Source organism: Dama dama, chromosome 31, assembly GCF_033118175.1.
Source record: "Dama dama isolate Ldn47 chromosome 31, ASM3311817v1, whole genome shotgun sequence".
Lineage (NCBI taxonomy): Eukaryota > Metazoa > Chordata > Mammalia > Artiodactyla > Cervidae > Dama > Dama dama.
Genome location: NC_083711.1, coordinates 14685714 through 14757802, shown reverse-complemented (window position 1 = coordinate 14757802; position 72089 = coordinate 14685714). Strand labels below are relative to the sequence as shown.

The following is a 72089-nucleotide window of genomic DNA, read 5'->3' as shown; positions in this document are numbered from 1 at the left end:
GACATGAATCACACAGTATTTCTCTGATATTAAAATTTTACAACATCCATTAGGGAAATATGACCTGTTCTCTACCTAAGAATGCGCTATTCTTAATTTATAGAGGAAATTTCACATACGAAACTTTCACCTCCTGATTCACACTGCTCAACTTGTAAGTGGTATTTTAGTTAATAATGTTGGTTATGAGTCATCTATATCAAAGAGCTATTAGTTATAAGGCATTTTATACATTACTATTTCATGTAAAATGTAGAGGTGGAGTTAGAAAGCATTCAATGAGTGTGCCTCTCCTCTTTTAAGTATATAATTGTGAGTCACTCATCAGTGAAACTAAGTCTGTGACACATCTTTAATGATATACCTTTATAACAACGCAGAATGGAAACTTTGAGAAAGTAATATTTTCAATGAAGTCAATTCTTTAGGATTCATTTTGACTTCAATACTTATCTTTTATAGTCAGTCTAATTTTCAAAGGATAATTTAAATGCTCTACACACATACACATTGATATCTAAATGTGGGTCAATTTTAAAAATCATAATATTCATTTAAATTAAAAAAATGCACTTGGGTCTGAGGCTCTTAAACCTTCAACACCAAATTGTTTCTAAACATATATGAGATGATATCTCTCTCTATATCTATGTACATATATGTATATATAAATATATTTAAGGTAAAAATAACTTGCTTTCTTGAAAGAATATATTCTAGAACTATGCATCTTAATATCAAAACATAAAATATCATAGTTTTATGATATAGATTATTACAAAGAATAATTGTATTTTCCACTCTTTACTAGATTTGCAATTCCACTTTTATTATGTTTTCTATTAGTTGGCTTCTCATGAAAAGTGTTTTAGTAGACATGAATTCATGACATTCTCTGTTGGCTTGGTGATAAAAAACCCACCTGCCTATGCAGAAGATGTGGGTTCAATCCCTGGGTCAGGAGTTCCCCTGGAGAGAAAACAGGAATCCACTCCAGTATTCTTGCTTGGAAAATCCCATGGACAGAGGAGCCTGCTAGGTTATAGTCCATGCAGTCACAAAAGAGCCAGACCCAACTTAAGAATTCAACAAGAACAAGCCACATTTTCTTCAAACCACTTAGAATCCATTTTCCATTCAGGTAGTAACACTTGGATCTACTTCTTAGAGCTTGTGTTTGGGTAGAGCTGATTTCTACCCAGGTTCTGAAGAAAGTTAATTATTAAATCCTAACAGAGGATTGCATCACCCTTTCCTAAACTAGGAACTTCTCTGTAGCTTAGACAGTAAAGAATCTGCCTGTGATGCAGGAGACTTGGGTTCAATCTCTGGATCAGGAAGATCCTTTGGAGAAGGGAATGGCAATCCACTCCAGTATTCTTACCTGGAGAATCCCATGGTCAGAGGAGCCTGGGGGCTACATTCTGTGGGTTCGCAAAGAGTCAGACATTGACTGAGTGACTAACACTATGACTATGACTACCTAAGTTTTATTTTCTTGGGCTCCAAAATCACTGCAGATGGTGATTGCAGTCATGAAATTAAAAGATGCTTACTTCTTGGAAGGAAAGTTATGACCAACCTAGACAGCATATTAAAAAGCAGAGACATTACTTTGCCAACAAAGGTCTACCTAGTCAAGGCTATGGTTTTTCCAGTGGTCATGTATGGATGCGAGAGTTGGACTATAAAGAAAGCTGAGCACTGAAGAATCGATACTTTTGAACTGTGGTGTCGGAGAAGACTCTTGAGAGTCCCTTGGACTGCAAGGAGATCCAAACAGTCCATCCTAAGGAGATTAGTCCTGAGTGTTCATTGGAAGGACTGAGGCTGAAGCTGAAACTCCAGTACTTTGGCCACCTGATATGAAGAGCTGACTCATTTGAAAAGACCCTGATGCTGGGAAAGATTGAAGGTGGGAAGAGAAGGGGAAGACAGAGGATGAGATGGTTGGATGGCATCACCGACTCAATGGACATGGGTTTGGGTAGACTCCAGGAGTTGGTGATGGACAGGGAGGCCTGGTGTGCTTCAGTCAATGAGAGCATGAAGAATCGGACACGACTGAGTGACTGAACTGAACTGAACCTAAGCTAAGCAGATCAGAACCAACGAGAGAGGATCTTGAAAATACCAAGCACAGCTATACAGTGAAACCTACACTTATGGTAGTTATCTTCAAGTGAACATTTCCATTAAGCTAAATTTTACTTTTATTGTTAACATTGCCTTCTTTATTTTTGTGAATTGATTATTTCAGCTAATCTCAATTGAGATATCCATGTATTTATTTTTAACAAGATATCTTGATTTCTTGAGCTTCATATTCATAGATGGAAGAGGTTTCAGCTTGAATAACTTTTCTGACTTTTGTCCATAATTGTCATTCACTTCTCTCCATGGCAAAAAAATGACTTAACTGAAGGGTAAGCTTGGGGGAAGAAATTGAGCATACCTCTACCAACACCTTTCCTTCTCTTTTTGTAACTATGTGACACAAATTTGTTTTTGTTCTTTGTCTTGTATTAATGTTAGCGAGGAAAGCTCTATATCTGTGATATAAACCCATAATTGCCTTAGTTTTGCTTGTGATTGCAGTGGATACTGTGTAATATAGTGGAGATTTTAAACATTTGGTCAGGTTTTTAAATCATATCTTCAGTTCAGCTTCTTTCATAATAAACTTTTGTTTCAAGCTACATCATCTTATAGCTATCAATTTATGGACCCTGATTTGGAAAGGAGAAGAAAAAGATGGTATTAACTTATCCCCATTGAATACTGCACAATTATGACCACTCAAAGTACTTAATATCTTATAGATCAAATGTGTTCCATTGTAGTGTGTGCATAATGTACCCCCCTCCACTGTGTAATCTTTTCCTCCCAAATAAGAAGGATTCTGCTTTATAGGTTTTTGATAATTTTTACCACCATGATGAATTCTTTTAATATCCCTATAACACTGGTTTAGACACCTCACCTGCTTGCAGGCACAGTACTATACTTGAGAATTTGTCCTATAACATTTTCATTTACTCTTTACTTGTCTATGTCTACTACCACTGCTGAAGTTTTTTCTTGGTACCAAGTTTCTTACTGAATATTGTGATGTTAAGCAATAATATAAATAATATAAATTACCAACAAACAATGATATAAATAGACATAGAACAATTGCATTAAATATGCATTAAAAAGTGATTGGAAAATTGATAAATTCGAATATGTTTGTAGTTTATAAAGTACTTTTCCAAATATTATCATTTTGCATCTTTTTAACAGTTCAAAGAGTTGAATGTGTTACATTCCCTTTTAAACATAAGGTTATCACATATGTCTAATTTTTAAAAATATAATACCAGATATATTAACAATGCATACTGTAAATATGTTTCAATTAGCTTTTGGTGTATGGAAAAATACTCTTAAAGTCAGTGGTAAAACAAAAAAAAAGTTTGTTCTGATGATTTTGTAAGTACGCAATTAGGGTAAGGCTTAGCTGGGCCATCTCATATTTGTTTCACGTGGCGTCATCTGGGATCACTCATGCATCTGTGGTCAGGGAGCAGGCTGGTTGGGGGCTGGTTAGTCCAGGATGGCCTCACTTACATGTCTGGAAGTTGGCTCACGCTACCAACAAGGCCACTCCAGTTTTCTTTCAAGGCCAACTTGGACTGATGACTGGTTTCTAACAGTGTGACAATGCTAATTGCAAGGTTTCTTAAAGCTTGTCATTGAAACCCTACAACATCACTTCTACAATATACTATTAGCCTATCCCTTCTCCAGCAGATCTTCCTGACCCCAGAATTGAACCAGGGTCTCCTGAATTGCAGGCAGATTTTTTACCAACTGAGCTATCAGGGAAGCCCCATTAGTCAAAAGTCTGACTAAATTCAAGAAAGTGAAGAATCAGACCCTATCATTTTCTGAGAGGAACAGCAAAGTCATATTGTAAAAGGGTGTGCATACAGAGATTTAAAAACCTGTGGCTACTTTTTCATCTATTATAACACTTATTTAAGGCTGAAAGGATAAGAGAGGCTAATATTTATTAAGTGGTTACTATATTTCAGGTATTTTATATGTCTTCATTTATTAATCATAATATAAACTCTATTGAGAAGGAGTATACCTATTTTATGGTTAAGAATATTGAAAATCCCAAAAGTTAATTAACATGTGCTATTGGCAATAGCTAATAACTGATAGAACCAACTTTCAAAAACAAATCTGCATGATTTCAGAGACTTATGTCATGCCATAGAAAAGAAAGTATAAGTAAAATTAATAAGCAATTCATTAGAGCTAGAATGTTGAAATGAAAATAGTGTACTTAGAAAAATATCTTCACTGACTATTAAGTAACAAATCACTACAAAACTTAATGCTTAAAAGGGAGGGTATATATGTATACCTATGGCTGATACATGTTGAGGTTTGACAGAGAACAGCAAAATTCTGTAAAGCAACAATCCTTCAGTAAAAAATTAATTAAAAAAAACTGTTTAGCTCATAAAATTGTGTATCTGCAATTTTGACTGGACTTGGCTATGAAGTTCCTCTGCTGTTCTTAGCTGGGCTCATTCATATCTCTAGATAGATGACATTATTTGCTAGATAGCTTTGCCTGTCTTGACTGGCTAGCTGTTGGTTGGGGTCTGAAAAATGATAGATGAAGTTTATTAATGAAGATTGATATAGCAGAGGAAGAAACTACTTCGGGATACTGACATCAAAACACCTAGCAGAATCACCTAGCAAACCCTGCCAAAACAATAGAATGTTCAAAATATCATTCAGTTTATTTTCTTTGATAAGATATGAAAAAGGAGATACCAACTAAAATAAATGCTGAGTTTACTATCAGAACTAGAAAGAATTAGAAAGACAAATTGGCCTGAAAGCAAAATTTCTTCTTATCCCTAGTCTCAAAAAATAGATAAAACTCTTAGAATGAGATTTGGAGCCATCAATTATTCAAATATGACTCTGAAACTGTTTTTAAGACCTTGTACTTATGGCAGCCATGAAATTAAAAGATGCTTACTCCTTGGAAGGAAAGTTATGACCAACCTAGACAGCATATTAAAAAGCAGAGACATTACTTTGCCAACAAAGGTCTGTCTAGTCAAGGGTATGGTTTTTCCAGTGGTCACGTATAGATGTGAGAGTTGGACTGTGAAGAAAGCTGAGTGCTGAAGAATTGATGCTTTTGAACTGTGGTGTTAGAGAAGACTCTTGAGAGTCCCTTGGACTGCAAGGAGATCCAACCATTCCATCCTATAGGAGATCAGTCCTGGGTGTTCATTGGAAGGACTGATGTTGAAGCTGGAACTCCAATACTTTGGCCACCTGATGGGAAGAGCTGACTCATTTGAAAACACCCTGATGCTGGGAAAGATTGAGGGCAGGAGGAGAAGGGGACAACAGAGGATGAGATGGCTTGATGGCATCACCGACTCAATGGACATGGGTTTGGGTGGACTCTGGGAGTTGATGATGGACAGGGGGGCCTGGCGTGCTATGGTTCATGGGGTCACAAAGAGTCGGACACAACTGAACGACTGAACTGAATTGAACTGATTCATAATAGCACCCAAAAATAACACATATTTAAGAATAAATTTGACCAAGGAGGTGAAAAATCTGTACACTGAAAACAAGATTTGGTGAAAGAAATTGAGGAAAATACAAACAATGGGAAATGTTCATGAATAAGAAGAATTAACTGTATTAAAATGCCCATACTCCCCAAAGATATCTATAGATTTAATGCAATCCTTATAAAAACTCCAGTAGTATTTTTTTGTATAAACAGAGAAAAACAACTCTGCAATTTGTATGGAGTCAAAAAAGACCCTGAACAGCCAAGGCCATACTGAGAAAGAAGTATGAAACTGAAGGCAGGACATTTCCTGATTGAACAATCAGCATGATAACTGGTATAAAAAAGACACTTTGGCCAATGGAGCAGAACTGAAAAGCCACAGCAAACTCTATCCTGACAAGGGAGCCAGGAATACTTGGTGGAGAAAGGATAGTCTCTTTATTTAAAAGTTCTGGGGAAACTGGATAGACACATGAAGAAAAATAAAATTGTACTCATGTCATACGCCAGTCTCAGAAATTAGCTAAAATGGATTAAAGACTTAAATGTAAGAACTCAAACCTCAAACCTACTAAGAACTCAAATCATAAACCTCCTCCCTTATCTAAAAGAAAAGATAATTAAAAAAGATACATGTACCCCAAGTTCATCACAGCACTAATTACAATAACCAGGACATGACAGCAACCTTAAGCTCCATAAACAGAGGAACAGGTAAAGAAGATGTGGTGAGATATATATATATATATATATATATATATATATATATATATATATATATATATATATATATATGAATATCACTCAGCCATTAAAAGGAACAAAGTTGTGCCATTTGCAGAGGCATTGATGGACCTAGAGACTGTCATACATAATGAAGTCATAAAAAGAAAAATACCATATATTAAGGCATATATGTAGAATAAAAAAAATGATATAAATGATCTTTTCTTGCAAAGGAGAGATAGAGACACAGACGTAGAGAACAAACATATAGACCTATGGATACCAACAGAAATGGGATGAATTTGGAGATTGATTGACATATATGTGTGTGTGTGTGTGTGTGTATATATATATATGCTGTGCTTAGTCATAGTCACATGAACTGATGCCTGCCAGACTCCTCTATCCATAGGGATTCTCCAGGCAAGAATACTGGAGCGGGTTGCCATGCTTTCCTTCAGGGAATATTCCCAACCCAGGAATTGAACAGGAGTCTCCTGCGTTTCAAGAAGATTCTTTAACAGCTTAGCTTCCAGGGAATTACGCACACACACACCCACACACACAACTATGTATAAAATAGATAGCTAATGAGAACCTACTGTATAGCAGAGGGAACTTCATATTGTGCAGCGTGGAGATGTAGACAGGAAGGAAAGCCAAAGGAAAGCCAAAAATATGAGGGTACATATTTATATACATGGCTGATTTACTTTGCTGCACAGCAGAAACTGATATAGCACTATAAAGCAACTATAATGTAAATAAAACACATGAGGGGAAAAGTTTTATGTCACAGATCTTGGCAATGTTTTATTGCATATTGTACTAAAATACAATAAAAGTAAAAATCAGCAGGACTACATCAAGCTAAAGAGCTTCACACAGCAAAAGAAATAATCAAACAAATAAGACGACTATCTAAGGGCTGGGAGTCATATACTTTAAAAGGGGTTCACATTCAAAATATATAGACTCATAAAACTGAAGAGCAAAAAAATCAATCAAAATATGAAAAAAAAGAAATGAATAAATGTTATCCCAAATGGCCAACAGGTACATGAAATGATGCTCAACATTGTTTGCTAATCATTAGGATAATGCTAATCAAACACAATGAGATAAGACATTATGCTTGATAGAATAACTATCATCATAAAAACAAGTGATTAATTTTGGTGACGATATGAAAGAAATGGAATAATTTTTAACTCTTTGTTGGTGAATTTAATTCAGATGACCATTACAGCTACTACTGTGGGCAAGAATTCCTTAGTAAAAATGGAGTGACTCTCATAGTCAACAAGAGAGCCCAAAATGTGATAGGCAGGAGTAATCTCAAAAATGACAGAAAGATCTCTGTTCATTTCCAAGGAAAACCATTCAATATCAGAGTAATCCAAATCTATGCCTCAATTCTGAAGAAGCTGAGCTTGAACAGTTCTATGAAGACCTATAAGACCTTCTAGAACTAACACCGAGAAAAGATGTCCTTTTCATCATAGGGGACTGGAATGCAAAAGCAGGAAGTCAAGAGATACCTGGAGTAGCAGGCAAGTTTGGCCTTGAAATACAAAATGAAGCAGGGCAAAGGCTAACAGAGTTTTGCCAAGAGAACACACTGATCATAGCAAACACCCTCTTCCAACAACACAAGAGAAGACTCTACACATTGACCTCACCAGATGGTCAAAACTGAAATCAGATTAATTATATTCTTTGCAGTCAAAGATGGAGAAGCTCTATACAGTCAGCAAAAACAAGACTGGGAGCTGACTGTGGCTCAGATCATGAGCTCCTCACTGCCAAATTCAGAATTAAATTGAAGAAAGTGGGGAAAACCACTAGACCATTCAGGTATGACCTAAATCAAATCCCTTACAATTATACAGTGGAAGTTACAAATAGATTCAAAGGATTAGATCTGATAGACAGAGTGCCTGAAGAACTATAGATGAGGTTTGTAACACTGTACAGGAGGCAGTGATCAAAATCATCCCCAAGAAGAAGAAAGGCAAAGTGGCTGTCTGAGGAGGTCTTACAAAAAGCTGAGAAAAGAAGAAAAGCTAAATGCAAAGGAGAAAAGGAAAGATATATCCATCTGAATGCAGATTTCCAATGAATGGCTAGGAGAGGTAAGAAAGCCTTCCTCAGTGATCAATGCAAAGAAATAAAGGGAAAAATAGAGTAGTAAAGACTAGAGAGCTCCTTAAGAAAATTATAAATACCAAGCAAATATTTCATGCAAAGATGGGCACAATAAAGGACAGAAACTGTATGGCCCTAACAGATGCAGAAGATGTTAGAAGAGGTGGAAAGAATACACAGAAGAACTATACAAAAGAGATCTTAATGATGCAAATAACCACAATGGTGTGATCACTCACCTACAGCCAGATATCCTGGAATGTGAAGTCGTGTGCCTTAGGAAGCATCTCTCTGAACAAAGCTAGTGGAGGTGATGGAATTCTAGCTGAGCTATTTCAAATCCTAAAAGATAAAGTTTAGGCACTACACTCAGTTCAGTTCAGTTCAGTTGCTCAGTCGTGTCTGACTCCTTGCGACCCCATGAACCGCAGCATGGCAGGCCTCCCTGTCCACCACCAACTCCCAGAGTCCACCAAAATCGATATCCATTGAGTTGGTGATGCCATCCAACTATCTCATCCTCTGTTGTCCCCTTCTCTTCCTGCCCTCAATCTTTCCCAGCATCAGGGTCTTTTCCAATGAGTCAGCTCTTCCCATCAGGTGGCCAAAGTATTGGAGTTTCAGCTTCAACGTCAGTCCTTCCAATGAACATCCAGGACTGATCTCTTTAGGATGGACTTGTTGGATCTCCTTGCAGTCCAAGGGACTCTCAAGAGTCTTCTCCAACACCACAGTTCAAAAGCATCAGTTCTTCTGTGCTCAGCTTTCTTTATAGTCCAACTCTCACATCCATACATGACCACTGGAAAAACCATGGCCTTGACCAGACAGACCTTTGTTGGCAAATGTCTCTGCTTTTTAATATGTTGTCTAGGTTGGTCATAACTTTTCTTCCAAAGAGTAAGCGTCTTTTCATTTCATGGTTGCAGTCACCATCTGCAGTGATTTTGGAGCCCCAAAAAATAATGTCTGACACTGTTTCGACTGTTTCCCCATCTATTTGCCATGAAGTGATGGGAGTGGATGCCATGATCTTAATTTTCTGCATGTTGAGCTTTAAGCCAACTTTTTCACTCTCCTCTTTCACTTTCATCAAGAGGCTCTTTACTTCTTCACTTTCTGCCATAAGGGTGGTGTCATCTGCATATCTGAGGTTATTGATATTTCACCCAGCAATCTTGATTTCAGCGTATGCTTCCTCCAGCCCAGCGTTTCTCACTGCACTCAATATGCCAATAAATTTGGAAAACTCAGTAGTGGCAACAGGACTGGGGAAGGTCAGTTTTCATCCCAATCCCAAAGAAAGGCAATGCCAAAGAATGTTCAAACTACCACACAATTGCACTCATCTCACAGGCTAGCAAAGTGATGCTCAAAATTCTCCACACCAGGCTTCAACAGTAGAACTTCAACCGAGAACTCCTAGATGTTCAGGCTGGATTTAGAAAAGGAAGAGGAAGCAGAGATCAAATTGCCAACATCCATTGGATCATCAAAAAGGCAAGAGAGTTCCAGAAAAACATCCGCATCTTCTTCATTGACTACGCTAAAGCCATTGACTGTGTAGATCACAAGGTCTGAATGATTCATTTTTCAATGTACTAATAGGAGCACGGAGGCACTAGGTATTGATTTTGGACCATTATTCCCTGCAGACCTGTACTGATTCTCTGGATCTGGTGGTAATCTCAGACACTAGCAATGATGGAAATGGGCCACCATTTTCTCTTATTGTATTCTTGATGCTCTTAGCCAAATAGCCACTATCATCTGAGTTAAAGCTCTTTTTCTGTTTGCCATTTCCACTGGACATCAGGCCATTCTAGATATATTTGGATACAATAGTATCTAGTATCTGTCAAATTACAAGATGAGCAGGGAATATTTAGCATTAGTGAACTGGGCTTCTCAGTATCAGAGTTGAGGCCATGGCCATGGCAGTTAAATAACATGGCAGGGATTAGTTCTGTCCAGTGGCAGAGGCAGACAGAAAATTTTGTGTCTTTCTGAAAGAAGAGGTGATCCAGAAGAAAGGTGAAACTCTAGTTATGATGGCAAAGTTGATCCCCCAAATCAGAGGGAAATACAACAGTGATGGGTGTATCTTTTGCTAAGGCTGCTGCCATTAAAGCTAAGAGAGTCCCTTCAATGGGAATATTTCAAGTAGTGGGTTGGATTTAAATCCGTCTATTGGGTTTAATACCTGAGTCAAGAAGATCCCCTGGAAAAGGAAATGGCCACCCTCTCCAGTATTCTTGCCTGGGAAATCCCATGGACAGAGGAACCTGGCAGGCTACAATCCATGGGGTTGTGATAGAGCCAGACATGACTAAGCCACTAAATAACAATAATTAAAATGAGAATTAAACCTTTAGGATACACTGATCCTTAACACATTTTCAAGAAGTTAGGAAGAGACTAACAAAGTGTAATCCCAATACTAAAAAGTAATATTCCCAATTCACAAGAACATGGCTTCAACTGCTGTCTGAAATTTGGTCATGATAACTGAATGCTGCTCATCCTTTAATTACATCCTCCATGTCATACCAAAAAATTCTCAAATATCACAACCTCTTTAAGAAATAATGTTTTTTACATATTAGAACTATGTGTGTAGCTTTAAAAATGATAGTTTTGCATATATCTATTTTTAGAAATTCTGAAATTATCCTAAAGGATAATCTGAAACCATCAAAAGAATTAGGATGAAGAAGTGAAATGAAAGAATTAATTTTAGGTAAGATAATCTTCATTTCTCAGTGTGGCTAAAAATTAGTTACAAGAAATAAAAGATAAATATTTCTTGATATGTATGTGTTTAAAATTAAACACTAGGAAGCAATCAAAAGGGAAGGCAATTCATGATAAAATCATCAAATTACCAGAAAGATTGACTTTTAAACTTTAAATCATTTATGACAGCATATTATCAAACTTTATTTTTACTAAGATCAAGATATGCTTAGTATGTTTTCCTTTGATCTTTGATGAAACAGAAAGGTAATTCTTAAATAGTTTTCACATATAATTTAAAATATTTTTTCCTGTTTTGTTGCATATATACAGTTTTGCATTCAAATTTACTGTAGTGAGATATATAAACAGGAAGATAAGTGATTCAAAAGAAATCACATACAAAATATGCTATATTGAAACTTCTAGGAGTTAATTCAGTTTGAAGTTGGCTGTAGAACTTTGTGGTTTTGTTCCTACTCAGTAAATATGCCCAGTGCTTACATAATACCAAGCAAAATAAAATATTCCCTGGAAATTTTCTAGAGGGATTGAAAATTTAGCTTAAATCCTTCAGTCCAAATGGGAAAAAAAAATTTTCATTGAAAAAATGTGTATGCATAAAATATAAGCAAGAACACAAAATTTCCATGCAATAGTAGCTTTCTTTTGGATTTAAGTATCTTTATACAAATGAAAACTACCTAAAGAACAAACTTTTCTCTTCATATCCAGAATGATGCTTGATTATCTGTCAAATTTGTAATTCACAAAAATATATATGTTGCCTTTTAAACCATAATCATAATGGATTATATCAAGAATGTCATCAATTTTCCCCTTCATGTTTACTTTTATTTTCCTTTGGAAACCACCTTAGAATCATAGATCTTTGGAATTTTTAGAGGTCTAACGTGTCTTCAGTGTTCGGTAATTTTCAAAAACAAAAATACCAGACATGAAGAAATATTCACTGACGAATGGTAGATTCCTGAATATGCAATGGTCCACAAAACGTGGAAAGTCTGCCACATCCTGTCAGAGCTAGGGCCATGTGAAGAATCACTGAAATGAGGTTGAAAACCTTCCAAGACACTCGAGCATGTAACTCTTGAAATTTGAGCTAAGTCCTAGGAGTTTCTGGACTTTTTGATCCCCACCATGCTGAAGCAACACTTACTGCTTAGCGATGAAATCCACATTAATTTTCAATAACTGAAGCACATGGTGACAATAAAAAAAATTCAGAAGAGTGTTTAGTAAGAACTTCTTTCTTCAAAAAGACATTTTCCATTTTCATAATTTCAAAAGGGCACTTAGTGAAAAGTTCCCCTCCTAGTCCACTCCAATTCCCTTCTTTAATGGCAATGTTTCCAACTTCTTGTGTACTCTTGCAGGATATATCCATGGATATACAAGTAAATTTAAATATATACTTAATTTCTCCAGTTTTTTTTTTGTTTTGTTTTGTTTCAGAAAATTGTAGTATATATATGTTTTTCAGTACTTTGGTTTTTGTTATTGTTATTGTTGTTTCAGTTTTCTACTCAATATATCTTGGATATATGCTTCCACTTTAAAACACAAGTTATTTTGTTATTTTTTAAACTGATGAATAAGTAGTACTTAATTTTGTTTAAAAAATCATATTTAATTATTTAAATACGTGTCATATTTATTTAGTCAGATGAATTCCATGTGTGAAATTCATTAATCTAAACAGTCTCTTTTGATAAATACTTACTATTTAAATCTTTGCTATGCTGAAAAGCAAAGTAAAGCAAAAACCCTATGAAGAATAAGCATTTATTGCACATGCATGCATGTATTTGTAAGGTAGTCAGTCAGTCAGCTCAGTCGCTCAGTCGTGTCCGACTCTTTGCGACCCCATGAACCTCAGCATGCCCGGCCTCCCTGTCTATCACCAACTCCCGGAGTTTACCCAAACTCATGTCCATCGAGTTGGTGATACCATCCAACCATCTCGTTTTCTGTCATCCCCTTCTCCTCCTGCCCTCAATCTTTCCCAGCATCAGGGTCTTTTCAAATGAGTCAACTCTTCTCATCAAGTGGCCAAAATATTGGAGTTTCAGCTTCAACATCAGTCCTTCCAATGAACTAATAAGTCTTAAAAAGCAGCATTGGTTTTTCACTGGTCATGTTCATCTTCACTTGCAGTAGCTATAACCAAATTGCTCTCCACATAGGTTTTTACCAAATATTACTAATGTAATCCAATTATATAAATTCCTGTTTCTCAGTCTCTCAGCACCTGACTGTGTTATCAATCTTTTTGTTTTTTAACCTCAGCCAAGCCATAAAACAGAAAACCAGTAGTATTCATTGTCTTTTCCTCTGGGTTAATCAGTGAGGTTGATGTTAAAGCTATGTAAAGTGACTTGGCACCTGAGGTGTCTTAATGAAGATCAAAATAAATAAATAAATAAAAGAACAAAAGAAGGGAAAATGGAAAGAAGGAAGAGAGGGAGGGATGGGAAGAGGGAGGGAGGAAGAAAGAAAGGGATGGAAAAGAGAGACGAGAGGAGAGGAGAGGATAGGTGATGAGAAAAAACAAGGAAAGAAAAGGAAATGAAAGAAAAAATGGAGAAAGAAAGTAGAGAGTGATGGAGGAAGAAGGAAAGAAACTGGAAGAAGGGAGGGAGGGAGAAAAGCTATGTAATAGGTTATATTACAGGGGGAATGAATGAAAAAGCAAGGTTTAACTGGAGTTATAAATACAGAGTGCAAGAGGCAGTGTGTGCTTAGCTGATTGGTGCCAGACAGCAGAGTTAAAATTGAAGGCATTACATCATCTAGAAATTTTTTTTCTGACTCTTTGTGACCCCATGGACTGTAGCCCACTAGACTCCCTCTGTTCATGGCGATTCTCCAGGCAAGAATACTGGAGGGGCTTGCCATGCCCTTCTCCAGGAGATCTTCCCAACCCAGGGAACCAGCCTCTCCTGTCTCCTGCATTGGTAGGCGGGTTCTTTACCACTAGCACCACCTGGGAAGACCTAAGACAAAATGACAGGTAGCAAAAAGGGGCCAGAGGAATGTGTTATAGGCTTAGTTGCAATCTTTGTACCTTAAGGTGATGTGTGTCGTAAGGGCTGAAAAAACAAACACCAGGTAAAAGAACTTGATAACTGTACACAGGAGAGTGATGGCTCTGAGATTTTTCTTTCTTTCCTTTCCTTGACTTTGCTGGTTCTTTCATTATAGCACACTGGCTTTCTCTAGTTACCCTGAGCAGGCTTCTCCTGTTGCGGGACATGGGCTCGAGACCATGTAGGTCCAGTAGTTGCAGCGCATGGGCTTAGTAGCCCTGTGGCAGGTGGGATCTTGATTCCCCAACCAGGGATCAAACTTGCATCCCCTGCATTGGAAGGTAGATTCTTAACCACTGGACTACCAGGGAAAGCCTGACTTCTAGATTTTTAGTCACATCATTTTAACTCTCTTAGAAAACAATGTTTATTTTTATGGAAAGCACAGGTAACATGTGATATAATTGGCCAAAGGTTGTTTTTCCTCCTCTGTCAATATAACTGGCAGAAGAAACTCTTATACCTAACAGTTTATCTAAAATATTAAACACACTCAGCCAGAGGACAGAGTGGGTATATAGAGGATAAATTCAGGGAAGCACTTAGGGATCTTTAATCCCCCTTCTCCCCGATTATCTCCATCAGTAGCTTCCTCCCATAGCTACCCACACTAAATCTATATCCTAGGTGAACCTGTGACATCACTGCACACACATGGCTTCAAGATACCTGCTCAACCCTACCTGTAACCAAATACTGACCCTGAGTCTATGACAAATGGAAATTCTAGAGACCCTGATGCCGGGAAAGATTGAGGGCAGGAGAAGATGGGGGTGACAAAAGATGAGATGGTTGGATGGCAAAATCAACTCAATGGACATGAGTTTGAGCAAACTCCAGGTGATGACGGAGGACAGAGGAGTCTGGTGTGCTGCAGTCCATGGGATCACAAAGAGTCAGATGTGACTGAGCGACTGCACAACAAATGAGACATCATTGACCTGATTTTCTTAATAGATAAGTTTTGCTTCATCTTATCTAACTTTTGTTTATTCATACAATTTATCTGTAAGGTCCATGAGAATAATTTATACCTAAAGGGTGTTTTCTTCCTTTTTTGTCCATTGAACTTCTCTCAGTACCTAAAGTAGTGCTGAGCACATCAAAGATACACATTACATCTAAATGCTTCAGCATTTAAATAGCTATTAAGTGGATCTCTATATGTTGGATGTCTAATTGTACCATAGGGAGTAGGATTCTGCTGATAACTGAACAACTCCATCTCTCTTTGGAAAAGAATGTTTGTTCTATTTCTCTAATGCCATTGCAGCAGCCAAATAATCCCACTGGACAATCTATAGTCTTCTGACACTGAGAGAACTGTCTTTCTAGTATAATTTTATGTTTTGTTTGTTTTTGTTCTATTGTGCGTTTTTGTGGGTTTTTTTTTTTTTTTTTTTTGCAATGCAACTTTTCAATACTGTGTCCTTATTTTCATGTGCTGAATGTTAGCAATCCAGTGGTTTGAGTCAATTTAAAAGCATTTAATTTTGTTTTTCTCTCGTAGATTTTGAGCCCACCCAAGTGCACTGCAATCCATCAAGTCAGGAAACCCTGTATTTTATGCGCCAGAGTTTTTGGAATTGATTTAGCTGCACCTGAATCCAAATTGATGATTCTTCAGACTCCCAGGATTAACTGTTTAAGACTATAACACATTAAACTCTTAGGTATAAAGATTCACAGCCTATTCACTGGCCTGGCTCTAATTTTAACTTGGAGTTAGTACTGTTTCTTTTGGGATTAATGAAAAAGCAAAAATATTTGTCAGAAAACTGCCAAGAGTGCTAAATTTAATTTCACAACTTCTGCTGCAGAAAAGTTAATTTTCCCAGACTTTGTGAACCCTAAATTTTCACCCATGGAACGTTAGGAACAACATTTCCTACAGTTATCTTTCTTGCTTCCCTTCTCTTGGCAAGATTTACCTTGTTATGAATTTCTTCAACGTGGACAAAAAGGTTAAAGCAATAAGAACCTGTGGTCATTGACCTTCCTCAGAGCCTGGTTTCTGAAAGCACTGATGTTGATGTGGCAGCTTAACTCTCTAGGGCTTACAGGAAAACTCCACTCTATTCCGGAAGCTGCTATGAGCCAGCGGCTGTGAACTTGTGGCCCAACCACAGGGAATCAGGAACTTCTGAGTTACAGCCCAGACTCAACTGAACCTCACTGACTGACCTCAGGCAAGTTACTTAACATTTGCCTGTCCCTCATTTTCCAGCTGTAAAATGGGAAAAAATATTTCCTCATTCAAGTTAAGCAGTAAGTTGATCCTGCTATCCTTTGGGTTAGTATTCATATATGTTTGTTTCTTTGTTTTTTTTTTTTTTAATAACAACTTTAAGAGCATAATGGGATTGATATTTTATTTTCTAAAGGTTGCCACATAAAAAGTGAAATAATTGGAGATGAACTAAATTAAGTCAGGTATATAGAAATTCACATGAATAATATTTTTTGAGCTGTGCTATAAACACTCATTGAATTAGGTACCTCCCTGTTAATGATAATGTGACTTCAATGAAGACAGGATGTGGGGAGCTATTTTATTACCTTTACTATAACACCATAATCTAGAAAAGTGCTTACTATATAAGACATGCTCAATTAAATAGTTGCTGGATAAATGAATGAACAAATGGCTAGGTGAAAATTAAAAAATGCTCCAAGAATATTGTAGACAAGAATATTATAAATTAGAGTTCTTAATTTTCCTATATAAGAAATATTTTAAAATAAGCAGAATTATAACTACATCAGAACATAAAAATAATGTAGAAATTGAATTTATGAATTTGTGATACTTTAGAATTTTTTATGCACTCTTTTGCTGTTGTTCAGTCACTAAGTTGTGTCTGGCTCTTTATGACCCCATGAACTGCAGCACATAAGGCTTCCCTGTCTTTCACTATCTCCCAGAGTTTGCTCAACTCATGTCCTTTGAGTTGGTGATGCTATTCAACCATCTCGTCCTCTGTAAAGAATCCACCTGTAAGGCAGAAGACCCTGGTTCCATCCCTGGGTTAGGACGATTCCCTGGAGAAGGGATGGTTACCCACCCCAGTATTCTTGCCTGGAGAATTACATGGACAGAGAAGCTTGGTGGGCTTCAGTACATGGGATCACAAAGAGTCAGGGTCAACTGAGCAACTAACACATTCATTCTTTGCGTGCTAAATCACTCCAGTCACGTCCAACTCTTTGCAACCCTACAAACTGTAGCCCTTCAGGCTCTCTCTGTCCATGGGATTCTCCAGGCAAGAACACTGGAGTGGGTTGCCATTTCCTTCTCCAGGGGATATTCCTGACCCAGGGATTGAACCTGCATCTCTTATGTCTCCTGCATTGGCAGGTAGGTTCTTTACCTCTAGTGCCACCTCATTCACTCTTTGCCTATATACAATTCAAAACTATCTTGTAATAATCTAAGTAGTCTGCCAAATTTGTTACAGTTTTCCTGCTTCTGTACATTTTCATATCCTAACTACTCACGAAGCATTTATTAATACTGTTTTTCATGACAGGTATTGATTCAGAGACATCACAAGAGCAGAAAAGTTATGTGACAAAGTGTGAAATGAAGTTACTATTTAATTATAATAAGTATTTTTGGAATGTAAAAAGGATGGGAAATTTTGTATAAAGGAAAGTTGCAAAATTAGGCATTAACAAAATATCAAAGTATTTTTCTAAAATTACTTTATTGCTGACAATACCCATTTTTATTTATAAAATTTGCCCTAACATTTTAAAATAATTTAGCATTTACCCAGTTAACTCCAGAATTTTCACTTTTTAGTCAATTTCTGTTGTATCATAAAGTTGTTTTAAAAAGTGAATAAAATCATTAAGTGGGTCTTAAATTAGATACTGACTAAATAAGGGGGAACAGGAGAGTTATTCATGCATTTTATATATACAAACAGCTAAATGCAGGTTTTTAGCTTTTATTTTATAATAATCTTTGATGACAGAGCTTCCCTGGTGGCTCTGTGATAAAGAATCTGCCTGATAATGCAGGAGATGAAGGTTTGATCCCCGAGTTGAAAAGATCTCCTGAAGGAGGAAATGGAAACCCATTCCAGTATTCTTGCCTGGGAAATCACATGAACAGAGGAGCTTTTTGGGCTACAGTCCATGGGGTTGAAAAAGAGTCAGACATGACTTACAGACTAAACAACAACAACAATCTTTGATGGCATTAAAGGAAAAACCAACACATCATAATAGAGTTTAGAGTAAAATAGGAAGAAGAGAATTGCTTAGCCTTTTGCTTATGAAAAAAAAAAATTGCTTGTCAGCTAAGTACTTATTGTTTTCTTGTGGGAATTTAAGAACTGCATTGGTAATGACTCATATATTGAAAAAAAATCAAACCAGCTGAGGTGGGGCTTTTGGTTACATGAACTTGCCATAATTCCTCTTAATGAGAACAGAAGAAATACTCTCTTTGATGTAAATATGTTTTAAAGACATACTAGGGGTAATTGCTGCTGACATTTTGCCCTGAATATAAATGACTTACAAAACATACTCAGATTTTATTAAACTTCTTTTCTTTTCTGTGCTCTTTAACATTCTTCTGTTCACAGTGGTAGAAAACCTCTCATCAGTGCTAGTAGTTTTAGTATCCCTCATCTCCAACTAATCTTTTTAATAATAACCAAAGGTCATTTAGAAACAGTGAATTCTCATGAAACAGGAGGGAAGGAGGCAGGGCACAACATTTGAAAGGATGGCATAGGCCCAGAACACAATGTAAACTGATTAGAACCAAATAGGTCCACAGGCAGACAAATGGACTTCTACTAAGCCTTGAACCTCAGTATATGCTCATTGTAACACATCAACAAGTTAAATGACACACCCAGAGGCAACATGACAGTTCCAAGGCTGGTCATCAAAGACCAGAAAGTGTGCACTGGTCCAATTCCTGAAAATCTCTGCCCCCTTCCCCAGAATAATTGGAATAATCCTCCCACTCGTTGGCCTATGAAATTAGCCAGCCCATAAAAACTAACCACACCACAGTTTGAGGCCACTCTTGCACTCTCAGATAGCCCACATTTCATCTGTGAAGTGTTTTCTCTCTAGATAAATTCACTTCTTACCTATCACTTCGTCTCTCACTGAATTCTTTCTGCAATAAGACATCAAGAATCTGAGCTTCATTAAGTGCTGAAACCATGTATATGATCTCAGTTGGAAGACCATGGGCTCAAGTTCCAATTAGGGTTTTATAGGTTCATGTCTTGGCATGTGGATTAAGTCCAAATCTGAGGTGTACGGTTTCACTTACATGAGTTTTCTCTTGCTGCTGTAACAAATCATCTCAAACCTAGAACTTCAAACAATACCCATCTGTGATCTCACGGTTCTGAGGGTCAGAAGGCTAAGTGGGCTCACTGGATCATACACTCTGAATTCACAAGGCCAAAATCAAGGTGTTGGTAAGCAAGGGTTATCATCTGAAAACTCTGAAGGAGAATCCGTGGTCAAATTCATCTCAGTTGCAAGCAGAATGTAGTTCTTTGTGCCTGCAGGAGGAAGGTCCCAGTGTCCTTCCTGGCTATCATATGGGTCCCGCTTTTAGCCTCTAGATGTTTCTCTCTCATCTTTGTATGGATGGCGACTTTTCAGAATCAATGACAGGATAACACATTCTTTTCACACTTTGCACCTGTCTGCCTTCTTTATATCTCTCTACAGCAAGAAAAAGTTTCTTATTTTTTTTTTTTTTTTTTTTTGAGATCTTATACTGAACCCACCTGAATCAGTCAGTTCAGTCACTCAGTCATATCCAACTCATTGCGACCCCATGGACTGCAGCACACCAGGCCTCCCTGTCCCTCACCAGCTGCTGGAGCTTGCTCACATTCATGTCCATCGAGTCAATGAAGCCATCCAATCATCTCATCCTCTGTCCTCCCCTTCTCCTCCTGCCTTCAATCTTTCCCAGCATCAGGGTCTTTTCAAACGAGTCAGTTCTTTGCCATCAGGTGGCCAAAGTATTGGAGTTTCAGCTTCAGCATCAGCCATTCCAATGAATATTCAGTACTGATTTCCTTTAGTCAGGACTGGTTGGATCTTCTTGTAGTCCAAGGGACTCTCAAGAGTCTTCTCCAACACCAAAGTTCAAAAGCATCAATTCTTCGGTGCTCAGCTTTCTTTATAGTCCAACTGTCACATCTGTACATGACTTCTGGAAAAACCATTGCTTTGACTAGATGGACCTTTGTTGGTAAAGTAATGTCTCTGCTTTTTAATATGCTGTCTAGGTTGGTCACAGCTTTTCTTCCAAGGAGCAAGCATCTTTTAATTTCATGGCTGCAATCACCATCTGTGGTGATTTTGGAGCTCCCCAAAATAAACTCTCTCACTGTTTCCATTGTTTCCCCATTTATTGCCATGGTGATGGGATCGGATGCCATGATCTTTGTATTCTGAATGCTGAGTTTTAAGCCAACTTTTTCACTCTCCCCTTTCAATTTCATCAAGAGGTTCTTTAGTTCCTCTTCACTTTCTCCTGTAAGGATGGTGTTATCTGTGTATCTAAGGTTATTGATATTTCTCCCAGAAATCTTGATTCCAGCTTGTGCTTCATCCAGCCTGGCATTTCACATGATGTACTCTGCATATAAGTTAAATAAGCAAGGTGACAATATACAGCCTCGATGTACTCCTTTCCTGATTTGGAACCAGTCTATTGCTTCTGGCTGTTCTAACTGTTGCTTCCTGACCTGCATACAGGTTTCTAACTGTTGCTTCCTGACCTGCATACAGATTTCTCAGGAGGCAGGTCAGGTGGCCTGGTATTCCCATCTCTTGAAGAATTTTCCACAGTTTGTTGTGATTCACAGTCAAAGGTTTTGGCATAATAAATAAAGCAAAAGTAGATATTTTTCTGGAACTCTTTTGCTTTGTTGATGATCCAGTGGATGTTGGCAATTTGCTCTCTGCTTCCTCTGCCTTTTCTAAATCCAGCTTGAACATCTGAAAGTTCACAGTTCACGTACTGTTGAAGCCTGGCTTGAAGAATTTGAAGCATTACTTTGCTAGCGTGTGAGATGAGTGCAGTTGTGTGGTAGTTTGAACATTCTTTGGCTTTGCCTTTGTTTGGGATTGGAATGAAAACTGACTTTCCCAGTCCTGTGACCACTATTGAGTTTTCCAGATTTGCTGATATATTGAGTGCAGCACTTTCACAGCACCATCTTTTAGGATTTGAAATAACTCAGGTGGAATTCCATTGCCTCCATTACCCCATTACCCACTTGAATAATCCAGGATAATCTCATCTATTAATACAAGTCATGATCTCAATTCTATCTTCAGATTGTGTATGTGTTTGTGTCATTTAATATAACCTAGCCAACTGTTGAGAGACTGGAAAGCTTTAGAAAGCCATCCTACCCATCACATTCCTGAATTTACTAATTGGTAGGAATCTTAGAATAACAGCAACACCAACAACAACAAAAAAAAAAACATCATAACTTAGAGAAAACATATGTGAAATATTTATTAAAAAATCATGGGATACAAAAGACATTTTAGAAATAAGAAATGTTGGGGCTAATACTTTATTTTGGGATATTTGACTTGGTTTGTGAGGACGGAGACTCTAAGTGAGGAATAAAGAAAGATGTAGGCCATACAAGTAATCTTAATAGAATAAAAAAAAAAAAATTAAGGGCAGACCTCAAAGGAGTTATGAAAAATGAAGCATGAGATTCTGGAACCTTCACAACAAGGAACTAGAAGCAATGAAGTGTCTGACTGGAGAAGATTCCATAGTGACTTGAATTAGTTATTTCCAATCATTTATTAGAAACTAAGCATATTAATGCCCCCTCGAGGATCACAGCCTTGTCATGGTGAAGAGACTTGTGTAACAAGGAAGCTATGAGCCACACCAGGCAGGGCCACCCAAGGTGCATGGGATGTAGTGAAGAGTTCTGACAAAGCAGTTCTGACTGGAGGAAGGAATGGCAAATTTCCCCAGTGTTCTTGCCATGAGAACCCCATGAACAACATGAACAGGCAGAAAGCTATGACACCAGAAGCTGAGCGCCCCCAGGTTGGAAGGTGTCCAGTGTGCTATTGGGAGAGAGTAGAGGGCAATTACTAATAGCTTCAGAAAGAATGAAATGACTATTGAAAACCCCAAATGATGATGCTGTTAAAGTGCTGCACTCAATACATCAGCAAATTTGGAAAATTTGGCAGTGGCCAAAGGACTGGAGAAGGTCAGTTTTCATTTCAACCCTAAAGAATTATTGAACCACCATACAATTGCTCTCATTTCACATGCTAGCCAAGCTATGCTCAAATTCCTTCAAGCTAAGCTTCAGTAGTATGTGAACCAAAAACTTTCAGATGTACAAGCTGGGTTTTGAAGAGACAGAAGAACCATAGATCAAATTGCCAACATTCACTGGATCATGAAGAAAGCCAGGGAGTTCCAGAAAAATGTCTACATATGCCTCATTGATGATATGAAAGCCTTTGATTGTGTGGATCACAACAAACTGGAAATATGTAAAGAGATGGAAATACCAGAACACCTTACCTGTCTCCTGAGAAACCTGTATGTAGGTTCAGTTCAGTTCAGTTCAGTCGCTCAGTCATGTCCAACTCTTTGTGACCCCATTGACTGCAGCACACCAGGCTTCCCTGTCCATCACCAACTCCCAGAGCTTGCTCACACTCATGCCCATCAAGTCAGTGATTCCATCCAACCATCTCATCCTCTGTCATCCTCTTCTCCTCCCACTTTCAATCTTTCCCAGCATTAGGATTTTTTTCAATTAGTCAGTTCTTCATATCAGGTGGCCAAAGAGTTGGAGCTTCAGCTTTATCAACAGTCCTTCCAATGACTATTAAGGACTGATTTCCTTTAGATTGACTGGTTGGATCTCCTTGTAGTCCAAGTTAAGAAGCAACAGTTAGAACTGGACATGAACAACTAACTGGTTCAAAATTGGGAACGGAGTATGTCAAGGCTGTATATTGTTTATCTAACTTATATGCAGAGTACATCGTGTGAAATGCCAGGCTGGATGAATCACAAGCTGGATTAAAATTGCCAAGAGATATATCAACAACCTCAGATATGCAAGTGATGCCACTCTAAAATAGAAAGTGAAGAAGAATGAAAGAGCTTCTTGATGAAGGTGAAAGAGGAGAGTGAAAAAAACTGGCTTAATAACTCAACATTAAAAAAACTAAGATCATGGTATCCGGTTTCATTACTTCCTTTCAAATAGATGGGGGGAAAATGGAAACAGTGACAGATTTTATTTTCTTGGGCTCTAAAATCACTGCGGACAGTGCCTGCAGCCATGAAATTAAAGGAGGCTTGTTCCTTGGAAGAAAAGAAAAGGGAAAGTGAAATTCACACAACAACTCTTTGTGATTCCATGGATTGTAGCCTGCCCAGCTCCTCTGTCCATGGAAATCTCCAGGCAAGAAGACTAGAGTGGGTTGCCATTTCCTTCTCCAGGGTATCTTCCTAACCCAGGGATCAAACCCGGGTCTCCTACATTGCAGGCAGATTCTTTACCAACCAAGCTGCTTGGGAAGCCCATGACGAACACAGACAGCATATTAAAAAACAGAGATATCATTTTGTCAAAAGGGTCCATATAGTCAAAGCTATGGTTTTTCCAGTGGCTATGTGCAGATGTGAGAGTTGGACAATAAAGAAGGCTGAGTGCTGAAGCATTGATGTTTTGAACTATGGCACTGGAGAAGATGCTTGAGATTCCCTTTGACTGCAAAGAGATAAAACCAGTCAACCCTAAAGGAAATCAATACCGACTATTCATTGGAAGGACTGATGCTGAGGTTGAAGCTCCAATAATTTGGCCACCTGATGTGAAAAAGAACTGACTCCTCGGAAAAGATCCTGATGCTGGGAAAAACTGAAGGCAAGAGGAGAAGGGGATGACAGAGGATGAGATGGTTGGGTACCATCACTGACTCAGAGGACATGAATTTGAGCAAACTCTGGGAAATAGTGAAGAACAGGGGAGCCTGTCGTGCTGCACTTCATGGGGTTGCAAAGATTTGGGCATGACTTAGTGACAACAACAACAAAGTATAATAATACTAGAAATTCACATTGGTATATTGCTCTACGATTTTAAAAGTACCTTCCGTCACCAAATTATTATATGGTACAGCTCATAAATCTATGGCTGATTCATATCAATGTATGACAAAACCCACTGAAATGTTGTGAAGTAATTAGCCTCCAACTAATAAAAAAATAAATAAATAAAATTTAAAAAAAAGAAAACTTCTATGCTTGTGTTTAACTGAAACATGAACATGAAATACATACCTGCAGACACTTTCAAATTTCTGAGAAGTTTACAAGCATTTATTTTATCAGTTGAATAATACCCCCTTCAATAAATACATCAAAGTACTTCAAGTTTTAAAAAATTGCATAATTAACCAATAAAGAAATGTGAAGCAGTTTGTATGATCTTGGGTAAGACTTTTCCCATGTGTTTCAATGTTCAGTCAGTGCTTTTTGGAGATTTTAAATTCTGTAAGCATCTTTGTTGAACTGACTCATTTAGAAAGACCCTGATGCTGGGAATGATTGAAGGTGGGAGGAGAAGGGGATGACAGAAGTTGAGATGGTTGGATGGCATCACTGACTCAATGGACATGAGTTTGAGTAAACTCCAGGAGTTGGTGGTGGACAGGGAGGCCTGGCATACTGCAGTCCATGGGATCACAAAGAGTCGGACACCACTGGTGACTGAACTGAACTGAAGCATGTTTGTAGGTGAACCTTACATGGACAGTCATTAAAACACTTCTGTGTTCACACCTTATTCAGAGATGTTTTTCTTTCAGGTTACACTTCTAATCTTGTACTGTTACGATACTTTCCTGGTTTTCCACCTTGATTTGTCCTTCTTGGGTGCTAAAAAATAATTAATTAACAGGGTTAAGATCATTCAGCTCCCCTGAGTGTACTCACCCCTAAACAAACTGAAAATATTAAGCGTCATATCCTATAATGTAGAGGTTTAGACCCACGACTTGATCTCATTCACTTTTCCAAGTTGTACATATTCAGTTGAGTTCATCCTGATATAATCAGATTTAAGAAAAAAAAAAAATCATCTTTGAGTGAAAGATACCTGAAAATTAGAAGCAATAAGATGTTCCTTGAACCAAAACTCGGACCAGCCCATACCATAGTTTAGGTTCATCCAGTGGACTCTAATCCTCCTTTACCAAATGTTCTGTTTTCTTTCTATTTTGCTTCCCTCTTTCATGCCCTTTAACCCAGCTCATTAGCTTTGATCTTGGACACAGTTTGCTTTTGTTGCTATTACTGATTGTGGTAATTGGTTGGTTGATTTTTAAGTGCATCATGTTGATATATGGCAGAAACCAACATAATATTGTAAAGAATTATCCTTCAATTAAAAGTCAACAAATTTATTTAAAAAGAGAAATAAGCTAAAAAAATAAGTGCACCGTGGTGAGAAACCTGTAGCGCTCCCAGCTTTTCACGACTGTTTTGAAAGAACACTTTCACTTTTCTCCCTGTTACTCTCTCCCATCTTTCTGCTTTCTAAATAAATCAAGCTTAGTCGAACTCAAAGACCTTGTTTTCTTCTTCCTGAAATATGTGGTCCCTAATAATCACATGACTACTTTGCTGTCCTCTGAGTCTGTTTAGCTGCCACCTCCGAAGAGTTCCACTCATATAGTGTCACTTCACTCCGGTTTAGACCTAGTCACTTGTCTCATTCATTTTTTTGTTTCCTATTTATTATTTATCTCCTCCTATAGTGATACTAATGAATGGATAGATAAATAGGTGGAAATATATAAGTGCAGCCTTCCATTTCTGAACATTTTTCAAAGCAAGATGATACGGCTGACCTATAATTTCATATTTCTACGTATTTCTGGCTCATTTGTAAGGATATGATGTAAACAATACCCCAAGACAGAAATGCCTCTGGGCCCTTCCAAAGCCAGTTGCTGTTTTCCACCCACTGAATTCTTCAGTTACCCTGTAGGATCCATATCGAGATCCATTCTCCCATGCACTGCCCTTATTTTTAATGTGTTTGTGACTTATTTTTCACCCACTGCCTTCTCATCAACAGCTCACATTGTAAAGAAGCCCAGTTCTCTATGTTGATGTAACACGAGTCGGTTGCCAGAGTGCTAAGCTTTTTCTAGTGTTTCACTATCATATGTGTTTTCTTTATTCATGTAAATTATTCACTATATAGACTGTCGTGTTTTCCAAGGAATATTCCACTGTGGCTACATTTCAGAGCAAAGTTGTTGTAAGAGCAATTTCTGAGAAGAAGATTCATTTTTCATCTTCTTCTTCTTTTTTTTTTTTTTAACTTCGCACAAGCATCCATCTGAAAACAGTTACAGAAGCCCTGGGAACAAACTGGCTGACACTTTTGCGTTGCTCATCACCTCAGTGAAGCTCCAGCAGACGGCCACCCTGTAAGTCACAGACTGAGTTTTCCGTGGTCACTGACACAGCCTCATCTTTTTGGAGTCTTCAGTTGTTTTTAAGGTTTCTGCATACTTTTTTGATTGACATTTAGGAAATGAACTTGTCTTTAAAGCTCTTCTCTTATTTAGCAGATACATGATATGTCCTTAGGAAGTTAGAGATTCCTTCTGAGTTTTTAACTAAGAGATCCAGTATATTTAGAACCCTGGAATCCATTTCCAAAGACTCAGATAGGAGAGGGGAAGGGTGTAACCACTGGCTACAAACTAGTTCCTTTTAGGGTGTGTGAGATAGTGTGGGAAACTTGACTTTCTGTTTCAGAGTTTAAAATAATTTTCTGAGGAAAAACATCTTTGCCAAATCCTCTGAATTATCCAGGGAGTTTTTCTTTCTAAGTGATTATTCTATGAAGGTAAGGGAGTGGTTCAGCCAAATCTACACTTTCTCATTTGGATAAACTTTGATGGCCTCTACTGAAGAGTTTGAGTTTCCAACTTTTTGGATTCTCTATCCAGCTGTTGCATAATGGAAATTTACTTTTAGAATATATTCAGAGAATATAAGTCCTTCCAAGTGCTTCTATAACAAGTGTCTCTATAAAACTGAATAGCAATTGTAGCCTTGAAAAATATTAGAAATGCATATCTTTGGTATGTTGCAATTATAGAGGAAAGATCAACATTACTTCTTAATTGTAGCTATTTTCTAAAATGAATTTGAGTTTCAAATGTGTTTGCTTAAGGGTGTAATGGAGCTAACCTGCTTCCTTTTGTGGTAAAAAAATACTTGAAGAGTGTCTGTGTGTGGGTTTTTTTTTTTTTTTTTTTTCTTTTCAAAGGAAGTACATTCTAACTATTGCTTAATATCTGGCAGTCATTGAAGCAAAAGAAAAAAAAAACATTTAATATTCTTTGCATCATTTTCCATCCAAATAATAATATCAAAATACCCAGACACTGGTTATGAAAATATAGAAATTGTGGCAAGAGCCAGTTAGTTCCCAGAAAGTCTTACACTTTCATAAATTTTTCCACAATAATCAGGCATTGGAAAATCTTCTAATACACACATAAGTCATAGTAAGGCTAACAGGTCAAATGAACCTAAACTCTCTTCCTATTTCCAACAAAGTATAAAACAGCATTTCCAGAACAAGAACAATACAAAAGCAACCAAAATCAATGTACAGTCAATAAATACACAGTCACTGTGAAACAAGGATGCTATCACATTTATATTTACCTCAAGGAATTGTTGCGCATCCCAAATATTTCAGCATCCAATGTATCTCTGGCCTGAGGTAGGATGCAGGAGGGGAAAATCAGACTGTTTTCCAATTTTTTTCAAAGGGCTTTCTACTTGCTTCCAGATCTGATCTATCATTTCTACAGGGTCATGTCTTAGAGATGGACACCTGTTGGCAACATGTTTCCTTCTGACTCTGTGCTGTGGAGATGAATAGGAAAAGGAAAATTTTAGGATTGAGAAGCTGATCTGTTTCAAAAGTTTTCTTCCCTAGAGTAACTTTGTAAAACTAAATAGTACGTATCCTCTCCTGCAAATATGTTATATTTGTATTAATGAAAGTGAAAAGTTGCAGTCCCTCAGTCCTGGGGATATTCCAGGGTTGGGAAGATCCCCTGGAGAAGGAAATGGCGACCCACTTCAGTATGCTTGCCTGGAGAATCCCATGGACAGGGGAGCCTGGTGGGCTATATTCCATGGGGTCATAAAGAGTTGGACATGACTGAAGCTACTTACGACACACAGCATACTGATTAGGAAAGTGAAATACAGAAAAGATAAACACATTGCCCACAACCACGTGCTTTAGAGGAGAATTCCAAAGCTCAATTGGTAAAGAATCCTCATGCAATGCAGGAGACCCCGGTTCGATTTCAGTATTCTGGCCTGGAGAATTCCATGGACTGTATAGTGACTTCCCTGTGGCTCAGACAGTAAAGCCTCTGCCTACAATGTGGGAGACCCGGGTTTGATCCCTTGGTCAGAAAGATCTCCTGGAGAAGGAAATGGCAACCCACTCCAGTATTCTTGCCTGGAAAATCCCATGGATGGAGAACCTGGTAGGCTACAGTCCACAGGGTCGCAGAGTCGGACACGACTGAACGACTTCACTTTTCTTTATGTGGCTTATAAGTGATGGGTCCAGGATATGAAACTTTCAGACTCTTCAAACTTGGCCACTACATAATACATGCCAGAAAAACTTCTGCAAGATATTTCTATGATGCAGTTACCTGTGGTTAGTATTCACTAGATATTTGATAAATGAATAAAAATGTAGTAGAATATACAAAATGTATTTTTATCATAAGTAAATTACTGGCAAGTAGAAGAATAAGCTACAATTTATTGGCTATTATTTATAACTTACTTTATATCATAAAATACTATAACTAGGCAGAAAAAGATCCTCAAGAGTGTTCTAAGATTATCCATATTTGATATGGATAATATCAAATAATTATTTGAGAGTAAATAAAATTACTGTTGGAACAAGGGTGACTCGGAGTGTTTATGTGCTTAAATGGCTTTTTGATTTTCAAACGTTAAGGTTTTGAATTTTGGTCCCATCATTTGCTTTGTTTACACTTCCTTTTATTGTTGTGTTTACCGTTTCAACCTCATGTTTTACAGGGACCTTCTGTTACCACCCACCCAACACGTGTGTACGTGCTCAGTCACTCCATCACGCCCTACTCTTTGCAACCCCATTGACTGTAGCCGGCCAGGTCCATCTGTCCACGGGATTTTTCAGGCAAGAATACTGAGGTGGGTTGCCATTTTCTCCTCCAGGGGACCTTCCTGATCCAGGGATCGAGCTTGCATCTCCTGAGTCTCCTTCATGAGCAGGCAGATTCTTTCCCACACCTGGGAAGCCCCTTAAACTTTAGACTTAGCCATAATCTATAAGCACAAAATATGTTGTTCTAATTTTTATTTTAAAGTTATTTTTATATCACTAAATAGAAATAATTAAAAATTATTTTAATCATTTATTTTTTGACATCCTTCCTTTCTTTACATAGATTTGAGTATCTGACCCATATATTTTCTATTCTCCCTGAAGAATTTTTTTTTAATATTTCTTTCAAGATATTTCTTTTGTTGATGAATATCCTAAGTTTTTGTTTTTCTGAGAAAGTTTTTTTTTTTTCCCCTTTACTTCTGAAGCATAATTTGGCTTGATAAAGAATTCTGTGTTGGTATCTTTAAAAAAAAGAATGAAATTTGTCACACCACACTTCTTGTGTGTTTTCTTTTGAGAAGTCCCATATAATTCTGTTTATTCCTCTGCAGATAAGGTGTTGTTTCTCTGTCTTTTTAAGTATTTTTATTTTCTTTAATTTGAATACATTATCCCTCATGTAGATTTTTCAGTATTTAAGTATTTAGCTTGTTTGATATTCTCTGAGCTTCCTGCATCTATTCTTTATTATTTCTCATTAATTTTAGAAAATATCTGGCTAAATCTTTCTCTTCATCATGTTTTTTTCTCCTTTTAGTATTCTAATTACACATGAGTTACATCTTCTGAAATTGTCCCACGGCTCTCTCTCTCCCTTTTTTTTTTTTTTTTTTTTTTTTTTTTCCCTATTCCTTTTTCTCCCTGCGTTTAACTTTGGGAGGTTTCTGTCATCATATATTCCAGCTCACTGATCTTTTCCTCAGCTGTGTCCAGTCTACTGATGAGATGATCAAAGGATTCTTCAAACCTGTTTCAGTGTTTTTGATTTCTAGCATTTACTCGTAATGCTTTCTCAGTGTTTCCATCTAATGCATCTGTTCTTCCACATTGTCAATTTTTTTTCCATTAGGGTTCATAACAAGTTAATCATAGCTATTTTAAATTCTCTGATAATTTCAACATCTGTTTCGTATCAGTCCATTTTTGATAATTTGCTTTGTCTCTTCAGACTCTTTCCTGGCTTTTAGCACATTTTGCAATTTTGTTAAAATCTGGACTTAATGTATTGGGTAAATAGGCCTTTGGTGTGATGGTGCATGTTTATCTAGGAGTTTATTGCTTGACATAACTGAAGGTGCCAAACTTTTCAAAGTCCTCTGGTGTCTTAGATTTTTGTCTCTCGTGTTGTCTTTGGGATTTGCTAAGAGATCTCTCACAGAGAGTCTGTGTCTTGCAGTTTTTTCATCTGTAATCTACTGTTATAACCTGGAGCTCTGTTAGTGTTGGAGTAGAATGTGGAGGAGGATAATTGTTCTATGATTTTATGTTTAAATGTCAATATTTAATTTCATTTGTAACCAACCTTAACTGTGGTATTAACCAGTGTCTTATGACTCCCCACTGAGCCCACCCTTAGGTGAAACAGGAAGACTAGAGGGGCTGGATTTCAGCATGTGCCCTGTCATAGATCAGACAAGGTCCTGTAAAATCCTTTTCAAAGGAAAGTTGGCTTTGTTATAATGTTCTGAGTGTGTTTCTAATGCCTCCTATCCCCCCTCCTGGCTAGAGCCACATACAATATCTCTTGAGCCATCACCATAATAATCTGGTAAGATTTTTAGAAGTGGGACCTATAACAGTCCAAATATAATGGCACATGAGATTTTTCAGTTTTACACTAGTGACATTTACTCTTCAGAAATTTGCCAAAACTCCCATTCAAGTGTCCCTAGTTGTTGGTTTATGCAGAGTCAATCCCAGATTAGGAGACCCCATTATGACTCTCAAATTTGCTGTCTCTTTAGATTACAGTGTAGTGTTTTACACTTCAATTCTATTTTTCTAATAAGTCTAAGAAAATTCTTCAGTTTTTCATTTATTCAGCATTTTATTATTATAACTATGCAGTGAAAATTTCTAAGCTCTTTACATACTAGACTTAGCATCAGTTCAATCCAGTTCAGTTGCTCAGTCATGTCCGACTTTTTGCGACCCACTGAACTGCAGCACGCCAGGCCTCACTGCCCATCACCAACTCCCAGAGTCCACCCAAACCCATGTGCGTTGAGTCGGTGACACCATCCAACCATCTCATCTTCTGTCGTCCCCTTCTCCTCCTCCCCTCAATCTTTCCCAGCATCAGGATCTTTTCAAATGAGTCAGCTCTTCATATCAGGTGGCCAAAGGATTGGAGTTTCAGCTTCAACATCAGTCCTTCCAATGAACACCCAGAACTGATCTCCTCTAGAATGGACTGGTTGGATCTCCTTGCAGTCCAAGGGACTCTCAAGAGTCTTCTCCAACACCACAGTTCAAAAGCATCAATTCTTCGGTGCTCAGCTTTCTTTATAGGCCAACTCTCACATCCATACATGACCACTGGAAAAATCATAGCCTTGACTAGACGGACCTTTTTTGGTAAAGTAATGTCTCTGCTTTTTAATATGCTATCTAGGTTGGTCATAACTTTCCTTCCAAGGAGTAAGCACCTTTTAATTTCATGGCTGCAATCACCATCTGCAGTGATTTTGGAGCCCCCAAAATTAAAGTCAGCCACTTTTTCCACTGTTTCTCCATCTATTTGCCATGAAGTGATGGGAGTGGATGCCATGATCTTAGTTTTCTGAATGTTGAGTTTTAAGCCAACTTTTTCACTCTCCTCTTTCACTTTCATCAAGAGGCTCTCTAGTTCTTCACTTTCTGCCATAAGGGTGGTGTCATCTGTATATCTGAGGTTATTGGTATTTCTCCTGGCAAGCTTGATTCCAGCTTGTGCTTCTTCCAGCCCAGCATTTCTCATGATGTACTCTGCATATAAGTTAAATAAGCAGGATGACAATATACAGCCTTGACGTACTCCTTCTCCTATTTGGAACCAGTCTGTTGTTCCAAGTCCAGCTTTAACTGTTGCTTCCTGACCTGCATACACATTTCTGAAGAGGCAGGTCAGGTGGTCTGGTATTCCCATCTCTTTCAGAATTTTCCACTGTTTATTGTGATCCACACAGTCAAAGGCTTTGGCAAAGTCAATAAAGCAGAAATAGATGTTTTTCTGGAACTCTCTTGCTTTTTCGATGATCCAGCAGATATTGGCAATTTGATCTCTGGTTCCTCTGCCTTTTCTAAAACCAGCTTGAACATCTGGAAGTTCTCGGTTCACGTATTGCTGAAGCCTGGCTTGAAATTTTAAGCATTAGTTTACTAGCGTGTGAGATGAGTGCAATTGTGCGGTAGTTTGAGCATTCTTTGGGATGGCCTTTCTTTGGGATTGGAATGAAATCTGACCTTTTCCAGTCCTGTGGCCACTGCTGAGTTTTCCAAATTTGCTGGCATAGTGAGTGCAGCACTTTCACAGCATCATCTTTCAGGATTTGAAGTAGCTCAGCTGGAATTCCATCACCTTCACTAGCTTTGTTTGTAGTGATGCTTTATAAGGCCCACTTGACTTCACATTCCAGGATGTCTGGCTCTAGGTGAGTGATCACACCATCGTGATTATCTGGGTTGTAAAGATCTTTCTTGTACAGTTCTTCTGTGTATTCTTGCCACCTCTCCTTAATATCTTCTGCTTCTGTAAGGTCCCTACCTTTTCTGTCCTTTATTGAGCCCATCTTTGCATGAAATGTGCCCTTGGTATCTCTAATTTTCTTGAAGAGATCTCTAGTCTTTCCCATTCGGTTGTTTTCCTCTATTTCTTTGCATTGATTGCTGAGGAAGGCTTTCTTATCACTCCTTGCTATTCTTGGAACTCTGCATTCAAATGGTATATCTTTCCTTTTCTCCTTTGCTTTTCACTTCCCTTCTTTTCACAACTATTTGTAAGGCCTCCTTAGACAGCCATTTTACATTTTTGCTTTTCTTTTTCTTGGGGAAGGTCTTGATTCCTGTCTCCTGTACAATGTCACAAACCTGCATCCATAGTTCATCAGGCACTCTATCAGATCTAGTCCCTTAAATCTATTTCTCACTTTCACTGTATAGTCTTAAGGGATTTGATTTAGGTCATACCTGAATGGTCTAGTGGTTTTCTCCACTTTATTCAATTTCAGGCTGAATTTTGCAATAAGGAGTTCATGATCTGAGCCACAGTCAGCTCCTGCTCTTGTTTGTGCTGACTGTATAGGCCTGCTGGAGCAGCGGTGAACAGATACCCCACGTCCAAGGTAAGAGCAACCCAAGCAAGATGGTAGGTGTTGTGAGAGGTTATCAGAGGGCAGACAGACTGAAACCACAATCACAAACAAGTAGCCAATCTGATCACAGGACCACGGCCTTGTCTAACTCAGTGAAACTAAGGCATGCTGTGTGGGGCCGCCCAAGACAGACGGGACATGGTGGAGAGGTCTGACAGAACATGGTCCACTGGAGAACGGAATGGCAAACCACTTCAGTAATCTTGCCTTGAGAACCCCATGAACAGTATGAGAAAACTTAGCATCAGGACCTTCTTTTTTAATATTATCAGTTTTGATGGCAAATGTGATTGAAAAGACAAAAATATCCCTGCTTTAAGACATTTCCATTATAGCAGTTTAAAAAAAAATATTGGAGTATAGTTGATTTATAATGCTGTTTTATTTTCAGGTACATAGCAAAGAGAATTAGTTATACATATGTCCACTCTTTTTTTTTTAGGTTCTTTTCTGACATAGGTCATTACAGAGTATTGCGCAGAGTGCCCTGTGCGCTTTATCAGTTTACCTGTTTTATATACAGTAGTGCAGATATGTCAGTCCCCGGTCAGGGTGTTCCCATGTCCTGGCTGTTGCAAACAGCAGTGCCATGAACATTGGGGTGCATATATCTTTCTGAACTGTAGTTTTCTCTGGGTATACACCAAGGAGTGGGATTGTTCCCTTCTCCCCACATCTTTTGCAGCATTTGTTGCTTGGAGATTTTTTGATGATGGCCATTCTGACTGATGTAAAGTGATACCTCTCGGTAGTTTTGATTTACATTTCTCTAATAAATAGTGATATGGAACATCTTTTCATGTGCTTTTTGGTCACACTGAGAGATGAGGTGTTGGAAAAAGAAACAGCAGTTTGATAGGGAAAGCCAGCAGATGGAGTAGATGGCAAACTAGTGTCTAAAGAACCATTTTACCTGAGTTAAAATTCAGGCTTCTTTTATACTAAGAGCTGGTGGCAGGGGCAGGCATAACTGGCTGTTGCAGACTTCTTGGTGCCGGCCACACTCTAGATGGTATGTGATAACCTTTTGTTCTTGCAGCTATCCAGTTAAGTCTAGTCACTGTATTCCTGCAAACCCCCAATACAACAAATGTCATTTTTTGTTCTGCAACATTTTGTCTCTATGTGAATGAAAAGTGTTATGGCTTTAAGGTCCAGCCTAAAGACAGAGCCTTGACAAAAGGCTACATGGATATTTCAGGTTATAGACAATATTCTATTAGAAAAAGTTTCAGAGCCAGCATGACTAAGCACAGATGACAGAGCTCAAAAGTTAGACCTAAAAGAATATCCAACATGGTGTCAGGTTGCTTTTCTCTGTTATTAAAGGAAAAGTCAACTGATGCAGAAAACTTCATTGTCTTATTTTAAGATTTTCTACAGCCATCCCAACCTTCATGCGATCACCACCCTGATCACTCAGGACATAGAGACAAATCCTCTACAACAAAAAAATTGCTACCCCTAAAGGTTCAGATGATTTTTAGCATTTTTTTAACAGTAAAGCATTTTTTAAATTGAGGTATGTACGTTTTCTAAGATATAATCCTACTTGACACTTAGTAGACTATAGAATAGTGCAAACATAACTTTCATACACACTAGCACCAAAAATTTCAAATGACTTGCTTTATTTATTTATTCATTTTATGGTGGTGGTCTGAAACCACTCTTGCAACATCTCCTCCACATGCCTGTATATATAAAATATATAGATATATTTATACATACATACATATTCTGAAGGCAGACTGAATACATCTGCCTACTTAAGAAATTAGAAAACGATATTCTACATATCTAGATCAGAGGTCAGAAAACCACGACTTATGGACCAAATCCAGCTCATAGCTTTTTCTTTTTATAAATAAAGCTTTATTGGAACACAGACATCTCATTTATTTACATATGATTTATGGCTACTTTCAGGGGTAAAATAACAGAGTTTTTTTGTAACAGAGACTTTATGAACCACAAAGCTAGAATATCATTTATTTTTCTTTGCAGAGAAAGTTTGTCTATCTAGATGCATCCTGATTTAATACAGTATGATATCAAAATTTAACATTTTGGCAGGGAATATAAAGTGAAAGTGAAAGTCACTTGATCGTGTCTGGCTCTTCGTGAGCCCATGGACTATACAGTCCATGGAATTCTCCAGGCCAGAATACTGGAGTGGGTAGCCTTTCCCTTCTCCAGGGGATCGTCCCAACCCAGGGATTGGTCCCAGGTCTCCTGCACTGCAGGCGGATTCTTTACCAGCTGAGCCACAAGCCCACAAGGGAAGGCATGGAATATATTCTAATTAATTAATAATTGAATATTCATTGGAAGGACTATGCTGAGGCTGAAACTCCAATATTTTGACCACCTGATCTGAAGAACTGACTCATTGGAAAAGGCCCTGGTGCTGGGAAAGATCAAAGACAGGAGGAGAAGGGGACAACAGAGGATGAGATGGCTGGATGGCATCACCGACTTGATGGACATGAGTTTGAGCAAACTCTGGGAGTTGGTGATGTACAGGGAAGCCTGGAGTGCTGCAGTCCATGGGGTTGCAAACAGTCGGACATGACTGAGAGACTGAACTAAACTGAACTGAATGGAAAAGAATTGAAATTTCTGAAAGCATATTTATTTTCCCAAAAAGTGTATGATTATACTTGAATCTTTACTCAAGTAATTTGGATTTTCATCAGTTTAGGAAATACTGGAACGTTGGACCTGGTTTTATGGTGTTAAATTAATTTTATCATTGCACATAAATAGTAAATCACAATAAAGATAATAAACATAAAGAAAAAGTGCTAATATGAGTTAAAGACATCTAGTATTTTATGTGAAAATCCATAAAATAAAATACTTGAGTACCTTCTTTAGTATTAAGTATATATTAATAAGCAGACTGTATAAATTTTTAAAATGTGTTATGCCAAAAGAGTTGAATTTGAGGACTTTGGTTTTACCTATTAAATATCTATTTTTCACCATATTTAATAGATGGAAAAGAATGTTATTGGTATATTTATTTTATTTATTGATATGACTTCTTTCCAAGCATCAGAATGATGAGCAAACAAATTGAAAGGGGATTTCTGAATACTTCTCTCCACATAAAAGGAAGCAATTAAGTGTGACTCACATCTTGAACTCATGGGTCATTTAGTGTTTATCCTCATTTGTAACAAGTCTGAATGTGACAATAGCAATCTGAACTTGTCATACAGTTTGAGCTTTCATTTAGGTTGGTGGATGCTATGAAAATTTATTAGTGAAAAGAGGGAAGCAGCTGATAGAGTAAGGTCGTGTTATAAACAACACTCTTATGGAGATAAAAGTTCACTAGGCCACCCTAAAGGAAATCAGTCCTGAATATTCACTGGAAGGACTGATGCTGAAGCTGAAACTCCAGCACTTTGGCCACCTGATGCGAAGAACTGACTCATTTGAAAAGACCCTGGTGCTGGGAAAGATTGAAGGCAGGAGGAGAAGGGGACGACAGAGGATGAGATGGCTGGATGGCATCAGTGACTCAATGGACATGAGTTTGAATAAACTCCAGGAGTTGGTGATGGACAGGGAGGCCTGGCGTGCTGCAATCTGTGGGGTCACAAAGAGTCAGACACAACTGAGCAATTGAACTGATATGAGGCTCTGTGTATGTGTGTGTGTATGTGTGTGTGACTATGTGTGTGTGTTCAGTTGCTCAGTTGTCTGACTCTTTGCGATCCCATGGACTATAATCTGCCAGGTTTTTCTCTCCATGGGGTTTTCCAGGCAAGAATAGCTGAGTGGGTTGCAATTTCCTGCTCCAGGGGATCTTCCCGACCCAGGGATCAAACCTGTGTCTCCTGAATCTGCTGCACTGGCAGCCAAATTCCTTACCACTGAGCCATCTGGGAAGCCCCAGTCAGGCCTTACCCTAAAAAATACTCAAGCAACCCAAGGGACTTAAAAAAGAACAAAATTCCAACCTGATTCAGACTCCACTGAAAATTCATAATAGTATTCCTGAAATTCTTAATTGTAACTCATAATAAGAACTTTCAAATAAGTTAGGCAAGAATATTGTGGGGTGTCAAATTATAACCCACTTCGATCTTTTATTTTTTTTAATGTTGCCAAAACCAAATATATGCTGTTTTATTCAACACAAAAATACAATTTATTTTCAAAAGTTCCAGTTTCTAAAAGAGTGAAAGTGAAGTCGCTCAGTCATGTCCTACTCTTTGCAACCCCATGTAGCCTTCCAGGTTCCTCAGTCCATGGAATTTTCCAGGCAGCAGTACTGGAGTGGGTTGCCGTTTCCTTCTCCAGGGGATCTTCCCAACCCTGGGATTGAACCCAGGTCTCCCACATTGCAGGCAGACGCTTTACTGTCTGAGCCACCAAGGAAGCCCAAACACTCAAAAAATTAACTTTGGTACAAATATTTCATACTGTTAAATTTTGGTTCTGTTTTCCACCTATCTATATCAACTTAAAGCACTGCATATATATAGGGGCTGCTTTTGAGGTAAAAGCAATCTGTGTGAATTGGGACCCATATATCCTTTACATCCAAAACTCCCTGAAGGCCCCAGCAATAATCTTCCCCAGATAATAATCTTCCCACCTGCACAGCTCCCCATTGTCCAAACCCCTACAGAATTTAGTGACACCAAAAGCTTTTTAAATTACATATCCTTCCCACTGAAATGTACCAGTCCTTTCCCCTCATTCTGTCAAGACTGCTCTCTGTGTTCACCATCAAAATATTTAATGCCTTTATGGAATTTCTCTACTTTGATCAAATAGAAGAAGTCTATGTTTTGGTAAAACACGGTCTTTGTCATCACCCCAAACATATCTTAAGAGTAACCGCCTCCAGAAAACAACAGGCTTGCTATGGCAATTCATAACAATCCTCTGTATAATAGTTATCAGTCTTTCATTTTGACATAATGGAAAATGTAACTCCAATTAGTTCAAGCAATAAAGTGGATTTACTGGCTCTGCTATCTGGAGAGTTCAAAGGCTCATGTTTTATTTGATTTTTGGCTTTGCTACCTCATCAGGAAGCAGGATCCTTTTATGAGTCTACTTTGCCTTCCATAATGAGCTCTTTTTATCCTAAGGCTGATTTACTCCTGAGAAAGAAGATAACCATAGCAGTTTACACATTTCTGCTGTGCCCCACCTTGAAAGGTTCAGAGAGAGCACACTATTCAAGAAATGTCTTTACTAGTCTCACTTGCTGAGTCCCATGGATACTGATTAATATTATGCCAGTTAGCTCAGCTTTGGCACCCATGTTTCATCATAAAACACAGATTGTATGAAGGATGCATGTACACTGAAACAAGTATAGTTATCCAGAGACAGTGCTGTGAATATTAAAGAAGAAATGAAAATATCCCTGACATACTAAATCATCAAATTACACTCCTAGCCAACTATAAAGTCTAATTCTCAATCTTGTTAGTGTCTCTTTGAAAAAATAACTTAGTCAAAGGCATCATTTCTGGAAGTTAAAAAGTATGCACCTTCAATTGCTAAGGACACCTGGCAACTATTCATAGAAAAGTCATTTTGGTCCACATATTTGTATGTACTTCTTTCTTTAGAATGTAGAAGACAAACCAGGAAGAAATGTTCCAATTCAATTACACAAGACAGATCAATTAGGAACCATCCACTTGTATGATGGTTAACCTACCAGTCTACTAATGAAGAGACCAGTAGTGCAATTCACTACACCCACTATGAGCTACTTTACCTTGATACCAAATACTGAAGGCACAGTGATCTCAAAAATCAATTTTCCAACAATAGGGATGAATCTCTCTTCTGTGTTGATAATGGTACACCTGGAATCAATTGAAAGAATTTGTCATGATCAACTGATATTTATCTATATTTTTTAAATAGTAACTTTTCTAGTTTGTCCTTAAAACAAAGTTACTAGAAGTCCCTAACCAGTTTTTTCCCCCTTATTCAACTATTTCCTTCTGAAAAACAAAATAAAACAAACAAAAAAAATCTATATTTGAGTGAAGTCCATGGTAATGCTTAAAGTTATCTTGTTCTTTGTGTACACAGTTAATGATGTGTCTACCTAATGATGTGTCTCCCTAAAGCATCCACTGTAAGCTTTCTACTTGACAAGCATTGCATTTTTAACCAAGTGGGAAAAAAAGAAAAAAAAAAAAAATCAAATGAAATCATTCCTGAAGGAGCCCACTGGTTAATGGAGCTATGCCAATGGAAAATTAGAAGGAGAAGAGATAATTCCTGCCCTGAAGCACCAGAGGAAAATGAGGGCCTGAGAGTAAATCAGCTTTGGATACTGAGGGATGAGAACACAGAGGATTTATCCCTTACCTGGGAATAAATGTATGAATTAGATTTAACTTTACAGGAAAATATAAAGAAAAGATTTCAAAAAGATGGGATGTGTACAGGTATGGTTCCACATCTAACTGCAGAAAGTTATAACTGGAAAATGGTTAATGTGAGTTAAAGAGAGTATAGGCCAGATTACAAAATACTTTGAATATTGTGAAATGTGTTTAGATTTTTAACCCTTGAGATTGTTGAACTTGAGAATGGAATTGATAAATTTTTATGTTAGAAAAATCTGTCTTTAGCACTATGAAAGACTGATTGGCTTAGGGCAAGCAGAGAGCATGCTGCACAAGACTCAAAGGAAAATCAAGGCAAAGAGGCAATTAGAGAAAATCTAGGCTAGTAGAATAAACCTAGGGCAAGAATGCTTGAATGAGTGCAAAATACTTTTAGGAAAAAGTTGTTTTAGTAGAAAGGAAGAGGAAGAAGTTTATAAAGACATCAGGTTATGTTTTGAACTACTAGAAATCTACTTTCAGAAATGGCAGGAGAGGCAGAGTTTTATTCATTACTTTATCCTTATTTTCTTGGGCTTCCCTCATAGCTCAGTTGGTAAGGAATCCACCTGCAATGAGGAGACCCTAGTTGGGTGGGAGAGATCCGCTGAAAAAGGGATAAGCTACCCACTCCAGTATTCTGGCCTGGAGAATTCCATGGACTATACCGTCCATGGGGTCGCAAACAGCTGGACGCGACTTTCACTTTCACTTTCTTCTTATTTTCTTAAGCATTGACAGGATAGGGTAGGCTCCCAGTGTGTGTGCGTGCTAAGTCGCTTCAGTTGTGTCTGACTCTTTCCGACCCCATAGACCGTAGCCTTCCTGGCTCCTCTATCCATGGGATTCTCCAGACTAGACTACTGGAGTGGGTTGCTGTGTCCTTCTCCATGTAACCTTCCCAACCGAGGGCTCCAAACCGAGTCTCTCATGTCGCCTGCATTGGCAGGCGGATTCTTTACCCCTAGCACCACCTGGGAAGCCCAGGGTCCCAGAGCACTTCCTCCTCCAAACACACAGCTTCACTACTGCTGTATCTCTAAAACTATACAAGATTAATTCCATCAAGTATTTTTCTCACAGTTGTTTTGGGTTTGCTTGTTTGTGTTTCACAGTCTTTGTAAGACCAGGGGGAGAAGCTAGGTAAGTGTCCTCTTTGCTCCTCATAGTATTATCCACCCTTTTGTCACTCCCTTCTTTTTGCCAAGTCTCCACTTTTAAAACTCATATAGAAACAGACCACAGATACAGAAAAGAAACTAGTGGTTGGTTACCAATGGACAGAGAGATGTGGGTACAATATAAGGGGTGGGATTAAGAAGTACAAACTACTAGGTATAAAATAATTAAGATACAAGCATGTGATGGATGGCACAGAGGTTATAAACAATACTTTATAATAACCTTAAATGGAGTATAATCTATAAAAATATCAAATCTCAATGCTGTACACCTAAAACTAAAATGACATTGTAAATCAACTATATGTCAATGAAAACAACTCATATACCACCTATTCTTAATACTCTTCTATATCACCTACCACAACTTGTTGCTTTAATTGCTTATAGATTTTTGGTCACATTAGCTCACATTCCATGAGTATTTTTCAGCTTGCTTTATTTTTAAGTTCTTCAACGTTGTTCATTTTATAATTCTTTTTGCTCTAAATATCCACTTAGAAAATTCTTCTATTCTGTGAATCTCTCATTTTCTTTCACTTCTTCTACAGTTACTTTGTTCACTCCAGTTACAACTCTCCTGTCTTATCATAACCTTGAACATATCATTACCAAAAGTTGTACGAAAATCTCAGACTCAAGAGTCTACTCTCCAATTGCTACTTTTTTATTCCTTGTTTTATACCTGATTACCTCATCTCTGATGGTCTTTAGTGGTGGTCCTCAATTCTTTCCCAATGCTTTATAGCCTCTTCATTTAACTTCCCTTTTTATGGAGTGCAGGGTGTATGAATTTCCTTTCATACACTCAACTTATTTACCAAACTTCTTAGTTATGTTTCCTTGGGAAAAACAACTCAAAATGCTGGTTAAATTTAATATTATGTCTAAGTCAATGGCCAGATCAAAAAAAAAAAAAAAAAAGTGTCTGATGCTGTATAATGTGCTACCAATTGAATTCATATTTCATGACCATTAATTTCAAGAGCACCGTTAGCATTGCAGTCCTGCGACAGTCCCTGACTCGGTTCACCCACCACCCCTTACTGTCCTCAATGGCCATTTGGCAGCATTCTCCCCTCTAGTATTCCTTCCCTCCTCCTGTTCCCCACTAACAGGATCACATGATGACCTTGTATCCAGTCTCTTGGAGAAATGCTAATAGGTGAATTTCGAAGTAAAAATCCATAAGCTAATACCATCACATCCACTAGCTCACTGCATTTTTGATGTTTTCTCCTATACTTGTGAATCAATATTTCATATTCCTTCCTATGACTAACCACCCCACTTATGTGATAGGGCTCATTCACTTTTACCTTTTTAAGAAAACCAGCCCTGCGATGCTCCTTCTCTTTCCTGCATCTCTCTCTCTCTCTCTTTATTTTTTTCCTGTTGTCATCCCCCTAACCATTAAATTGTTGTATTACTCCACACATCTTCAAAAGAAAACAAAATCTCTCTCTTCACCCCATGCGCATTATTAACTATGCTTTATTTGACTGTGCATGTGCGTATGCTCAGTCGCTTCACTCATATCCGACTCTTTGCGACCCCATGGACTGTAGCCTGCCAGGCTCCTCTATCCTTGAGATTATCAGGCAAGAATACTAGAATGGGTTGCCACGCCCTCCTCCAAGAGACCTTCCTGACCCAGGGGTGGAACTTATGTCCTGTATCTCTTGCTTTGCAGGTGGATTCTGTGCCATTGAGCCACCAAGGAAACCCCTTTGTTTTACTATGCTTTTAATTACAAAGCTTCTCAAAAATGTAGTCATTAATTAATGGATTTTTGTGGATTTTTTCCATTTACTTTTTCTTTAAACTATTCCAAACAAGCTAGCACTCTACATTTTATTACAGATATCTTAATGAAGATATAAAGTGGACAGCAGTGAACTTCTTATTTTTAGCAGGTAGAAATGTTCAGAGGGTACTTTACTCAAAATATTAAATGCATTTCCAACTTTAACTACTAATTCCTCCTCCTTGAAATACCTATGTGACTTCCCTTCCAGGAAATCACTCTTTCTTTATTCTCTTACCTTTCACTAACATTTTACTCTTCCATTCTCATCCTTCTAATACCTGGTGGTTGTGTCTCAAAACTCAGACAGATATCTGATACTCCCTATCTATAATCACCTCCTTGATTTTTATTCCATTCTATGAATCTTAACATCTAAGTTCTGATTTCTCTCTTATTTATTACAAACAACTAAGATCTCTCATGTGAATGTTAAATCCACATTTAACTCTCTGTGGGACTCCTGTATTTCATTGTCTCATAAATAACTCAAGTTTATCCTATAATAAATCAAACTCCAAATGTCCCCTTTCAAACTTGTACACCATAAAACTGCCTCTTTATCATACTCTTTTCTCTCACTCAAATCATCCTTTACTCTATTCCTATTAGAACTTGCACTATTCACATTTTTGCTCATGGCAATTTTATAGTAATTAAAATAATACTTTATATAGATGTTCAGTAAGTAGCTGTTCAATAACGGATTAAAGAAAATAAGAGTAGGGAGATGAATTTGGCTTTGGACAATTTGATTACAGCATCTTATAAAATGAAAATTTTATGTGAAATTTAATATTAAAATCACTTGATGAACATATAATTCAAACTAATGATGTGGAAGGAATTATTTAGGGAAAATGTGAAAATTGATGAGAAGACTTTAAGGACGAAATTGTATGGAATGACAACTTTCAAGTCATGGGAAGAGATAATAGTGCCTGAAAAAGAAAAAAAAAAAGAAAGAAATGATTAGAGACACAAAATGAAAATAAATGTGACTGAAATCAAAGAAACTGGTAAAGGGATTGAAAAAGTGTTCATGCTGTTAAATGTCCTAGAAACCAAGTTAAATAAGAACTTCGCTTGGCATTTAAGGCAGGTTTAAAGGAATTGGAGTGCAAGCCAAGTTAAAACTCATGGAGGATTTGAAGGGAAAGAATGTGGTAGAAACTCTGAGCATAGAATGTAGGTTTATTACTCCTGGCTGGTAGAGGAAGAAGAGGTATAGAGTGTGGCTGGGAAGGGGGCATGGAGTAAGAGGTTGCAGTTTTCTCTATTAACATGAGGCGAGATCCACATGTGCCCCAAAAAGCATCAATAATTAAGGACAAATTTAAAGATTCTGCCTGCAGATGCAGGAGACTTAAGAGATGCAGGTTTGATCGCTGGATAGGGAAGGTCCCCTGAGAAGGGCACGGCAACCCACTCCAGTATTCTTGCCAGGAGAATCCTATGGACAGAGGAGTCTGGCGGGCTACAGTCCAGAGGGTAGCAAAGAGTTGGACATGACTGAAGTGACTGAGCATGCATGCAAGAAGATACTGTAGGGGATGAGGCTCTGGAAAAGAGAGAAGAGTATCTCCAATAGTAGAACAATGAATGTCAATAAGCATATTTATTTTAGTGAAATTTGTCATTGCGGTTGTTCAGTCACTAAGTCATTTGCAACCCCGTGGACTGCAGCACGTCAGGCTGTCCTGTCCTTCACCATTTCCCGGAGTTGCTCAAACTTATTTTCATTGAGTCAGTGATGCCATTCAACCATCTCATCCTCTGTCAAACATTATTATTAGTTTTCTTTATGGAATGGTTAGTACTGAGTACTATTGTAGAATTAGTCACGTCCTTAAAGGACCTCCTTCAAGTACAAATGTTTAAATAAAGTCTTGTGAAGAAATGGCATAATGTATATAAAAACAGTGTCTTGCCATGAGAGAGAGCTCACAGAAGAAGGGCAAGTACCATTTTTGTTGTTATTGTCGCTGCCTGCACATTCTCTGCCTGTGAGAAAACTAAAGAAGAGCCAAAAATAAATAAATAAATAAAAAGTCTCACGATGCATACTGCTTCATTCTTTGTAGGAGCAAGAGTGAAGTTTCTGACTCTTCTCCCCATTAGCTTTCCATGACTAAGGGAAGATATTCCCAGGGAAAGGAAACTTTAGAATATGCTTAGAATTCAACTTCACCCTGGCAGATTGTGGTTACCAGAGTATATCATTATCTACCAGGGCATCTAGAATTTAATTTAATCCACAAAAAGACTAATGAAAGAAAACAGGAAAAAAAGTTGAAAAGTTTTACTTGCAAACAATGAATAGGCTCTCAGCAAAGAGAATACTTACCTCACTGGTAGCAGTAATAAAGTTTCAGGAGATTGAAAAATTGGTCCAATAACTAAGCATTGGAGTCAATTCTTTTGGCTTGAAGCAGAAAAGTAAATCCAAAGGCAAGGAAAGTAAGGTTTTCCCCTACATTTGCAACATTTGGGTAGTAGTCCAAATGATGGTTCTCATACCATTTAAGTATTTAACATCCTTGCTCACTAATTATTCCCTAGGTCAATTAATCTTAACCCTGCCATACACTTGAATCTTCTGAAGGTCACTTAAAAATACCTATGCCTAAAACTTTTGACCCACTGATAGTTAGGTTTACTGTAGAATAATTCTTGGGTATTAGAATATTTTTATAAGCTTCTCAGAGAGGGCTAGTGTGCATCCAGGGTAAGGAGATTCTTGTAGAATAATTAGAATAATAATTCTTGTAGAATAAGATTTCTTGTAGAAAATCCTGTGTCTCATGATCTATCAGTAGGATGAAACTCATCTAAATTCAGACTGTGGAACACGAGCACAAGGAACTTTCCATCACGCTTCTGTCTTTGGCCAGAGATACTTTTGGTCACTTTTAACTTTGTAAACCATGATGTGGGAGGATGAATGCAAACTTCTAGGGAATTAAAAAAATCTAAATAAATGTCCAAGGATCTAGTTTTTTGAAACATTAAGAAGTTCATTAAAACATTATGAAAGATACTTGCAAATTGTCACCTTTTTAACTAATTTGAAGGCAATTGTTTTATGTAAACTAGGGATGAAAAGGTGAATACTTTATGGTTCTAAATTTTCCAGAATGCCTAAGCAATCAACCTGAAAGATATAAACATTTCAAATAGATCATTCCATGCTGAAATTTAAGTTTATGTCTCCTAACATGGAGAATCATTTATATTTCTTATTACAGGATATGCAGTCAACAATGTAGTAAAGAAAATATTCTATAGATAAAGCTTGCTGGAGCCATTTTTTCAAACTGTAGTTGTCAAACTTGTAATTTTTTAAAGATTCATTATAATCAGCCAATTCAATATTTTTGAATAGCTGGTGTATAGAAGGAAGGATACTCGGAAAAGACATGCAGCATAAATAAGGCTAAAGAACAGAGCACAAGTTAAATAATGTAAGTAAAAGGAAATAAAACAAAGGTTACAATGCATTTTGTAACTGACTCACATGTTCTAAAAGGTTGCATTGCAAAAGATGAAGGAAAGATTGCTATGGACTTGGGTGTGATAGACATACCAGCAAGTTTTGAAATATGGGTATGAAAATCCAGGAAGGAAAGAGAATGGCCAAGAGAGGGACCATGTGTGAGTTTTGAAAGGCAATGAAAAAAAAAAAAAAAATCTGTTAATTAACTACTGGAAGTTATGTAGATCAGTCATCAAGAAATTAGGCTTTTCTATAGAAGAATGTTAGTCAGAGAACAGGAAAAAAAAAATGGTCAAAAGTTGTAAGTAAGAGGAAGATACTATACTGAATGTACTGAATGGGAGCTAAGAAATTCATCTAGTCATGTGTGTTTTAAGCTCTAAAACATCACTGAAAGATTTGGAGGAGGGAATAAACTACTAAAAGTAGTGAGCCTTAACTAAAAACTTAGAACAGAAGAGATACTCAGATTTTAGAATCCTGTGTTAGAATGACCCCAGTTCTTTCTTTGGGTCACAACAGAAATGAACTCCTAAAAAGGCTATGACATACTTTTCATTTGGTTCTAAAATAGTTTCCTAATGTCAATATCACAAAGTTATACCAGAAGGGGGTGACTTATTCAAAACATGAAATTTTACAGCAACATTTTCATTACTTCATTCTGAAATCTTGGACAATATTTTCTCAGAGTATTTCTTTTTCTCTGGTATGATTTTCAAAACAATGGCAGGAAGAAATAAAGTGGTGGTTATCTTTAAAGATCTCTTTTCTCAAAACTCTTATAAAAGATGTTCTAGGTTAGCAGTACTTGGTTTAATGGCAACTTTGTAAAGCTCTTCCTCTGAGTGGAGAGGTACCAACGGTCATAAAGAGAGAGAGCAGAATTGAATGCCGACTTCTTTCTTTGAAGCAGGAAAAGGCGCTCTTTATTTTGGAAGAGTTGATCTTAAGCCATTATTTCTGATAGGCAAAAATATGAGAAGCATTTACCATTTGAAAGACTTGAGGACCAGCAACACAGATGAATATTGCATAGTGGCCTGTTAGAAATGTAAATTATCCCACCTCAACCCAGACCTTCTGAATAAGAATCTGAACTTTGAAGGGTCCAGAGGTGACTTATATTTACATTCACATTTGCATAAAAGACTGAGACATCTGTCCTATGCTAGTTAGTGTGGAAGCTTATGAACTAAATTGTTCTTTCCAATAGCAAATGAGAAGGAAGAAACCTTGATCTTTGAGATAGCTTCCAAACACTCACTCTGTCTTCTCTCTGTATATCTGAGAAGAAGCATATATTATATCCCATAAGGTTATTGGCAGTCATCTTGGCAGTATCCTGGGTACCTTGCCTTAGGATAAGCCTGACACTAGAAGCTAGAATGGTGAGAAAGGAAAAGGAACTCAGTAACAACCTTTAACTGTCAAATCAACCAGCCCAGAAGATGAATCACCTCTGGGCATTTAATTTTGTGAGCCAATACATTCTCCTAGTTATTGCAGAAAAATCGAGCTGGTTTTCTTCCATCTAAAGGCACAACATGTTAACTGATATAATGTCAGTAAAGCACTTACTTTAAAAATAGATGATATGCAGATATTAGGATCTAAATTTTCAGTAGAAATTTTTAAAGAAAAGATACAAATATGCACAAATGATCTGTGTGAGAATACTGAATAGTTGTTTTTCTTTCATTCCAAGAGGAAAAATATTTTGAACTACTTAATAGTGTATAACTTTTTTCTGTTTCTTATGCTCATATTTTCTCATGCTTGTAGCCTTCTCTGATTCACACAATGAGGGTATCATGTATTCACCAATCTCACAGGAGGTTTGCTACTTACTAGAGAAGAAAAATTTCAGAAATGCCTTTATGAGGAAAATATTCACTTCAAATCAAACATTATTTTCTGATTCAGAACAAATTTTGGCTGCTAATGAACACCAACATCTCCAGGTTGGCAGACACTGAGTCATGAGTTCTGAAAGCAAAGGAATTTTATATAAGTTTTACACTGATCTTTACTTTTTTCTTATTAAAAAAATTTTGAAATATACTTGATTTACAATGTTGTGTTAGTTTTCAGTGTACAGTTATGTGATGATTCAGTTTGAGTTATATTTTTATACTTGTATGCTATTTATTTAATTAAATTTTTTTCACCATCATGACAAATAAAGAATTTGAATATTCAAAATAGTAAAGTAACACTGCAGTGATTTTAGAGGTAAACTTTTTGCAATTCTATTTTCTCAGTTCCAGTAAAATCTGGTACTGTTTCAAATACAAGTACACAGGGCAACTAAAGAAGGAACAGTATCATTTCAATGTATTGATACCTTCCACTACTTAACACACTGAAATATATAGAAAAAGCCTTTGGTACCTCAGTTGTTCTTTGTTAAAACAAACTGAAAATTAATTTCAATTAGATTAAGCAAAAAAGAGGAGTGAACTTTATATAATGGAATATTTTCAGAAAATAAGAATAAGAAGTGAATAGTACTTAGTTGGGGAGAAAAACCAGGGGATCCCACTTTTCTAAAGATCTCTCTAGATCAAGTTTTCTCAAATCTGGCATGTGGACCTTGTGAGCTGGAGAGTTCCTTGTAGCGGGGTGTGGTCCTGCATCTGCAGGATGTCGAACACAATCTCTGCCCTCTACCTTCTCCATGCCAAGAGCACCTCCTCCTGTGTGACAGCCACATGTTCCCTAGAGACATAGTTGCCCCTTGTTGAAAATCACTGTTCAAGATATAGACATTGGTCTGTTTGATGCAGATACTAATGATAGATATAGAATGAAGATGGAGATAAAGATAAAGATGTTGGTATAGGTATAACTCATTTCTCATCATGACTTTCTCCTCATAGTGATAAATGTAAACACTGCGTTCTGAAACCTAGAATCCAACTCCAGGAAATAAAAATAGCTTTATACCCCTTTCTAGTGCCATGCTAATTTAATTCACATGTCTTCCTGGGAACAATCAACTGCATTCAGACTATATTGTGTGCATGCTCCATTGCTCAATCATGTCTGACTCTTTGCAACCCCTGGAATGTAGTCGGCCAGGCTCCTCTGTCCATGAGATTGTCCAGGCAGGAATACTGGAGTGGGGAGCCATTCCCTTCTTCAGATAGGGTATATTAGGTCACGCCATATGACAGTAACCCAACAAAATACAGGATAATGTTGGGAGAAGAGTTACTAGAAAGGAGCCATGGTACCAGAAAAGTGGGAATATTAAGGGCCTTCACAAAATAGAAGAGAACAAGTTACCAAGGAAACCATTACCGGAGGTTGTCCAGAGCGTTAAACAAGTTTTTAAAGTGAAAGGGTGTGTGTTAGTCTTTCAGTCGAGTCCAGCTCTTTGTGATCCCTGGACTGTAGCCCGCCAGGCTCCTCTGTCCATGGGATTCTCCAGGCAAGCAGCCTGGAGAGGGTTGCCATTCCCTTCACCAAGGGGCCTTGCCAACCCAGGAACTGAACCCTGGTCTCCCATGTTGCAGGCAGATTCTTTACCATCTGAGCTATCAGGGAAGCTGATCAAAGTGAAAGGGCCTAATCAAACTTCTAGAAAAATGAAAAAGAAAAATGCATATGCAGATTGACACCTAAGACATCCCTTTGGATTACCAACTAAAAACTTCCAGGAGAAAAAAATAGCTAGTCAAGAAATGAATCAAAGTTGATTTTCCATTCTCCATCCCAACTGTTGACAAACATATGCAGTTCTGGACCACTAGACAAACAATGTATGGAATACTTGTTGCATCCACAAACCTACCCTTATGTGGATTTCTAATAATTACCTCTCACAATCATTGATATGATTTCTGCCCAGTTCCATTTTTCAGAAACATGTAAATTAAATTCTGCAGTAGGTAGTCTTTTCTCTCTGGCATCTTTCTCTTATAATAATGTTTTTGTATTTACCAATATAATTGCATATGTCAAAACTATATTTTGTTTTATTGTTGATAAATATTCTGTTGTATTGGTTTATTTTCAGTTTGTTTTTTTTTTTTCCTTTTTTTGCAATGCATCAGTCAGAAGCCACACAATAACTTGAACAGGATAATTTTAATATAAAAAATTTAACATGAGAATTGGAGTATTGGACTTTGACTTATAAGAGGCAACTAGAACTCTAAAGAATATAGCAATGGACATCGGGAGAAGCCATCACCCCAGGACTGAAATAAAACACTCACACAAGAGGCTACCCTCTCCTAGGACTGAAAACCAATCTCATTAGAGATGGGAAGTCATAGCAATATATGTGTGTGTTAGTTGCTCAGGTGTTTCCAACTCTTTGCAACCCCATGGACTATAGCCCACCAGGCTCCTCTGTTCATGAAAATCAGGCAAGAATACTGTATTGGGTAGCCATTCCATTATCCAGGGGATCTTCCTGACCCAGGGATTTAACTCAGGTCTCCTGCATTGCAGGCAGACTCTTTACCAACTAAGCCACCAGGGAAGCCCCCACTAGAGAAGTTCGGTAACATACTGACTGTGTTCACTACAAATCTAACTGATAAAAAGCAGGACAACTTGGAATTCACTACAAGTCCCCCCAATTTTGCTCTTACTTAAAATGGTTTTGGCTCTTCTCAGTTCCTTATTTTCCACCTGCATTTTGTAACTGACTTGTGACTAGAGATACCAAGGGAACATTTATGCAAAAATGGGCTCAATAAAGGACAGAAATGGTATGGACCTAACAGAAGCAGAAGATATTAAGAAGAGGTGGCAAGGATACACAGAAGAACTGTACAAAAAAAATCTTCATGACCCAGATAATCACAGTGGTGTGATCACTCACCTAGAGCCAGACATCCTGGAATGTAAAGTCAAGTGGGCCTTAGAAAGCATCACTAAAAACAAAGCTAGTGGAGGTGATGGAATTCCAGTTGAGCTATTTCAAATCCTGAAAGATGATGCTGTGAAAGTGCTGCGCTCAATATTCCAGCAAATTTGGAAAACTCAGCAGTGGTCACAGGACTGGAAAAGGTCAGTTTTCATTCCAATCACAAAGAAAGGAAATAACAAAGAATGCTCAAACTACTGCACAATTGCACTCATCTCACACACTAGTAAAGTAGTGCTCAAAATTCTCCAAGCCAGCCTTCAGCAATACGTGAACCAAGAGCTTCCAGATGTTCAACCTGGTTTTTGAAAAGGCAGAGGAACCAGAGATCAAATTGTCAACATCTGCTGGATCATCGAAAAAGCAAGAAAGTTCAGAAAAACATCTATTTCTGCTTTATTGTCTACGCCAAAGCCTTCAACTGTGTGAATCACAATAAACTGTGGAAAATTCTGAAGGAGATGGGAATGCCAGACCACCTGACCTGCCTCTTGATAAACCTGTATGCAGGTCAGGAAGCAACAGTTAGAACTGGACATGGGACAACAGACTGGTTCCAAATAGGAAAAGGAGTATGTCAAGGCTGTATATTGTCACCCTGCTTATTTAACTTATATGCAGAGTACATCATGAGAAACACTGGGTTGGAAGAAGCACAAGCTGGAATCAAGATTGCTGGGAGAAATATCAATAACCTCAGATATGCAGATGACACCACCCATATGGCAGAAAGTGAAGAGGAACTAAAAAGCCTCTTGATGAAAGTGAAAGGGGTGACTGAAAAAGTTTGCTTAAAGCTCAACATTCAGAAAACTAAGATCATGGCATCTGGTCCATCACCTCATAGGAGATAGATGGGGAGACAGTAGAAACAGTGGCAGACTTTATATTTTTGGGCTCCAAAATCACTGCAGATGGTGATTGCAGCCATGAAATTAAAAGACACTTACTCCTTGGAAGGAAAGCTATGACCAACCTATAGCATATTAAAAAGCAGAGACATTACTTGCCAACAAAGGTCCATTTGGTCGAGGCTATGGTTTTTCCAGTGGTCATATATGGATGTGAGAGCTGGACTGTGAAGAAAGCTGAGTGCTGAAAAATTGATGCTTTTGAACTGTGGTGTTGGAGAAGACTCTTGAGAGTCCCTTGGCCAGCAAGGAGATCCAACCAGTCCATCCTAAAGGAGATCAGTCCTGGGTGTTCATTGGAAGGACTGATGCTGAAGCTGAAACTCCAATACTTTGGCCACCTCATGAGAAGAGTTGATTCTTTGGAAGTGACCCTGATGCTGGGAAGGATTGGGGGCAGGAGGAGAAGGGGACGACAGAGGATGAGATGGCTGGATGGCATCACCAACTCGATGAGCATGAGTTTGAGCAAACTCTGGGAGTTGGTGATGGACAGGGAGGCCTGGCGTGCTGCGATTCATGGGGTCGCAAAGAGTCGGACATGACTGAGCGACTGAACTGAACTGAACTGTTACTACAAATAAAGAATGCTGGGGTTTTGATTTTAATATTGTGGGATCTACATATGAATTTAGGAAGCATTACCATTTTAGTCACATTGAAGGATTGAAGGCAGGAGGAGAAGGGGACTACAGAAGATGAGATGGTTGGATGGCATCACTGACTCAGTAGACATGAGTTTAAGCAAGTTCTGGGAGATAGTGAAGGACAGGGGAGCTTGGTGTGCTGCCGTCCACGGGTCTCAGTGAGTCAGACGTGACTGACTGAACAGCAATAGATTCTCAAGAAGCCTTTTCTGAAGAGAAGGCTAAGGGTGTGGCTGCACAACCTTTTCCTTGTGCTCTGGGAGGATAAAAAAGCAGAATGTTCAATTACACATGTGGTTCTTTGAGAGATTAGACTAGTAACTCACAGATCCCCTCACGATCTAAGCAAAAGCCAAGAACAGAAGTGGGATTATCCAAGAAAGATGTGCAGATGAGCCTTTGGTCTAATGGAGTGAATCTCTGAAACTGAAGGGAGATTTACAAGGTTTTTGAGACTACTCTGCCAACAGTCACACTGCCAGCTTGGATTGAAAGAAACAGAAAGAACAAAATAAGACTGTTGGACTCCCAAGATTCTACTGATAGGGAACAAGCTGACAAAACTACTCAGCTGCAAACACATACAGCCCTTCACCTTTCCAAAAAGGAAAGAGACTCCTAGTATGGAGGCTTGGGTCAGACAGTAGAGCCTCTGGCTCAGAGAGCAAAGCCAGACTACAGAGGTTTATTCTCAAGTTTTGGAACCTAAGGTGGCTTGCGCAGCTGAATTTTGAAATTAGTTAAGACTGGAGACCTCTTCTCTTCTTTCCATTTTCTTCCTTTGTAAATTGGCACATTGATAACTCTTATCCTACTGTTTTCTCACCATTGTAGTTTGGGAGCAGATATACCACCCTGCTTATTTAACTTATATGCAGAGTACATCATGAGAAACACTGGATTGGAGGAAGCACAAGCTGGAGTCAAGATTGCTGGGAGAAATATCAATAACCTCAGATATGCAGATGACACCACCCTTATGGCAGAAAGTGAAGAACTAGAGAGCCTCTTGATGAAAGTGAAAGAGGAGAGTGAAAAAGTTGGCTTAAAGCTCAACATCCAGAAAACTAAGATCATGGCATCCAGTCCCATCATTTCATGGGAAATAGATGGGGAAATGGTGGAAATAGTGCCTGACTTTATTTTTGGGGGCTCCAAAATCACTGCAGATGGTGAATGCAGCCATGAAATTAAAAGACGCTTGCTGTTTGGAAGGAAAGTTGTGACCAACCTAGACAGCATATTAAAAAGCAGAGACATTACTTTGCCAACAAAGGCCTGTCTAGTCAAGGCTATGATTTTTCCGTGGTCATGTATGGATGTGAGAGTTGGACTATAAAGAAAGCTGGGCACCAAAGAATTGATGATTTTGAACTGTGTTGTTGGAAAAGACTCTTGAGAGTCCCTTGGACTGCAAGGAGATCCAACCAGTCCATCCTAGAGGAGATCAGTCCTGGGTGTTCATTGGAGGCACTAATGTTGAAGCTTAAACTCCAATACTTTGGCCACCTGATGCGAAGAACTGACTCATTGGAAAAGACCCTGATGCTGGGAAAGATTGAGGGCAGGAGGAGAAGGGAATGACAGAGGATGAGATGGTTGGATGGCATCACCGACACAATGAACATGGGTTTTGGTGGACTCTGGGAGTTGGTAATGGACAGGGAGGCCTGGCATGCTGCGGTTCATGGGGTCACAAAGAGTTGGACACAACTGAGCTACTGAACTGAATTGATTTTTAAGCTTCACATACAGAGAGCAATGTTTTTGCTCTCAGATGGATTATACAATGAGTTTTGCCTATACCTGTTGGTTGTTGTTGTTCAGTTGCTAACTGATGTCTGATTCTTGGCTAGCCAGGCAGTGCACCAGGCTTCCCTGGCCTTTACTATCTCCTGGAGTTTGCTCAAACTCACGTTCATTGAGTCAGTGATGCCATGCAACCATCTCATCCTCTGTCACCTATACCTAATTTAGATGATTTAGATAATGAGATTTGTGTCTTTGTGATGATGAGAATTAGATGAGATTCTGAACTTAAGATGCTAATGTAATGGTTTGAGATTGTTGGGGACCTTGGAATGGGGTGGATGTGTTTCAGGCATGCAGAATGGACTTGAATCTTTCAAGGTCTATGACAGAGTAATAGCATTCCAAAATGCCCACATCCAAATCCCTGAAACCTTACTTGGCAAAAGTGACTTTGGAGGTGTTAGTTTAAGAATCTTGAGATGGGAAAAACTGAGTTATCTGAACAGGCAGAATATAAGATCAAGGGTCCTAATAAGAGGGAGACAAAAATGAGACTTGGAAAAAGACAATGGGATGACAAAAATTGATAGAAAGATTCAAAGATAAGTGCTGCTGGCTTTGAAAATGTAAGATGAGGTTAGAAGTTAAGAAATATAGAGGACTCTAGAAGCTCAGAAAAGCAAGCAAATGGATTTCCCTTTAAAAGTTTTAGAAGGAAGGCAGTTCTGCTGACCTATTTTAGACAACCCTTTATCAGAATTTTATGAAAATAACTTTGTGTTGTTTTAAGCCACTAAATTTATGGTTTCCTCTCCCTAACCAGACCCTTATCTCCCCAGCCATTTTTTCCCCTCACCCTTCCACTTGCTCTGGGATGGAGAAATAGGAAAGATGGGAACAGAAACCAGAAATTTAATGCAACCAGCAAATCTTATTCATGGATTTCACAGTAAACTTTAAGCAAATAATCTCAGTGATTCAATAAAGGAAGTTGGTTTATGGAGTGAGTGGATTGGTTTCCCACAATAGCCCCTCATCCTTCATATAAAAGAAGTCATCAAGGTACACATTGGACCACACAGGCAGCAGATCAAATTGATGAGTGCCATTCCAGGGCTTGGTGTCCCATTCTGTTATATATATAATCTATATTTATTATGTCCATGAGAGCTTAGGCTTGAATAAAACTGTCATTTATCAGTCTCCCTAGAAGTCACAGTAGGAGGTCTAGGCACAAGAGCCTCTCAAGAAATTCTAGAGGAGGCTGATTTTCCAAAGCAATAGTCCCCAAGTCAGTACACATAAATTTATATTGTTTTAAGCCATTAAAGTTGTGATAATTTGTTAAAATGACAATATAGAACGAACACTCCACTCAAACTATTAATCCAGCATGCAAGAAAAAAAAATATTTCAGACATAAATAAGTCCAAAATTCATTACACATACTCTTTCCCAGGATACCCTTGTAGGGTATGTCTTTCAAAGAGAGGGAGAAAACTCCAAAAGAGGAAGATATTGTACCCTAGAAACCAAAAATAAAACACAGAAGAAATACAGATTTCTTCCCTCTATAGGTTACTGTTTTTGTTGACTTATTTTGAGACAACAGAATACTTCAGCTTCATCAAAACTTTACTGATTATTTGTCCTAGTGGACAAAAATGTATTTTTCCATGAAAAGCTTATCACTATAAGTTATGAAATAGAACATCTGAATATCTGAAAAAATGGCATGTGAAATGCTGACAAAGTGCAAAACAACAACAGTTTAATGAAGAGTTAAATGGTTTGCTTTTGAATCACCATTCCTTCTTATAGAGCAAGAATAAGGCCAAGAATACAAACAGCTTTAACACGTGCTTACTATCTAACTGTCTTAGGTCAGATGCTTTAGCACATGCACACACACAGCAGCAAATAAGGAGGTGAGCCTGAACTATTCATATTTAGAAATGACAAAACTGAGGTTTAGGAAAGAGAAGGAGCTTGCCAATGACACAACAGTATGGAATAAACAGATTAAATGAGAATAAAGGTATTTCTATTCAGAGTTTGAGCTATTGTGCCAGTATCATACCAGATACCATCGATTCTTATCATAGTGAAAATTCTCCTGTTTCACATTAAGCGCAAGGGTCATAAATGAAACAGTCATGAAGTCAAAAAGCATTCCTGCTTGACTATCTGAACTCTCATTAGTGTCACAATCATTTTTAAGAATTGTGATTAACTGAACAAAGTGTTCATCATGTTTATTTTAGGATATATAAAGTTCTGTTGAAGTTATCTTTAAAAAAAAAAAAAAAAAAAAAGAATAATTTCAAACAAGATCCTCACCTGGTGGTAGTTAAGAGCCATGGTGTATATTTACCTGCCGTAAAAATGTTTTGCTTATACATGGTGCCTAAAAACTGTGAGATTCTTTTCTCTTTGTCACAGCTGGAAAAGCTCAATATCCAACTCGTTTTTCATGGTGTAATATCATCTGGTTTTCAGCAGTGCCAGAAAAGAAACCAAAAAAAAAAAAAAAAAATGAAATGAACAGAATATATGCTTTTAAAATGAATGTGAACCATATACACTGGTTTTATATGAGATTCTTAAATAGCTTTTCCATGGAGTGTGAAAAATATCTAATAAAACATTCCAGCTATAAATCCATGAATTGTTTGTGAAATTAATTTTATTTGAGTCGGCAAACATGGATTAACTACTATTATGTGCTTGTGGCTATGATATATTTCCTTTTTATAACACTAGGACTCACAACAACCCTATGAAGACATTTTATAAATGAGTTTCTTTTGACAGAGAAGTGAATTTACACACAGAATTATAACTGGTTATTAACCATAGTAGAATTTGAAGCAAGTATTCTAATTTCTGCTATAGTTGTGTTGAAGATTTTTTTTTTCCAAAGTTTTAAATGAAAATCCAGTTAAGGAGTTGTAATCTATTCAAAATTTTAAAAGCAAAATAGTCAATAAGAGGATGGTTAAATGTATGGATTCTTTTTTTCAACGAGATAAGACTTTAAAAAGTCATTTATTTCTATTTTGGTACAAAGGCAAAAGTACTATTTCTAGGTAAAATCGGGAATATTAAAGTGTTACTTTAAGTAGGTTGATTATAATAAAAGTGCTTTGGAAAATAATAAATGAGCTCTTGCCTCAAAAGCTTTAATAAATTAGAAGGAAAACACATTAGTTAAGTGCTAATTTTACTCAATTCCCAATCTCAGTTTGCAGGGGAAAATGATTACTTAAATTTACACAGCAGGATTTTTTTTTAACATATAAAACTTTCAGGAAATTATTTTATAGAAATAACGTTTAGACTACTAGTGCCACCTCAAGGTGGCACCTTGAGGAAAAACATTAACCCCCTTTCCTTAGAATATCCTGTGGAAAGGAAGGAAATTTTATTTTAGAATGTGTAAATCCAAAATATGGCTCCAGAAAGCAAAGAAGTATGTTACAAATGCATTTCACTATCCTGGAGAAATTTCTGGAATGCAGCATTGGTGTTGGATTGGAGGAGCAGCTGAGTAGAGCAATTACCATCCCAAAAAGGCATAAGAAGATGATTGCGCAGGAGAGGAGCCTTCCCAACTGTAGCCCAGAAAAGCACGAAGCTCTCATGTGCACCAAGCCCAGGAAGCAACGCGAAGGAGACTCAAGCCCAGAACTGTTTACAAAAGAGTCCAGTCTATCTTACCTCTCCAGATTCAGCTCTGCATAATAGTAGACCACGCCCTTGTAGACCATTCTGCAGACTTCATACCACCTACACAACGTCTAAATTAGAGTTCCATAAGGCTAGTCTTAAGCTGTTATATCTGCTCTATACATTTTCCTACTTTCTTTAAACTTTGCACATTTCCTGGGTATCATCTCTCTGTTAATGACCACCATTTTTTATGGACTGTATTTCCCACATTGCATATTTCATATCCATGACATGTATTTTGTAACTTGAAGTTTGTACCACCCCATCTCCCTCACCTATTTATCTCCTCTCTCCAACCCCCTCTCCACTGACAACCATATGTTTCTTCTCTGTATCTGTTGACTCTGCTTCTGTCTTGTTATGCTTGGCAATTTGTTTTGTTTTTTAGATCCCACTTATAAATAAAATAATACAGTGCTTGTCTCTCTCTTACTTATTTCACTTAGCACAGTACTCTCTAGATTCAGCTATGTTGTTTATGGGCACTTAGGCTGTTTCCATATCTTGACTATTGTAAATAATGCTGCAGTGTACACTGAAGTTCATGTATCTTCTAAAATTAATGTTTTTATTTTCTTTGGATAAGTACTCAGAGGTAGAATTTCTGAGTGATATGGAAGTTTTATTTTTATTTATTTATTTATTTATTTTGGAAGCTTTATTTTTAAACTTTTTGAGGAACTGCCATAATGTTTTCTGCAGGAACTGCACCAGTTTGCATTCCACGTGGAAGAATGTTCCCTTTTCTCCATATCCTCCCTAATACTTATTATATATTGTCTCTTTGATATAAGTCATTCTAATAGGTGTGAGGTCATTTCTCATCATGATTTTGGTGTGCACTTCTCTGATGATTACTGATGATGAGTGTTTTTCCATGTGCTTATTGACCGTCTGTGTCTCCTTTGGAAAAATGTCTGTTCAGGTCAACTGCCAATCTTTTAATCAGGTTGTTTGTTTTTGACATTGAGTTGTAGGAGTTCTTTGTATATTTTGGAGGTTAACCCCTTATCAGATATATTGTTTACAAATATCCTGCTCCCATTTAGTAAATGGCCTTATCATAGTACAGATAGTTTCCTTCACAGTAAAAAAGGTTTTTGTTTGTTTGTTTGTTTTTAGATTAAAGTAGTCCTATTTGCTTATTTTTGCTTTTGTTTCTCTTGCTTGAGGAGACATATAAAAAATATATATATGTGTGTATATATATACACACATATATATATTTTGCCAAGATAAATGTCAAGGGGTCTACCACCTATATTTTCCTCTAAGAGTGTTATAGTTTCAGGTCTTACATTTAAGTTTTTAATCATTGCAAGTTTACTTTTGTACCTGGTGTGATATCACTTTTTTAAAAAAATCTCCAGTATGTATATAGACACTAGAACTCCAGATTGCCCACTAACATGTCTATCTTTATGCTTTAAGACTCTTATAGTGACACTAATTGATTAATGTCTATTCACCTATTTTGTAATTAAAAGGAAAAATAAAACATGTTCACTATCCTTTAGGATACCACTTTTTCATCATTCATCCAATATGGTTCAGATTTGGTTAATTCTTTTACCTGCTCCAAACATCAGCTGATAGCTAATGTTTATTCAGTTATGTGAATCAATTCTAATCAGTGCAAGACTGGCTAGTTCTTCTCCTTCAGTTATTAGATAAAAAGAAAACTTTATTCTACTGGGTTGGACAAGGTGAAAGCATGTGAGTGTGGAGATTTATGGGGCCACCATGAAATGACAGTTGGTCAAATACACATGCATACAACATGGAACAGAAAGACAAAGACAGAATTTTGATATTATAACTTGAACCTCTGATTTCTGCTCTTTTCCTTGAATGATCATGATTTTACCACCTTTGGGATGTTGCTATGTGGTTGCAGCTTTCTTTATGGGATATGATCTATGACTCTAGTCTTTTCCTGGCTTCTGCCTTCTCACTTTTAGTCTCAGATTATAAGTTAAATCTTAGGAGAGATCATGTTCAACAATTCACTCAAATTGGTACCTTCAAAAGCTGTGGTACATATACACCATGGAATATTACTCAGCCATTAAAAAGAATTCATTTGAACCAGTCCTAATGAGATGGATGAAGCTGGAGCCCCTTATACAGAGTGAAGTAAGCCAGAAAGATAAAGAACATTACAGCATACTAACACATATATATGGAATTTAGAAAGATGGTAACGATAACCCAATATGCAAAACAGAAAAAGAGACACAGAAATACAGAACAGACTTTTGAACTCTGTGGGAGAAGGCGAGGGTGGGATGTTTCGAGAGGAATCAGGTGGAGAGGGAGGTGGGAGCGGGGATTGGGATGGGGAAGACGTGTAAATCCATGGCTGATTCATATCAATGTATGACAAAACCCACTGGAAAAAAAAAATTAATTAAAAAAAAATTAAAGAAAAAAAAAAAGTCTCTATAAAGGCAAGTTTAATCTGTCATTTCATTTACTCTTCACTATCGGTTTCTTTCCTTGAAATTCAGGCTCCACATGGACACCAAGTCTGTGTTGTTGATTGTTACATTTCTATATTCTGAAATAGTGACTGATATAGAATAGTGAAATGAAAGTCACTCAGTTGTGTCCAACTCTTTACGACCCCATGGACCACACAGTCCATGGAATTCTCCAGGCCAGAACACTGAAGTGGGTAGCCTATACCTTCTCCAGGGAATCTTGCCAACTCGGATATTGAACCCAGGTCTCCCACATTGCAGGCAAATTCTTTATCATCTGAGCCACCAGGGAAGATATATAATATTTATCACTAAATGTTTTTAAATGAATGAATCAATGAGCAAACAAACTGAAAATACAAATTTTACAATTACTCAAATGGAGGAAGTTGGGGGAAGGTAAATGGAATTGTAAGTAGATACTTTATTTTACATGATAGGACTTAATGCATAAATACTAAGTAAAATTGGTAATTATATAAAATATAATTAATTATATTATTGAAAACAGCAGAATATATAATTAATACAGAAAATATTAATAACCTTCTTTCTTAACATAGACTTGATTAACCATAGTCTGTGGGTCTATATAGTCTGCTGTTTTTCATGTGTTTAAGTCAGGGTTAAGGTAAAGGAAAGTGTTAGTTGCTCAGTCATGTCTGACTCTTTGCAATACCATAGACTGTGGCCCTTTAGGCTCCTCTGTCCATGGGATTCTCTGGGCAAGAATACTGGAGTGGGTTGCCATTTCCTTCTCCAAATGTAAAGGATGGACACTTTTTAATTAATTATGCTATGTTTTATCTACTTTTCATGTATATTACTATTTATAATTTTTACTATTCTAAATTACAATGATCATATTCAGTCAGTTCAGTCACTCAGTCATGTCCAACTCTTTGCAACCCCATGGACTGCAGCATGCCAGGCTTCCCTGTCCACTACCATTCCTGGAGTTTACTCAAACTCATGTCCATTGAGTTGGTGATGCCATCAAACCATCTCATCCTCTGTTGTCCCCTTCTCCTCCTGTCCTCAATCTTTCCCAGCATCAGGGTCTTTTCCATTGAGTCAGTTCTTCACATCAGGTGGCCAAATTATTGGAGCTTCAGCTTCAGCATCAGTTCTTCCAATGAATATTCAGGACTGATTTCCTTCAGGATGGACTGGTTGGATCTCTCAAGTCTTCTTGGGACTTGAGAAGTCTTCCAAGGGACTCTCAAGTCTTCTCCACCACCACAGTTCAAAAGCGTCAGTTGTTTGGCACTCAGTTTTCGTTAGAGTCCAACTGTCAGGTCTATACATGACCACTGGAGAAACCATGGACTTTGTTGGCAAAGTAATGTCTCTGCTTTTTAATATGCTGTCTAGGTTAGTCATAGCTTTTCTTCCAAGGAGCAAGTGTCTTTTAATTTCATGGCTGCAATCACCATCTGCAGTGATTTTGGAGCCCTGGAAAATAAAGTCTGTCACTATTTCCATTGTTTCTCCACCTATTTGCCATGAAGTGATAGGACCAGACGCCATGATCTTAGTTTTCTGAATGTTGAAGCCAACTTTTTCACTCTCCTCTTTCACTTTCAAGAGGCTCTTTAGTTTTTCTTTGCTTTCTGCCATAAGGGTGGTGTCACATGAATATCTGAGATTATTGATATTTCTCCCAGCTATCTTGACTCCATATTGATCATATGAAGGTGTCTGATTCTTGGATTAAAGTAAACTGGATTCATTAACACTAAAATGTTAAGTATACTCTCTATTATCAAATTACAAGTCACTTTGGTTTTAATATATAAGTGGGAATTACTTAAGATATCCAGCTAAAATTTGGTAAATTAAGTAAATTTGGTAAAATTTGGTAAATTTGGTAAATAATAAGTCAATATAAATTTACAAGCATTTACTTCTTGTCCTCTGTTCTCAAGACACTGGAGTACATAAGTATGATTATATAAAACTTTGACCCTGCTTTTGAACTGTGGTGTTGGAGAAGACTCTTTTTTTTCATTTATTTTTATTAGTTGGAGGCTAATTACTTTACAATATTGTAGTGGTTTTTGTCATACATTGACATGAATCAGCCATGAAGAGTCCGTTGGACTTCAAGGAGATCCAACCAGTCCATCCTAAAGGAGATCAGTCCCGTGTGTTCATTGGAAGGACTGATGTTGAAGCTGAAACTCCAATACTTTGGCTATCTGACGTGAAGAGCTGACTCATTTGAAAAGACCCTGATGACGGCAGATTGAGGGCAGGAGGAGAAGGGGATGGGTTAGGGTTAGGTGAAGATGGGATGGTTGGATGGCATCATCGACCTGACGGACATGGGTTTGGGTGGATTCCGGGAGTTGGTGATGGACAGGGAGGCCTGGCATGCTGCGATTCATGGGATTCAAAGAGTCGGACACGACTGAGCAACTGAACTGAACTGAACAGAACTGAACTGACCTTGCTCCAAGTGAAGGAAAAAAAATCTGACAAATTTTACTCTATACTTGTGTTCTTCATGAAACCTCATAACAACGTTGAGAGATAACAGAACCATTTTGTAGTGAAAGGAGTGATCAAAATATTAGCGAACTTGCTGAAGTTTCTGCTAAAAGTGATGAAAACAAGATAATGTGTGTCGGTTATATATTTATTAGCTAGTAACATATTGTTTTTCTTGCAAAAGCATGAACATTTTGGAAATTTGTATTTAAAAACATAATATGTTCAATCATTTGTAAGTTTATTTTCCTTTTAATGCTGTTGCTATTTGATACTACTTAATTTTTAAGATGGCCTAATATAATGTGCATTTTGGAGAAGACATATATATGTATATATGTGTGTGTGTGTGTGTGTGCATATATGTATATATATATGCTTAGTGATTCAGTCATGTCCAACTCTTTGCAGCCTCATGGACTGTAGCCTGCCAGAGATTGAATCTGGGCCTCCTGTATTATGAGTGGATCCTTTACCATCTGAGCCACCAGGAAGCATGTATATCTATAAATGGATACATATTTATTCAATTAATATGGAAGGGAGCTGGTCTAATATAACAAGACACATAAACTGTCTTTTAGGTTTTGTTTCTTTTTCTTCGGTGACAAATGTAGCACTGTTTTCCATGGAGAAAAATATGAAGGAAGAAAATAATGACTTTTAAAACACAGAGTTTCAAAAAACCAATATGAAGTTTATCATGGGCAATGAGATTTATTAATTGTGAATTATAGACAGTCATTTATGAAGATGGTTTTGGCTTTAGTAAAGTGAAATAAATCTATAACAATTACAACTGAGTTATTATAACTGATTACTCCAAAAGAATTTAACTTTTTTATTTATGCCAATACTTAGATTTTGAAGAAGATTCAACATTGTGCAATTCCAATTTTTCCTATTCTGCATAAATGACATTTCTTCCATCTGAGTGTAATTTCCAAAAGCAATCTTTGAATACTCATACTCTGTTAACTGAAGGCAGTTCTATGTTTTTAATGAATACCATTACAATTCTTATAATAAAAGATAGATGTTGACAGTCAAGTCAAACAATCAAATATATAGATCATTTCTTAGAAGATGCCTCAGACTGTTTACCACAGGCAAAAGAGAGATAAAAATTAAACCTATTTATCCTCCTACTTGTGCATGTCCTCTAAGGGCAGTGTGTGTTTGGAAGGATTTTCTCAAGAAAGACATCAATGTTACTAATAATAAAAATTTTCTGTGTCTAGTGCATGCGTGTTCAGTCATGGCTGACTCTTTGCAATTCTATGGACTGTAGCCTGCCAGACTCTTTTGTCCATGGGACTTTCTAGACAAGATTACTGGAGTGGATTGCCATTTCATACTCTAGGGGATCTTCCCCACTTAGGGATCAAACTGGGGTCTTCTATGTCTCTTGTATTGACAGGTGGATTATTATACAACTAGCACATCCTGGGAAGTCCCGTGTGCATATGTATGATTATATTTCATTTTCTTTAGGATCTGGAACTTAATTCTTAAAAATTCTTTACATTGTGTTTGTCAGATGATGGTCATTTATGTTAGAAATATGGGTTAGAATTGAAATAGAATAAATAAGAACAAAAAAGGAAAGGTTTATTGGGGTACAGCTTCCCATTTTTTTGTAAATAATACCTTATGGGATACTTCTGTTCTTTGGGTGTTAAAAGCAAGTGAACTCTAAGAAACTCAGGTAAAACAATTGATTATAATTCAAAATCTATTATTAAAACAAAATATGCAACTATTATTCAACAACAGCTAAAAAAAATCAAAGTTTCTATTTACATATAAATATATATTTTTGTAAATAAATGTAAAGAGAAAAGTTTGGTTTTTTGTTGTTGTTGAATTTTCCAAGTGATGGATATAACTGAAATGATAAATCATACTTCAAAGCTGAAATAGATGAATAGATCCTGAACTTCATTTTGTTGATTTATGCTGAGTATGTCTTACAGTTACCAAATATTGCATGACAAATCAAGCCAAACTTGGGGTATAAAGAAAAGAACATTTTACTGTGTTCATAGTGTAAAAGGTTAGTGAACAGACTGCAAAGTTGCTTCAGTCAGATCTGACTCTTTGTGACCCCATGGACTGTAGCTCACCAGGCTCCTCTGTCCATAAGATTCTCCATGAATACTGGAGTGGGTTGCCATTTCCTTCTGCAGAAGAACTTCCTGACCCAGGGATTGAACCCACACCCCTTACATCTTCTGCACTGGCAGGTGGTATCTTTACCAGTACTCAATAAAGTACAGTGGGGAGATCAGAAGGGAGCGCTCTCATGCCTTCTGAGGATAGCAGAGCTAAACAGGAAGAAGAGACTCCCTTTCTTTCCTGGAGGAACGCAGCCACTGAGAAGTCACAGTTTCTTTGTTTACTGCAGCCTTGCCTCCTAGCTTCCTTTGCCACCTGATGAAAGCTACTTCTTCCCTGATCATTGGGGACATGCTTGTGACTCAATATGCTTGCAGATTCTGAATTGCAATTCTCTCTGCTGATCTTAAATCCATCCTTGCTGGAGAAATATCTGACAGTCTCTTTATTTTAGGTCAATAACAGATACTGTGAACAGAACACCATGAACAGTATGAAAAGGAGAAAATATATGACACTGGAAGATGAGCCCCACCCCCACCCCCAAATCGGTAGGTGTCAAATATGCTACTGGGGAAGAGCAAAGAAATAGCTCCAGAAAGAATGAAGAGGCTGAGCCAAAGCAGAAACGGCATCCAGTTATATATGTGTCTGGTGCTGAAAGTAAAGTCTGATTCTATAAAGAACAACATTGCATAGAAGCCTGGAATGTTAGGTCCAGGAAGCAAGGTAAATTGATTGTGGTCAAGCGGGAGATGACAAGAGTGAACATCAACATTTTAGGAATCAGTGAACTAAAACCAATGGGAATGAGTGAAATAAATTCAGACGACCATTATATTTACAACTGTGGGCAAGAACGCCTTAGAAAAAATGGAGTAGCCTTCATAGTTAACAAAAGAGTCTAAAATGCAGTACTTGAGTGTAATTGCAAAAATGACAGAATGACATTGGTTCATTTACAAGACAAATCATTCAAAATTACAGTAGTTCATGTCTGTGCCCCAACTTCTAATGCTGAATAATCTGAAGTTGAACCATTCTATGAGAACTTCTAGAACTAACTCCAAAAAAAAAGATATCCTTTTCATCATAGGGGACCGGAATGCAAAAGTAGGAAGTTAAGAGATACCTGGAGTAACAGACAAGTTTGGCCATGGGGTACAAAATGAAGCAGAGTAAAGGTTAACAGAGTTTTGTCAAGATAATGCAGTGATCATACCAAATACCCTTTCCCAACAACACAAGAGATGACTCTACACATGGACATCACCAGAGGGTCAAAACTGAAATTAGATTGATTATATTCTTTGCTGTTGAAGATGGAGAAACTCTATACAGTTAGCAAAAACAAGACTGGGTGCAACCTATGGCTCAGATCCTGAGCTCCTTATTGAAAAATTCAGAATTAAACTGAAGAAAGTAAGGAAAACCACCAGGCCATTCAAGTATGACCTAAACCAAATTGCTTACGATTATACAGTGGAAGTAACAAATAGATTCAAGGAATTAGATCTGATAGACAGAGTGCCTGAAGAACTATAAATGAGGTTTGTAACATTGTACAGTGAAGAGGCAGTGAATAAAACTATTCCCAAGAAAAGAAATGGAAAAAGGCAAAATGGTTCTCTGAAGAGGCCTTACAAATAGCTGAAAAAGAAGTGAAAAGTGAAGGAACAAAGGAAAGATATATCTAACTAAATGCAGAATTCCAAAGAATAGCAAGGAGAGGTAAGAAAAACTTCTTAATTGATCAATGCCAAGAAATAGAGGAAAACAATAGAATGGGAAAGACTAGAAATCTTTTCAAGAAGAGTAGAGATACCAAGGGAAATTTTCATGCAAATATAGGCACAATAAAGGAGAGGAATGGCAAGAACCTAACAGAACAACTAAAGACTAAGAAAAGGTGGCAATAATACACAGAAACTATACAGATAAGGTGTTAATGACCCAGATAACTATGATGGTATGGTCACTCACCTAAAGCCAGACATCCTGGAATGTGAAGTCAAGTGGGCCTTAGGAAGCCTTAATATGAGCAAAGCAAGTAGAGATGATGAAATTCCAACTGAACTATTTCAAACCCTAAAGATGATTCTCTGAAAGTGATGCACTGAATATGTCAGCAAATTTGGAAAACTCAGTGGCCACAGAACTGGAAAATGTCAGTTTTCATTCCAATTCCAAAGAAGGTCAATGCCAAAGAATGTTCAAACTACCACACAATTGTACTCATCTCACATGCTAGCAAAGTAATGCTCCAAATTCTTAAAGCCAGGCTTCAACAGTACATGAACCATAAACTTCCAGATGTCCCAGATGGATTTAGAAAAGGCAGAGGAACAAGAGCTCAAATGGAAAACATCCATTGGATCATAAAAAATGAAAGAGAATTTCAAAATAATCTACTTCTACTTCATTGACTATGTTAAAGCCTTTGTGTAGATCACAACAAACTGTGGAAAATTCTTCAAGATATGGGAATACCACTTTACCTGCCACCTGAGAAACCTGTATGCAGGTCCAGGAGAAAAAGTTAGAACTGACATGGAACAACAGACTGGCTACAAATTGGGAAAGGTGTACAACAAGGATGTATATTTCCACCCTGCTTACTTAAATTTTATGCAGTGTACATCATGAGAAATGCTGGGCTGGATGAATCACAAGCGGGGATCAAGATTGCTGGAAGAAATATCAACAACCTCAGGTATGCAGATGATGCCACCCTAATGACAGAAAGTGAAGAAGAACTGAAGAGCCTCTTGATGAAGATGAAAGAGGAGAGTAAAAAAGCTGGCTTAAAACTCAACATTCAAAAAACTAAGATAATGATATCCAGTCTCAACACTTCATGATACATAGATGGGGGGAAAAATGGAAACAGTGACAAATTTTATCTTCTTGGGCTCCAAAATCACTGCAGATTGTGACTGCAGCCACAAAATTACAAGGTGCATGCTACTTGGAAGGAAAGCTATGACAAACCTAGACATTGTATTAAAAAGCAGAGAGATCACTTTGCAGACAAAGTTCCATACAGCCAAAGCTATGATTTTTTTTCTAATATTCATGTATAGATGTGAGAATTGGACCATAAAGAATGCTGAGCACTGAAGAATTGATATTTTTTAACTTTGGTACTGGAGAGAACTCTTGAGAATCATTTGGACAGTAAAGAAATCAAACCAGTCAATCCTAAGGAAATCAACCCTGAACATTCATTGGAAGGATAGATGCTGAAACTGAAGCTCTAATACTTTGGTCACCTGATGCAATAAGCCAACTCACTGGAAAAGACTCTGATGCCAGGAAAGATTGAGGACAGGAGGAGAAATGGGTGACAGGATGAAATGATTGGATGGCATCACCAACTCAATGGACGTGAGTTTGAGTAGACTCCAGGAGTTGGTGAAGCCTGGCATGCTGCAGTCCATGGGGTCGCAGAGTCAGATGTGAGTTAGTGACTGAGCAACACATGACAAATATTGTAGGTGAGGAATTTAAACAAAGGACCAGCAGGAATGGCTCTCATGTCTGGTATCTGGAGACTTAACTGGGAAGACTTCAAAAGCTTTGAGTAACTGGGGTCCAGAGAGTTTTTTCACACAGTATGCTGACAAAATTAATTTGGGGAAACTTAAAGGCCAGGCTTAGTGGGTGTTGCCAATTGAAATTTCTCCACTGCTACTGTGGTCGCAAGCTCCATGTAACAGGGTGATGTTAGGTTATCAGTTCTTCCTACATGGGAGCCTATGGTTCCCGGATAGACTCCTTACTGAACAAGGCAGAAGTGGCATGGCATTTTACTATATAGCTTAGAAAGTGTAACATCCTCTGCTGTATTACATTGGTTGCAGCTGTGATATGCCTAAATTCACTGCAAAAGGACATATTCTTACCTCATGTTGAAAGAGTTTCAAGTAATTTGTGGCCATGTTTGAAAACCACCAAGGTCTGATCTCTGTCCACCAACTTTTACTTCTATTTGTTTATTCCACAGGCAAAGAACTTTCACTCCTTCCCAAGATCCTACAAAGGTCTCATCTCCTTATAGTTATCATCAAGCTGAGGCTCAGGGTCTGAAATCTCAAGCTAATTTTGGCCCAGGTGCAGATGAAGATTCTCAGGATAATTGCATTTGGTGCACCAACAACACACCCAACACACAGTGGTGGGAGAGGTAAGGATAAAAGAATTGTCATTGAAATCAGAAGTCTCAGACCTACCAGGATAATTGTATTAAATGTGAAGTTATTTTTTGTATGCAAATTCTAATGATTTGGAGAAGGAAATGGCAACCCGTGCCAGTACTCTTGCCTGGAAAATCCCATGGATGGAGGATCCTGGTAGGCTATAGTCCATGGGGTCACAAAGAGTTGGACACAACTGAGCGCCTTCACTTTTTTTCCCTAATGATTAGCTTTTAATGTGACATGTTTTAAAATGTAATTTAAAATATTTTATATTTTAATTTAAAGCTGCAGATCACCAGCTTATAATTAAGGAGATCCTATTATTTCAAATTGGTGAAGGAAGAAATTCTAAAATAAGATTATATTTCCCAGCAATAAGAAGATGATCAAATATTTAGAGACATTGCCAATACAATATATTACAATGGATATGGTGGAGACAAAACTTGCTGGAGCTTGAATTATGTCCTCTGAGTAATTAAAACAGTAATGAGTAATTGCCACTAGATACTGGAAACTGTTAAGTGCCAGTTTGCTTTACAGGAAATACTAGTGGGAGAAAATAAACTACCAATTTCAGACACTTTCCTTTATAAAACTGAGAGCAATTTCTTCTGATTTTAAATACTGAAACTGCCACAAAGCATCCCAACATAAAGAAAATATTAAGTTGTGATTATGATTAGTGGATTGGCCAAAAAGATCATTCAGAATTTTTCATGAGATTTTGGAAAAATCTGAATGAACTTTTTGGCCAGCACAATATATACCAGAACCTAAAGCTTATGGCAAAAAATATTCTCATGGGGGAAGTGATCACACAAAAGCCAAATATTGTAACTCTAAACAGGAAATAAATATGTTTTACTGTTTCATAGTTCCCAAAATGACTATAAATAGAAATACTGAGATTATGCAAGTTAGGGCAAATCTTTTTCCTAATCAGTTTGTGTAAGTACTTTGAATCAACAGAAAATAAAGGTAAAACTCCATGCCCTGGAGCTTGTTGGGTTCTCTGCTCTATTCTTTGTAGGCAGGTGTTTGAATGAAACCATCTCACCTCTATGTTGATCTACTGTCTGGAAGTCCATAAATTTTTATTCTAAATTTTAAAGCTACAGTATCATGAGAAGACTCCATTTGATGGCACTAGGACGTTTGCCTCTAGTTCAGCTGCAGCATCTTACATACTCCAATGTTAGACTTCTGACACCTCACTGTCTTAGCTTGGCATGTAGTCCACTAAACTACTCTACTTGTTCCCACTTGGATTCTAACAATTTTCAAAGAATGGAAGGGATCCTGAGAAAAACGTATGTGCCTAATTGTTAAGAAGTTTCTTCCTAGCATTCCCCTGGCAAAAGGAGGATATCCCCCCAACAGTATTAAAGGAATTCATACAGATATAAGAAACTCCTAAAGTGATTGTTAAAGGCACTAGGTTAACTTAACAACAGTAAGTTATTTTATAAAGTGAGTGATTCAGCTCTAACATGATAGTTAGGAGTTTCAGAGTGGTTATGATTAAGGAAGCTATAATAATCCCTTGATTAAAAAAAAAAAAAGACATACTTTTATATGACCTAGCAGCAATGAGGACAAACACATAAATTACTTAAAAAACCACGTGAACATCTGTACTTGCATGTTACTTATCTAACTATCCATCTATTAGCTCACACACCCAGGAACAGAGACTGATTTGTTTTGTTTTCCCCATGGAAATATGAATGGCATCTTGAAATGTACTGAGTTATTGTTGAAATGTATTAAGTTATTCTTGAAATGTAACTAAGATATTCTTAAAAGAAATTACTTAAGTGAAATTACAGTAAATTGGTTATTTGCTCAAGGCTCTAGGCAAACTTGCAATAAATTGTTTGGTGAAGTAAATGATTCAGATCTAATCTGACTGTTAAATCAGTACATAATTTTATCTTAGATTTTCTTATAATGATCTGTGAGAAATAAGAAAAGAATGATAGGTAAGTGTATATGTGCACACTCAGTCACGTCAGTC

The 72089-nt window shown here is 37.5% G+C and overlaps 1 long non-coding RNA gene across 1 annotated transcript; it reads right to left on the bottom strand.

Moving 5' to 3' along the window:
• Nucleotides 1–24810: 24810 nt before the first annotated feature.
• LOC133050200 (uncharacterized) lies at nt 24811–67924 on the bottom strand. Its single transcript, XR_009691550.1, has 4 exons — nt 67854–67924; nt 39741–39831; nt 28103–28306; nt 24811–25285 (listed from the first exon to the last, which is right to left on the bottom strand). It is a non-coding gene; the product is annotated as an uncharacterized LOC133050200 (long non-coding RNA).
• Nucleotides 67925–72089: the final 4165 nt, after the last annotated feature.